The sequence below is a fragment of the Papaver somniferum genome, chromosome 8 (genome assembly GCF_003573695.1).
Source record: "Papaver somniferum cultivar HN1 chromosome 8, ASM357369v1, whole genome shotgun sequence".
NCBI lineage: Eukaryota > Viridiplantae > Streptophyta > Magnoliopsida > Ranunculales > Papaveraceae > Papaver > Papaver somniferum.
Window position 1 is genome coordinate 98,050,906 of NC_039365.1, and position 72,089 is coordinate 98,122,994.

The following is a 72,089-nucleotide window of genomic DNA, read 5'->3' on the forward strand; positions in this document are numbered from 1 at the left end:
GACTAAACAACTCACCCCGTACACAAATTATTTCGTTAAGCCATAAATAATTCATACAAACCAACATAAATCAACTTGCATAATTATTCACCTCAATCGGAAGCAATTGAAACAACATAGACAATAAAAGCACCGCAATTGCACCGTAATTTTGTAAGCTTAAACCATTGAAACTATACAAAAGCAAGATAACAATAGTTTTTCTTAACCAGAACCAATTGAATCACACACACATCAATTGTACCGAAATTTTGTAAGCCTAAACGATTGATATCACACAATAAAACAAGATAACAATAGTTTTTCTTAACAGGAACCAATTAAAACACAATCCACACACACATCATGGAATAAATATCAATTGAACCTAAAATTTTGTTAAGCAAAAGAAACAAATATATATCATATAATCTCAGGCTTTTCTTAAACAGGAAAACAATTAACTAACAAGATTGTTACCTCAAATTTCGCATCCACTTCTCCAATATGATAACATCTTCGTCCAGGGAGAATTGATATCGAAATATCACCACGTTGTCATCCTTATGCATAAACAAAAGAATAACAACACACCTCAAACTTTACCAGAGAAAGGTTGAAAACCAGTTTTAACAATTGCAAGCAAAAGTTGAAAACCGTCGAAACACATATGATTTTATGCTAAACCAAAACCGCTTCAACATATTGTGACTTTTTCACATACTGTTTCTATTATAACCCCTCATAATTCTTTGATGAAGCCTAGCTACTAGGGATATAACTTAATCCCGCTAAATCAAAAAGTCACCCAAACCATGAGGGCACACAATATATGAGATCGAATATTAAGGTAGTAAAACCGAAAACAAACATCCCATAAATCACTTTGAAATAAACCATAACTATTCAACATAAAATCAAGTATTTAAATTACCTCAATCTTTTAGGAAATTGAATTACAAAACCAACGCAAAAAGAATGAGGTCATTCCGAGTTCGGACGAAGAAGTTATGCGCAAAACAATTTTTACACTTCTTCGTAAGGGGACCTCTCACTAGGATCGGTTCCCTCACTGTGACATGGTACTAGGATTGGTTTCCTCACTGTGACAGGGTACTAGGATCGGTTCCCAAGAGTTATTTGTGACAGATCACAACACTAAACTGTTTTCGACATAACTTTTGCATATGATGTCCGAATTGAGTGATTTTTGGCTCGTTTTAACCGTAAAAACAAGAGTTACACATATATGATCAGTAGATATCAACATCATAAACTCACAATTACCGTTTCTATAAAAATCTCAAATATAGATAGATAATGTATGAGTATAGAAGAAAAGCAATCTCCCTAAAGATGTTAATTAGACATATAATAACCGAGAGATCATGTGCTCAGTTTTCTCATGTGCTTCCTCACCTTTCAAAAGATTTATAACCAAGGTGAGCATGCACATATCAACACAACTAGGTTGTGTTGAGTTGATCCTTGTCTTGTTCGTCACGAGTGACTAAGACAAAATCATCATTGTTGACCTCTTGCTTGGTTTGTTTTCTCTTTTTCCATCTCTTGTTTTTCTTCTTTGACTTGTGATGAAGAGTGTCATTATCACAACCTTTACTAGTACAAGATATTTCAGACATAATGTATTTCTTTAGTCTTTCAAGAAAACAATTGACAGATGAGAGTCATTCTTGTGACTAACTTTTGGTCCCTTCTTGGATATGGATGACTTCGGGACCCATTTAGTGTTGGGTTTCGCAGGAGCGGCTTTCTCCTTCATTTCATTAGGATCATTGTCCTTTTGAATATTTTGTGAAACACCCTTTCTCCAATTTGGAACATCAGATCTTGTCTTTGCATTTAAAAAGTCATCTCTCTTTCTATAATTGGGTCTTTTATGGGATGACCTTGTCGAGTGATATGCAAAATTTGAACTATCATTATAATAATTCTTTTTCCTAAACTTAGGACAATAACAATCTGAGTTCTTATGAGGAGAAAACTTAGACAATTCATTTGATACAAAAGAAAGAGCATCTTGCATCTTACGAACCTTGCATCCCCATTGCAAGTGTCCTTTATTACCACAATGATAACAATGCTTAGTATAAATATACGAAGTATGAGTTTTAATGTTACCTTTTTGTGGATCCTCTTGCATTGGAGATCGACGAGTCTTCTTCTTCTTCCTCTTATCTTTGTTCAACGTTGTTGCTTTCTTGATATTAGCCGAAGTGCCTTCTTTGATTACTGCTGGTTGAACATTATTCGTAGGCCTGACAGACTTTTCTTCTTTACAAGAAATATGAGCATCTTTGTCATCAATGGAAGCCTCTGGTTTAGAAGACTTTGTAGATTTAACAAATTTTACCTTTTTGCTAATATTTGAAGCATCTTTTCCCTTATAGCCCAATCCTCGTGTATCACGATGATTTCTACTTGCTTCTAACATTGAGGTTAACTTGTTTGAGCTTTCATTGGATTTTTTCATTTCCAAATTTTCTTCTTCCAACGTCTTGATTTTATCAAGAGCACCGGCTAGATCATCCTCAAGGCGTTTTTCTCGTGAGAGATATATACCTTCTTTCTCTTCAAAACTCTTTTGTTGAGAGTTAATCCTTGCATTACATTCAACAAGTTTCTCTTCCAACAAGTGAATTTTTTCAAGATCAACATCACGCTCTTTCTCTAACAATTTTGTTTGAGAGAGACTAGCACTGGCTTTTTCTTCAAGACCCTGTACTTGTCGAGAATTAAACATTGCTTCCGATTTAGCACATTTCTTTTCCGGCAAAAACAGTTCTCTTCGAAGATTTTCACATTATAATTTCTTAGAATTTAAATCGTTTGTACGATCTTTAAGAAGATAATCACGGTTTTGGTAACCAATATAATATCCTTGAAAAACCTTCTTCAATTTCTTGTTCTCACGACAAAGAGGAGTTATAAAACCAAGAAAATCCGAAGTTCTCAGATTTTCATTTTTCAAGGGTTCCAGCAGTTTAGAGTATTCTGAGATATCCTATTCTACTTCTTGTTCAAAATCTGAGTCATCGTCATCGGAAATTTCATCTAACCCTTCTTGTAGATGTATTTTCCAGTCGTCATCGTTTTCTACATTATTAACAAGATTAACTTGTCTTGTAGAATCTCTAAAGATGATTTCTTCAGATATTGAATCGTAGATGCCATCATCAAGTGTTAATTCAGAACTCTTGATGTCTTGCTTTATGTTAACTGAATCATTCATTAGATTCAATTCTTATAGGTTAGATCGCACCAAACACAGATTGTTAGATCTTTTTGTGTTTGCCTTCTATGATACCAATTGAAAAGGCGAGGGTACCCAAATATACCTCAAGCTAAAACTTTTCCTACTTATAAGTCCTTTCTCCGAAAGTGATTGTCTATGGACTGAGTCGAGACAATATAACTAATCGGTTCACACTTCGTGTGATCGTCTATGGATACGAGATCGAGACAATACAACAACGAAGTATGTTTACTTGATATAAAGGTTCGGACTTAACCAAACACAATAGGATTGCTTATCAATTGAATAGGAATTAATGTTTGTGTAATTTACTTTAATAATAATAAAACAATTATAATGCGGAAAATAAAAGTAAATGACACAGCAAGATTTTGTTAACGAGGAAAACGCAAACGCAGAAAAATCCCGGGACCTAGTCCAGAATTGAATACTCTCAGGATTAATCCGCTACACAAAATTACACTTAACTTCGTATAGTTGAGACCAAGTAACTAACCATATAGTTCACCTAGTTCCGTCTATATTCCCACGCCTCCGACTTATGAATAAGTCACGTACTTGGATTAATCCTTTTGGTTCGTATTCCAAACAGTAAAGGAACAAGAAATATGCTTGGTATCAACTCTATTCAACCAAGTGATATGAGTCGGAAAAAGGCTCTTCCGTTTATCTCAACATAAAATCCTTCGTCGGGTCTAGATCTATCTTATGTTCAATCACCCAAAGGTAACCGATTAAGATTAAGCCAACAACACCTTTAATCCGAAGAACCGTGTTAATGTCGATCTACTCAATTAATCAATCCAATCTACCACAAGGATAAACCGATTATTAATTGGATCCTCTTTTACCCAAACAAGTATTGTGCACACCAAAGATTATAAAACCCAAGTCAGATCTTCAATATCTTATTTGTCTTCAAATCTTCTTAAATCTTCAATAAAAACCTACACACAATCACTTGAATCTCTTGTGATCAATCACGCACAGAACGGAGTCTGTTAACAATGGATTATCACAAGATCGTCTTTAGAACTAACAACAGTCTAAAGATCCCTATCGAAACTCTGAACTAGTTTGAGTGAATCTTATATCAGAAGAGAGGATTCTCAAGAATAAACAAACTAGGTGCAATCATATTTCAACCACCGTTAGTCAATCAAATCAATCGAAAACAAAGATAAACCGCAATTATCTAGTTTCCCACCAACGGGTCGCGTTAGAGCTTCTCAATCCAAAAGAAGACTTTAAAACGAGGGGCCGTAAGAGATTTCACCTAATTAGATTACTCTCCTCTCCGATAGGTGACTACACCAGTAACAAAGACAAAATAGGAAGTCTATTGTTACGAAGGATTAATTTGCTAGAAAGGAAAACTTCGTGTATTTATAGACAAGGAAGTTTGGACACCGAGGAATTTTCAAAACCGAAAAAAAAATCTCAAGATATTCATAAATGCAAGGATTCGGTTTTCATAATTCCTGGAAATGCTCTGTCCAAAAATAACAATCGAAATCTCTCGGAAAATATAATTAGTAAATGCACATTACTAATTCTGTAATTTCCCTATAAAGATAAATTAATAACCTTAATCAAAAGATTCTTAACTTACTTATGTTTCGATCCTGGGATTCTCTTCCCTTAACCGTTAAGGAATATCTTTGAACAATTATAGAAATAAACATTCACAGCACGTGTTCAAAGTTTGTCGACATCTTTACTTTGTACGTTCTCTTTCACAACCTTGAAACTGATTTGCCACACTTCCAAACAAGTTCAGAATTGGTTCATCTGACTTTCAAGAACTATGTGATTGATCAAACCAACATTCAATTACAATCATGGGTTTATGGTTCTTCCAAAACAAGTTTCGGGTCTACCTTCATGTGAGTACTACGCATAGTCACACTAGCTTCCCAAAGATTCGGTTGACTAGGTACTAGAATCGGTTCCCCACATATATATGGTATCTAACTTATATGTGTTGCACATGTCCATAGGATCAGTTCCGCTTTCTGCTATAAACCTTGCTGCACCCCATACAAGGATCGGTTCCCCTTGATGTACTGCACCCCTTACAAGGATCGGTTCCCTTTCCCTTACTAGGATCGGTTCCCTTTCTCTTACAAGGATCGGTTCCCTTTCCCTTACTAGGATCGGTTCCCTTTCCCCAAGGAAGACATAATCCGATCATACCACAAATGATTACTTAAGATTGGTTTTACTAATAAAAGTTATACCAATACAAAAGTCAGAACTTTGTGAATAGTTCTACCAAGAACACAACAAGTTCTGAGAGGTTATACTCTATCACACATATTGGTTGTTCATAAGATATGCAATGAATAACAAAACCAATAACTCCTGGAAATTTTCTTTTCGGTCCACAAACAAGTTTATGAACTTACTTCCTTAGAACACATGTAAACATTGTTCCCTAGGATGAAATCCTCACCTCATACCCATACATAATCACAATAGCATTCAAATGATTATGGCGATGTCTTATCTACAAAGTTTAATGGTTAAGCAACAAACCTCGTATTGTATTCCTTAATATTATGTCTATCTAGAGTTCATATATGCTTCGCAGTTATGTTTTCAATATGCACGACTTGAAATATACCTTAGGGAATGAAACAGTTCAAGTCAAATATCACTAACCTCAAGTGGAAGGATGATTGTTGTCTTTATAGCTCCTTGCTTCTTCACATCTTCAAGACTTCGCAATACTTGTAATGTCTCATATCCTAATGCTTTCAAGCTAACCTATACGAAGTTTAACTCTAGTACATAATTAAGCGAATCTTAACATGAGTTTTGATTCACTAAAATATGACAACCAAATTTGACATACCAACGCTTGGTGGGTTCAACCGAGCAATGCTCTAACATTAAGGAATATTGGTTCAACTATCAATATTCAACAATCCATCGAATGAGAAATATTTGCTCACCTTAACTATCAACATTTGCTCGAGAATTATACCTCTGTCTCAACAGACACGTTCAATTCATGAGTCTTAGAACATTTGCAAATCACGTTCGACTCAACAATACAATGACTCATCGTCCAATAAAGTCAGCAACTGACTAACTAAATACACGTCTTCCTTGCATACTCCACAATTACGAGACATCAATCGTGTCACATGGGGGATATTAACTAGGGTTTTGGTCTGGCGGTCTACGACACGTGTGTTCGTACACACGATGAGAATGTGAGCAAGTCGTGCAATCAGTTGAAGGAGTTAGAAAAGTAGTGGATGGAAAATCAACCAAGTCTCCGCACGATGAGAAACTAGTTTTAACACGATTTCCACTTCCCCACTCTTTGACTCCATCAACTGTCACACTTCATGGGATCAAGGTGTTTACAAATCTAGCAATATAAATAAGTCTCTGAAATCATGATTTAGAAGGGGAGAGTCTCTCTAAAAACAGACAAGAGATTAAGAACTCAACATCTGAGAAATTACTCTCAACGGAGCAAATTCAATCAATCAGAACTTATCTTATATCTTCACGCAGAATACAAAACACACCTACAGTCTTCGATCACCATTAATCTCACCCATTTCTCAGCTTCCCTCCTACAGATCGACCCATCCTCTCTTGTCACCGAATTGACTCTGGAAGGCCATTGTCTTGGTTTAGGCTGGAGTCCTACAAATTGATCTCTCTAACTTAAAGCAGTCCCTTCTTGCAGTGCATCTTTGTGAGGATAAACATTTCGCTCGGTTCAAGGACTCTCCTCCGCACGGTCGTCTCCTCAATTCCGTAAAAACCAGCAAATCGTTTTTACCCATCTACACATTGGCGACCACAGTGGGAGGTCATTCTCTCGGTTGCAATCTCAATTCTAACAAAGATGGTTGATCTTAGGTCAGGTTCAGTTACAAATCCTAACCCAAACAATGCTAGCACTAGCAATACTGGTGGTGCTCCAGAAACTGCTCCGACTCCTAACAACGTCACTGGTGGTACCACTCCTCCTCAAACCAACGTCGGAAGAAATCCTCTCTTCGACCGGTATCCTAAATAAATCATAGAAAATCCACCTACCATAGGTGACCTCATGAAGGTGCAAGAAACTCTTGCCAAGAATCAGATTGACATGGCTGCTACTCAGAAAGAGTTGTGAAATTATCTCAAGACTCTTACAGACAAGATGTCAGAGAAAACTCAGGAAAAAGGAAAATCTAAAGAAACATCTTCTGACACTGATCCTGAAGTCACTCAAATCAATGTAGTAGATGATGAAGAAGTTCCTAAAGCTAAAGCTGCAGACAATCCTCTAGTGAAGGAACAGTCCAGCTTCATTACTCGTGAAGACTTGGAACGCCTCTTGGAGGACCGTGGAAAAGATAAGACTTCATTTGTCCATCGTCACCAACCTCCATACCCTGGTGCTACACAAAGGATTCCTCTGCCAAAAAGTTACACTTCTCCAACATTCACATGCTCGGGAGCATGTTTCTCGGTTTTTGGAAGCATTGGGTGAATATGAGCACAATCATGTCGTCTGTCTGAAGGAATTTTCAAAATCCCTGAAAGGCAGGGCATATACCTGGTACAACAACATCACGCCAGGAAGTATCACCAGTTGGGGAGAAATAATTAATGCCTTCTACAGAAAGTACTTCTTCGTGTCAGAGCAAATTACTCTCTCTGATCTGGGAAGAATGTTTCAGAGAAGCAATGAACATCCCAATGACTATATGAAAAGATTCAGGGTTCAAGCCTTGGACTGTCATGATCCAACGTCACGGAGCAACAACTTGTATACTTGTGCATCAACGGCATGATCCCGGTTTATAGAGCTTTATTGAAAAATCTTCGTTTCCAGACCTTTTCAGAACTTCATGAAGCGGCGAAGAGATCAGCGACTACTGCACCCGCTTTACTGGAAAGAGCAAAAGCTACAAAATCTGAGGAACCGCGAGAGACTCGAGGTAGCAGGCGTCTGATCAACAAACAGTACAACCTCCAGCCTTCCACAAATGTTGTTACATAGGGGAGCAAACGAAAATCCGAACCGCAGCGCAAGCCTGCATCTTCAGCTCCTCCAAAAGCACCAAAAAAGGGTAGTCAAACCCGGGACGCACAAGCTCCAACCCAAAACGCGGAACCTAACTTTAATCTCTCCATTGAAGAGGTCATTGAACTTCTGGATGATCCAAGACGGTGCGATCAAGTTTCCATATGTCAGAAAAAAACCAACTGAAGAGGAAATGGAGAACCCTCGCTACTGTCGTTTCCATAGGTTCGTCAATCATCCCACCAGTGGCTGCAGGGTCTTGAAGAGCATATTCAACGAAAAGGTCGAATCAGGGAAACTTAACTTGGGGACTGAAGGAGTACACGGGGACCCTCTCTAGTCAGGACTTTCTCCATCTCTGAACAACCAGTCAAAGAAGCAGTTCAGTCGTTGATCGAACATGTCTGCGAATTGCTTTATCTGTCGAACGCTCAAAGGGGAGACATGTTCACGGCTTTGAATCATATAGTATCTGGGAAACGTCTACTGATCCCAGAAGTACCTCCTGAGCCTCCAGCCACTGAAAAATAGATGTATGACTGGGGACTGCTCACCACAGTGCATCTCAAAGGAAATGAATTCAAAAGAGTGTTTGTTGATGTTGTCACAACTATCAACATCATTCCTTTGAAAACTCTCAGAGCCGTTGGCATTACTCGACAAGAAGCTAAGCATGCTTCCATATCAATTAGAGATCATGAAGGGACACTCAGAGATGCATACGGCTACATCACCCTCAAGGTCGGAAAAAACTCGGTCTGCACTGAGGCCAAGTTTTATATAATCCGGGAAGATCCAGGATATGACATGATTCTTGGACGACCTTGGTTTCATGCTGGAAAGGTGCCTCTAATGTCTTCGTTTGAAGAAAGTCTGATTCAGAAGAAATAGAAGATACTCCATCATTCGAGCATCAAGAAGAAGTTAAATCCTTGGTGGAATTAGCACAGAAACCTGGAGAAGGTGCACACTCTTTCATCAAAAGGTTCCGTACTGAGGCAAGTCTGATTCCCCTTCATGTTCCTATACTACCAATGTTTAATCATGTTGCCCTGGTCCGGGGACTTCTTCCCACTGACAACTTAGCCTTCACAAAGTGCTATGATTGGATAGCCTCACCGCGGAAATATTACACAAAATGTTTTAATACAGAGCTTCTTCAAACTGAGCATTCTATCAAAAGTTTTATTGCTGAAGATATGGCTCGGCATGAAAGACAGTACTCTGGATACTCCCCTTTGCATGAGTGTCCATATGTGCCACAACTATGGAATCCCACCGCACAAGGAATTCCAAATAAACATAATATATTCAAGGCGCGGACGACCAAACCTAATAAATTCCATGAAGAAGACCTAGTTCTCAAAGCAACTAAGCGCAACCTTCATTCTGCAAGAAACTCCAATTGGGAAGGACCTTTCGTGGTTCCTAAATCCATAGTTTTATGATACTACATGATGATCAACACGGATGGCAGGTCCATGCCAATGATACACGAGAATTGGTTTAAAGCATTTGATGCATGAAAAAAATTTGCTTTTGAGGTACTAGGCGTTTGGACATTCATGACGTCTGGATTTTGCATTTAGGATTTTCTTTCATTGTATTTCAATTTCTCCAAAACGTTTGCAATACTTGCATTAAGTATTTGAATTCAGCAATTTATCAAAATCAATTCATTTTACTTAAAGAAAATCTCCATCAAGTCCAAAAAAAAATCCTCAGTCATCTACCAGTCCAAAACCAATCAAAAAATCAAAATCGAAATAAAACCTCACATCCCTCATAAGTTCAGAGTTCAAGAGATTATAGAAGGTAAATCAAAGAAAATCAGCAAAGAAAGATTTTCGCTCCTCTGCATCCTTCAAGACTTGTAAGGCCGCCTTCTCCATGTTCAGCTCTTCAGTCAGCCTAGCAATCTTGTCTTCCTTCTCCATCACAACATCATTAGGAAAGGGTATGTTATTCTCACATGAATCCTTGATAGCATCTATCTTCTTACGGAGCCACTTCACGTTGAAGTCAAGTCTCTCAGAATTCTCCAAATTGAACTCCCAATCAAAGAGTACATCTGGAGTAACAGTATTTCTGGCCCTAGAGCATATATCACTTACAACACGCAAGATGACACTTACTTGCATTGTTAAATAATAAGCACGCATGGGATATCTGGTAACGATGATGTGACCAAATTTCTTCCATATCTTCTCGTACAAACTGGCATATCCAATAGGAACACTGAATCCACCAACTAGTTCGTGGTATGGGAGTGATGCATCAAAGGTAGGATCAAAAGCAACTCCTGCACTTGGATATGCATGCACCACTATGTGATTCTCAATTACTGGAGCAACTTCTACAGTCATCGCAACAGTTTCTTCAGTCTCTTCTACTCGTGGCTCGGTTTCTTCCATCACTGAAGCGACAACAATTAAAGTCTCAGTTTCCTTAATGGTTTCAGTAGCAATCCCCTAATGGACTTGAAGTGCATAGGTGGTTTTCCTTTTATCAATATCCACAGGGTTGTTCGAATCATCATTATTGGTTCCATTATTCTCAACTTCGACATTTAGTACCTAATACGAAGATTACATGAGATTAGAGCAATATAAACATGGAAACCAAATGGAATCATAAATTACACCATACAAGTGGTCTAACATCATCAAAGTTCATCATTATGCATTCAAGACATGAACAAATAACGTGAAATTCATAAAACACGTTTTACAACAAGCTCGTCTGAGAGGATTTTACACTGCCCTGTACAAAACGACGAACTGGGAGCAATTGGTGTAGAATCGAAGGTTGAGTTATATACAATTCTCTTCGTATGGATGTTATCTACAACATATCAAACTTTCATAGCAATAGGATGAACGAGTAAAACGATGTGGTCAAAACATTGGACTACATGACAGCTGAAAATCTTCTGAAAGTCTCCTGGAAGTTCACTGTTTCGTCGATTTTGACTCCTAAACGTGCTCAAAACTTAAAAAGATTCTATGTTAAAGCTTGGAAATTTTTTGGGTATGAAGATACATGGGTAGATCGCAAAAATCCGATATCAGATGAAGATTTTATGGCGTTTTTTCTAAAGGGCTGAATTCTGGAATTTCCGGTGACGTTTTTCAGCAAAACTTTTCGTATATTTACATGAATTCTCATTCATTCATTCATAAATCAAGAAATTTATGCTTCTATGGATAAAATGCAAGAGAAATACTTATTTGGATGGTCTCTGAAGCGTTCAAAGAACCTGAATTTCCTGTATCAACATCAAAAGCACCATTTCTTTTATTTGGTGTTAGGCTCCGGGGATTTTCTTTATCGCCATTTTCCGAAGATGAACGAACATCACCAGTACTCTCCACTTCCATGGCCATCCTCCTGGATATATTCTAAACAATTAGCATTTTGTCTACAAAGCATCATAATCGGTTATACGATGAAATACTTACGACCTCTTCTTCATCACTCAAGTCAAAAACTGTTTGCCCAGCAACATCAGAAAACTGAAGACCGTCAATACTCGATGGAGTAAAGTTCTGCAACGGAATAATAAATATTGGTTTTCTGATCCTAATAATACGGATGAGAAGAAGTCACAGCAGGAGAAGTACTGACAAATCACCAAAGGAACAACTGGGGACTTTATGGTATTGGACCACAATTTATAATTCTTGCTCCTTCCTTCTCCGCCATGAACAGTTGCTTCAGTTTCTGAGAGGTCTACATCGATTCGAGGTCTTACGTTACGACCATCCTGTGAAATTTTTTGATGCAATAATCAAAACACAATTATCGTAATTTTATAAAGATTATACAAAGAACACTTACTTGTGAACATCCTCGATATGTTTTCCGTTTATCACCACCAGGGAAATGCTTCAGTCTTGGTCGAATAGCAATCATCTCAGCAGAAGGAGGCTCCTTCACCAAAGGTTGATCAACCGTCACGAAATTAAGTAAACGCTTGAGTTGTTGATCCCAAAAGTTTATGTAACCTGGAGTTACATATGTAACTCGCTCAGAGCAAGGGAACCAGTATTCACTTCCTTCCACATGTGTGCGGTCTAAACGGGTCATAAGCTGTTCAACTGATGGTTTCCTTCTTCGAAAAGTCGGAACACACTGATCCATACCCATTTTCCGAGCTGCCCTATCAATATTGTATTCCTCCACCGAAAACATGTATTGTTGATATCAGGTAACCAGGGGTACAACTCAGCATAAAAGACCTCTCGTCGTCGCTCAAATCAGCACCGGATTTCAAAGTCATACTCTCTTCAGCATTGAAAGTTTTCAACTGAGAAATATAAGGAGGAATTGACACCCATTGACGGAAGTTGAATTCTGACTCACTATCTAACACATCAATGAAGCGGGTCTTGAGTCGAGGCTGCTTTCTAGACCAGCGCATGATCCTGGAATTGTCTTTCTCAGAGAAAACATGACGAGCATCAACATTCATTCCTTGCAAAATAGTACGTGGAGTGGGTGCATAATTCTTGAAACGTTCCCATATCAAAGCTTGAAGAAACATCGTATTGGAATAGCATTCAATCTTCATAAGGCCATTCGAGACGCTAGAATCTATGATCAAGGAGTCTATATTAGAGTATAAAGAACCCAAAAACAGACTACCTATTGGGAGTTTCTTACCCTGAGCCGTCTTAATGTCAAAGGGAATAACGAACGGCTTCAACAAATTTCCAGTATCTTCAAATACATCTCTGGACAGCCATAAACACATGAAAGTAGCAATAGATAACGTACCGTCAACAGGCCAGTCAAAAGGAGTATCTCTCGGTCACCAATGTATTAACCAGCGAGCATAACAACCTTTTCTGCCGGATATCTTATTAATCTCCTCCATTGCGGTTGTCAAGATGTTAGAGATTGTTGTTTCCTCCGCTGAAATACTTTCAGGAAGGTTACCCGTGATCGGAAGATGAAACAAAGCAACTACATCTTCTAAGGTGATGGTGAACTCTCCCCATCTGCATATGAAAGTATGAGTTGGAATACACCAGCGAGAAAGTAGAGCTACCATACCTCGGCATCATGAAAAATGAACAAGTCTCCAGATGCTTGGATATCTCTTGTTATTTGTGCATCATGCAGCATGGCTCGAACACGAGGAAAGCCCAGCATATACCTTGCCCATCCAGAAAATTTTTCTAAAGGCCGTCGAAAAAGCTTGAATTCTATGATTGACGCAGAAAAATATCCCCGTTCAACACAGAACCAAATAGTTGCCTGAGGAGTCACCAATTTATTCAGAGTCACCTCTCTAGGATTTATCAGAAGACGAAATGCTGGAGTTCTGAGGCGTTTTTCAGGCCCTTGAGCCACAAAGAACGCATCCTCTATATTCGGGATATTCTTAATCTCAGGTGCTTCTTATTCTCCTTCTACTTAAACAGAAGTCTCATCCATACAGGTGTCATCTCTGGAGACATCATTTTCTTGAGAATCAGACATCCTTGCGAAGTAGCTGTAACATGCACACAATACTCTATTTCAGTATATTGTCCATACAAGATGCAAACTTCGACAAGATGATGGAATCATGCAAATAGCAAGATGCTCAGCTAGCATCTACCAAAATGGTAATCCTTAACTCTTACCTTTTTACGATTTCGCTAACAGTAGTGATTGTAATGCAAGAGTTAACACTTCAAAACTCGCTCGTTTTTTCAAACCTGCAAAAGACGAGCAAAACTCGGATTTTCATAAAATCATGAACACTTCCACTGTGTGAACATTCACCATAGAATTATGAAAACCAAACAATATTTTATCACAAATAATTGTTTACCTTCAAACATTATTCAAAGTCAGGCTTTGATTTTCAAAAATATATGTTCATATATATATATATATAAATATACGTGAACTGAACTCACGTAAATAAATAAAAAATCCATGAACATTTCATGGTTTCATTAAAAAAAAATCATGAATATTCACGGTTTTATCAAAAATAATACTCCCTTCGTCCAAGTTTACTTGCCTAATTTTTATTTTGCAAAAACTTGAAAGAAATTCAAATTACTCCCACATACACCACCGATCTTCCAAATTGTTGTTTAATATACTAGTTTTCATATCCTAGTTTTTGTTTCTTTCTTGATAATTAGGAAAGTTTAAAGGAAAATATACCAATTTTTTGGTATAATTTTGCTAAAAAAAACATAATTTAGGCAAGTAAAGTCGGACGGAGGGAGTAATATATTTTTCCTTCGTACAATCGTCCGTCTTTGAAACGAGGGTTTATTTTGATTTTGTGAAAACTCACACCTTTTAAGATAAAGTTTTGGTTGCCATGAAAGCTCATAAACAAAATTTTATCACTAGACACGGGTCTATGTATAAAAAAATCTCTCATAAGTCAGGGATTATTACTAGTTTCTTAAACTAACGGTCGAACGAATATACGTTTTCTAAAAACAAGGGTTTTCTACAAAACTCACACTCATACATGCACATGTATATAACTTCAGTATGAACAACTCATGAAACTTCTGGAAAAAAAATTCGTACTTGTCGGTGCCGGCCGGACGGTGATCGGACGACCGACGATGGTGATTTCCGGCCAAATGTTCCTGCTCTCCTCTGCTGCTGACGTGAAGGAAGGAAGAAGATGAAGGTGGTGGTGATAGACACATTTTTGTGTCTAATTTGTCCTCAATGTCAGTATTGTTGGAACTCTATTTTTGTACTAATATTGTGTTTTTATGTATTTTTAGGAAATAAACATTTTTGGAAAATTCGGCTCGAAAAGTTGATTTTGGCACCCGGAGGACACGTTTTATTCGGACTCCGAAGTTTGGATAAGGGGTAACCTAATTACTAAGGGGCACCCCCAGGTCACCCCAAGGCATCTGCTATTCGCACCCCAGTCCAGGATAAGGGGCACCTTCTTCAACAATTCAAATTCTCAAAATTGGCGGGAAAAATTGTCTTGAACTGCCGTGACTAGGGTTGATGATTCGAAGGTGTTCCAGTGAGATTCAATGGCCCAAATTAAATGGGTTTGTTCCTAGGTCCTAGACAGAGCTGGTATGGGTGTTGGATTCGGTCAAATTTGGTTAGATAATCGGTGGGAATCAAAACAGGGAAGATATTCTCAAATAGGGAAGATATTCTATTTTTGGAATTGTTGGATGGAAGAGACGTGCATGGGTTAACTTATTGGCTGGAAACTTCTCCTACAACTCAGAGATGATGCGTGAAATAGATAAACCAGGAAACAATCCGTAACGAATCAGAGAAATAAAGAAAAAAAATATCGGAAAATATTCTTTTATGGCCGGATATTCTTGGAGTTATTACAAGGATTGGAGTGACCTGTTGTGTATAAATAGGTCCCTAGTCGAGCAGAAGGGGCTGTCGAGAGTTTGGGGAGGTTTGGAGGCGAGCAGAGAGGCGCAGGAGGAGTTGCAGAGAAGTTACCTGCTGCTGCTGCTGCCATTAACACGCCTGAAGAACACGAAGAACGGACTCGCAGAAGCAGTTGTTCTTCAACAGTGAAATCGACTGTCGTCTGTGGGTCGTAGTTCTTCAACGACAACAGCACGTCAGCTCTGTCGTTGATTCTGGACGCCTTCTGTGGGTCGCAGAGTTCTGTTTTACATCAGTTTCTTGTATTTCTCTTCATTGTAAAACACTTTTGAGCATCAATGAAATATTTTGAGAGCATTTTTACTATGATGAGTTAAACCCAAACACTGGGGCGACGGAGGAGGCCGAGCTTCATAAATGGGTAATTTTATTAATTCTTTTTAAGACTTTTGCATTAAAAATTAAGTGAAATATGATTTGATTAAATTGGGTGTTATTTGATTAGATGGGTCATGCTTAGCTTAGGTGATTTGATGTTCCATGCTTAACATTTACAACCAATGTTTTGAGAATCGGCTTTGGCAAAATAAGAGTCCATATATGTTTTGAGCTATTATTGTTAAGAATAAATCATTAAGCCTTATGTTATGAAGATTGGCCGAATCATTAGTCCCAGTACCTCTCTACCAATTTGTCAATATTTGTATATATATTTATTTTCTAAAAAATTATCCTTCACAAGTCCGAGAGTTTGAACCTCATTACTACAACCACGAAAAATCTCTTATCATTTTGGCGCCGCCGACGCGGATTTGTGCTTAGGTAGAATTTTTTTTTTTTAGGTTTATTATTTTTTTTTAGAATTGTTTGTTCCTTTTTACGTTTCTTTTTGTCTTTATTTTGCAGGTTCAAAGTGAAAACTAAGGACTTGGAGAGGAAAAAGCTTAAAGCGAAAAGCGAAAAGAGAAGAAAAAAAAAGGACAATTTTAGGATTTAATTTTTAATTTAGAGTGTGTGAGGAAAACTGTAGTTTTTTTTTTTTTTTTTTTTTTTATTTATTTTGGACTTTGGAACAATTGGACTTTATTTTTTTTAACCCTACGGAAGGGTATTATTATTAAAAAAAAAATTATTATATAAATTGTGTACAGGGAAGGACGACGATTACTATATCGTCTCGGCCCCTCGGGTTCGCACACGGCATAGGAGTCGTGGCCCGAGTCGACAACAACGGTTCATCCCCCGTCTGGTACGGGAGGTAAGTCCAATCGTAACACTCGCGAATCCCCTGCAAGCGAGTTACTGTATTCCTTAAGGTGATTCATTGATTGAGGACGAATTTGGACTGTTTTTATATTCCTAGTAAAGGGCAAGGCCTGGCCAATACAAGATAAGGGTTCGGATTTCATCACCGCTCCCTTCTTGCCCGCCTTAGGAAAACGAAACCTAACGCGAACCTAAGCTTAAAATTTGGAATAGAACGAGACCGATAGGGTAACGAGCTTAATAGGAAACTCGTTCGAAAAATATTGGTTGCTCTTTAAGCACACTCCAAAGTTCATGATGGTTTCTGTGAGTTGAATGCGTGACTGCGCCGCCTTGTGATAGCGGTGAGGCCTTGGGTATCAAAGCTCTACTAAGCTTCCCTCGCCTCTATTCAACTTACTTTGACTCAGATTGATTCCAGAGGGGTTTGCTCAAATTGCAACGAATTCCCTTTCGAAAGAAGCTGTCTAGAAACAATCTAAGTGGAGCCATCATGCTTTTTGTTTGCTAGAAATCTTTAGGTTTGTTTTGTGGAGTCGAGTCGGCCTTGTTTGTGATTGTGTAGAATTCCCTTGCAATTAAGAATGTCGAACTGGTATGATAGAAGCCAATACAATGAGTATCGACCTGAATTTGAATATGGACATCATCAGTTTTATGACCATGGTGGGAATAGTAGTTGGGAACGCCAACCTTTTCAAGGTTATGGTTCATACCATAGTGAGCCCAATTACTATCCACACACGAATTGGTCTTACGAGCAAGAAAATCAGGAATATTATAGTACTAGTCATGCGTTTTTGGAAAATTACTTAAAAACTAGTCCTGATTATGACATTTCTAAACCTGTTCAATCTCTAGAAGAAACCTACCAACAAATTCGAAGGGAGTATGAACGTGCAGTTATTTCAAGAGAAGAGAGTACACAACGGTCTAAGATATTCAATGAGACTTGTGAAAGTATAAGTGTTACGCTCAGTGAGATTCAAGCACGTTTAGAGGAAGAAAATGAACAGTTAGCTAATGCTGCTCGAAATAATCTAATTTTCCAAAGTAGTGTTTCCAATTCTACCCTTGATATCAATAGTGAATATTTTCCCAATCTAGAGGACGAGGTTAGAATAAAAGACACTACTTATTTAGATAAGGTTCAATCATCTTTGTACTATTATGATGAGGATAGTAGTAATGAAGAATCTGAAATATGTAGGCATAGTGATCAGGAATCTATTAATCCAATTGAGCTTTATAATGATTATATTATTTCTAGTTCAAATCCAAATAATTTTTATGATTATTCACCTATTCAAAAGGACGAGGATTTGATTAGGGATACCACCGTTTTAGACGATGTAGTTTTTCCTTTTGATTACGAAGCCGATAGTGGTTTAGAGGAACGGGTTTATTCCGAAAATGCTGTTTTAGAGTCTAGCGACTTAGAAACAATAGTATTAGATGAAGAAGATATACCCGTAGAGATGAGTAAAGATGCACTACCTGATAATAACTTAGAAGAATCTCTTGAATATTTTAAGGACTCTGAAGATACGGAAATTCAAGAAATAATTAGAGGTCTATCTAGAGACACTGAAAACTCTAAGTTTGGGGGTGATTATCACTTCCTAGTGCCTTACCTTTAACTCTCAGAAAGTCCCCACACTTAGGACTTGATCTGTGCCTCGACCATTTTACAAGATTACCTTCATACTCGTTTTCCCGAGCCTAATGATGTCCATGAAGGAGTTCAGTTATTAGAAACCCATCCTCTGGTTGATGTGGTTTTCCCAGGCTATGATACCCAGATTGACTTTGTTTTCCCACCAAATAGTTTTCTTCCAACTGTGGGAACGTTTCAAATGTCGAATATTAAGTTTGACTGAGACTAAGCCTAAGTACTTTAGGTTAATGGAATCGACACATTTTCCTAAGAATGACCACTACTCTCACTGTGGTCAACTATGTAAGTCATATCTGATTGACTTAGAGGATCCGCAATTATTTAGGTTATTACTTCGTGATTCTAAGTTCGTATTTGAGTTTTTACAGACTCTAAGACCTAGTGATTCGGATCCCATCTATGAAGAAACGCAGCCAATGAAAATATTCTATTTAGACCCTTTCATAGAACCTGAACCTGAACCGCAATTAGCGATAGTTTTCAGGAAACTAGGTAAGGGCATGCTATTCTTGTCCATTTTCTTGGTTCACTGCAGTTTCCTTTGGTCAGCTCTATTTGGTTTTGAAGACCCAAGTTATTTCGACTGTTACTTTATGGTTCGAGTTGACTAATCCTTTCCTAAGTCTGGCTGAAGACTTTAAACTTAGCACTTCTTGGGAGGTAACCCAATATTCTTGCGACACGGTAATATCCTTCCTTATCTCTTTTGCTTCAAGTGGTAACAGTTTCTCCTTGTTCATGCTTTTAGTTTCATCTTTAGAACATTGAGGACAATGTTAGATTTAAGTTTGGGGGTATGGGAGAAACTTTTTAGTTGCAATAAATAAACTCCAGAGCCTAGAAATTTATGCCTATTAAGGATAGCACTAACCAATCTAAGTGGATGGAAACATTTTTGTTTTAGGAGTTGAGGAACCAATCTGACTAGATGGAAACATCTATAGAGTCTATTCATAAAAGCACAGAGCTCAGGTGTTAGAAATAACATGATAGTTTCGCCATATCTCGTCGAGTCCTTTTCACTTTCTATTTTTTCTTTTATTTCAAGTGATTTGGTGGGGCACACGATTCAAGTTGTTACCTTTGCTAGGGTGAAATAGAGTGACTGAGTTACCTTTTCAAAAAAAAAAAAAAAAAAAAAAAAATTAGACCGGACCAGTTAGACCAATCGGAATAAGTATTAACACTTGGATAGCAATATGCGTGTGTTCTCCCTGTTTCCGTCGCCTAAGCAAGCGTGGAATGCAGGACCTGTGGGAACTATCGTGTAATCTGCTGACAAGAAGCATGCGCTTAGATCAAAAAGATCTATTCATGCCGTTAAGTTAAAAAAAAAAATGGTTATTGTTATGTGTAGTCAACTGCTGGTTCCCTTGTATTTGCCAGTTTGTTGATCTAGATTTAAGTTATTGACCACTGGTTCCCTTGTATATGCCAGTGTGTTAATATTAGTCATACCGGTATCTCAGTCATTTAGGTTAGGTTCACCTTGGCAGAGGCCTTCAGACAGATATGGGAAACACCGTTCACTTTTCAACCATCTACATTTTTCTTTTTCCATCTTCTTAATCTTTTCATGTGATTAGTCTGACTCCGAGTATGATGTCCATCGTGAAACTATATTGGTAGAGCTATGTCACTTATATGAATTTTAGTATGCTTGAGTGCAAACTCGTGTACAACAATTGGAATTTCGCATCAGGGTTCTTCCTCTTAAAGTCAATAATTGTATGCCAACCAAGGAGGTTCTTTAGTGCTTTCCAAGGTTCTGCGTAGATATCTAGGGTCTGGAGTATTGGTTTTTGTGGGTACACCTCTGATAAACCCACCCGAGATTAACTCGGTCACTTTTCAAGAATAAATTTGCTCGAGGACTAGCAAATAATAAGTTTGGGGGTATTTGATAGACACATTTTTGTGTCTAATTTGTCCTCAATGTCAGTATTGTTGGAACTCTATTTTTGTACTAATATTGTGTTTTTATGTATTTTTAGGAAATAAACATTTTTGGAAAATTCGGCTCGAAAAGTTGATTTTGGCACCCGGAGGACACGTGTTATTCGGACTCCGAAGTTTGGATAAGGGGCAACCTAATTACTAAGGGGCACCCCCAGGTCACCCCAAGGCATCTGCTATTCGCACCCCAGTCCAGGATAAGGGGCACCTTCTTCAACAATTCAAATTCTCAAAATTGGCGGGAAAAATTGTCTTGAACTGCCGTGACTAGGGTTGATGATTCGAAGGTGTTCCAGTGAGATTCAATGGCCCAAATTAAATGGGTTTGTTCCTAGGTCCTAGACAAAGCTGGTATGGGTGTTGGATTCAGTCAAATTTGGTTAGATAATCGGTGGGAATCAAAACAGGGAAGATATTCTCAAATAGGGAAGATATTCTATTTTTGGAATTGTTGGATGGAAGAGACGTGCATGGGTTAACTATATTGGCTGGAAACTTCTCCTACAACTCAGAGATGATGCGTGAAATAGATAAACCAGGAAACAATCCGTAACGAATCAGAGAAATAAAGAAAAAAAATATCGGAAAATATTCTTTTATGGCCGGATATTCTTGGAGTTATTACAAGGATTGGAGTGACCTGTTGTGTATAAATAGGTCCCTAGTCGAGCAGAAGGGGCTGTCGAGAGTTTGGGGAGGTTTGGAGGCGAGCAGAGAGGCGCAGGAGGAGTTCCAGAGAAGTTACCTGCTGCTGCTGCTGCCATTAACACGCCTGAAGAACACGAAGAACGGACTCGCAGAAGCAGTTGTTCTTCAACAGTGAAATCGACTGTCGTCTGTGGGTCGTAGTTCTTCAACGACAACAGCACCTCAGCTCTGTCGTTGATTCTGGACGCCTTCTGTGGGTCGCAGAGTTCTGTTTTACATCAGTTTCTTGTATTTCTCTTCATTGTAAAACACTTTTGAGCATCAATGAAATATTTTGAGAGCATTTTTACTATGATGAGTTAAACCCAAACACTGGGGCAACGGAGGAGGCCGAGCTTCATAAATGGGTAATTTTATTAATTCTTTTTAAGACTTTTGCATTAAAAATTAAGTGAAATATGATTTGATTAAATTGGGTGTTATTTGATTAGATGGGTCATGCTTAGCTTAGGTGATTTGATGTTCCATGCTTAACATTTACAACCAATGTTTTGAGAATCGGCTTTGGCAAAATAAGAGTCCATATATGTTTTGAGCTATTATTGTTAAGAATAAATCATTAAGCCTTATGTTATGAAGATTGGCCGAATCATTAGTCCCAGTACCTCTCTACCAATTTGTCAATATTTGTATATATATTTATTTTCTAAAAAATTATCCTTCACAAGTCCGAGAGTTTGAACCTCATTACTACAACCACGAAAAATCTCTTATCAGGTGGTCGGTCGTCTGGAGGAGAAAAAAAAAAGGGGGATTAGTTCCTTTTATATCGATTTTTTTTTCCAAAACCTAATTTCACAAGGATTTCCTTTCTTGGGCCCGGGCCCATGAATCCTAAATCGACCAAGGTTCCATCACCAAATCAGCGATGCTACACCACTTTAGGCTCATTAGATGATGCTCTATCATTCCAATGGGATCTTCTTTCAATCCATGGCCCGTTCATGCAATCGAAAGTCCGGTAACATCTTATCTTGCGACTAAGTTCAATTACTTATTTCGTTTATAATTAGAAAATCACCATCCAGTGTTGACTGAGGAACATGACTGTCCCTCACTAAGCAGGGGACTTAATGTAGATGGTGGATTTTCGACAAAGGCTAAAATATTCAACGTACGGGCATCTGAGCCGCTATCAAGTAAGCCCCGACTAAAATGGTGCAAGCGTACTCAACAATAATGCACTAACGAGCACCTGAATGCAGGAACGAGCATTCCAAAATACGAAGGAACGAGGAACCTATCAAAAATAGGAAGAAAAATAATAATAAAAAAAAAATATTAGTTAAGGCTCTGGGGGACTGGGCCCACCGGCCGGCCAGTCACGCCGTGGCCAGGTGAAGTTACAAACAGACTGTTACAATGGGTTTTGAACTGTTATAGAGAAAAGATGACAAGCTTGTGATATATGAGATATGTTGAACAACGATACTTATGTTGTGTTGTTTGAATAAGACTGCCTCTGCGACTGTCCTCCTCTGTCCAATGTTCTTCATCTTCTCTTCTTCACTAGCAGCAGGTGAATATTCCTGCAACTTCACCTACGCTTCTCTGCTCCGATTCTATCGACCCCAAACTCTAGACTATCCTCTGTGAGACTCGAACAACTCTTTTTACATCATACATGGAAAAGAAATACCGATTATATCTCTCTTTTTCTTTGAGCAAAAGTCTCGGCCTTTTCTTCCAAAGTTACGGGAGTTCCTTGCATCTTTCTACGCGTCTCTTTCCTTTTTTCAACCCAAACTCCTCTATATTTTCTGAATGAGATCTCAGGAAATATTTTCTCCATGTAACTGCCTTTAATAACACCAACAAAGTACCCGAGAGTACACCATACTCTGTTTTGCTTCTCTCTAAAGTTCCGAGCATAATTCCTTTTCTTTCTCTCTATTACCGCATATGAGCTGTTCCAAACACTTCCAAAGATAGAACCGAATCTTCCCAAAGCAAATATATTTCTTTTCTCTGCACGTAACTTCCATAAACAATCCCACACAAACTCGATAATATTTCTCTTACTGTTTTGTAGGAAACTCGATAATCCAGTCCAATTTGCTCCGTTAAATAACTTATACCAGCCTTGTTTACGCCTTTAGAATCCATCCCATAAGAAATACGAAATTGAATCTCCTTAAATCTCTCCAACTCCGTTCCAGCAAAGTCGTGCAGATGTGAACAAAATTTCCCGCCAAACTGAAGTTTAAATGATGAAGATGGGTTGCCCCCTAACCAGTTCTGGTGTGCCAATAGGAGTTTCCATGTGGGTGCCCCTTATTAACTGGGTACCCCTTATCCAAAGTAGAGGATCCATGTAGTAATGTCCTCCAGGTGTGCAAATTCCACTTTTCAAGCCAATTTCGCCGCAAAAGCTTATTTATCCAAAAGCACCTACAAAGACATAAATAACCAAATAAGTACAAAATCGAGCACTAAAAATACATAGAATTGAGATCATATCAGACATATAAATGTGTCTATCAAATACCCCCAAACTTATTATTTGCTAGTCCTCGAGCAAATCAAATCTAAAAAATAAAATCCTAACTCGCTGTCGCAGGCAACGTCGATTGCATTTAGCGTATGCAATAAGCCTTTAAACCCCTAGGTGGCCCTAGTGGCCGAGTTATAGTCTCGGGAGGGCTTACCAGAGATATACCCACAAAACCTTTACTCCAGACCCTAGCTATCTACACAGAACCTTGGAAGGAACTAAAGAATCTCCTTGGTTGGCATACTTATTGACTACAGGAGGAAGTACCCTGATGCGAATTCCAATTGTTGTACACGAGTTCGCACTCAAGCATACTAAAATTCATATAAAGTGACAAAGCTCTACTCAGATAGTCGCATCCAAACTCAGAATCAAACAAATCACATGGATAGATTAAGAAGATGGATATAGAAAAACATAGATGGTTTTGATGTTGACTAAGGTGAACGGTGTTTCTCATATCTGTCTGAAGGCCACTGCCATAATGAACCTATCCTAATGGACTGAGATACTGGTCTGACTAATATCAACACACTGGCATATACAAGGGTACCAGTGGTCGATAATCCTAACTCTAGGTCAACACAACTGGCATATACAAGGGTTCCAGTGGTCGACTTTATTGAATTTATTCCAGTTGGTCTGATGGTCTGGTCTCAATTTCTCTTTTTTTTTCAACTTTTTTTTTGTGGCTATCTCAATCACTCTATTTCATCCTAGCAATGGTAACAACTTGAATCATGAGCCGCACCTAATCACTCAGAGAAACATATTTTAAAAAGAAAAAAAGAAAAATAGAAGTGAAAAGGACTCAATGAGATATGACGAAACTACCATGTTATTTCTAACATCTGAGCTCTGTGCTTTTATGAATATACTCTTTAGATGTTTCCATCTAGTCAGATTGGTTCCTCAACTCCTACAACCAAAATGCTTTCATCCACTTAGATTGGTTAGTGCCATCCTTAATAGGCATAAATTTCTAGGCTCTGGAGTTTAATTATGCAACTAAAAAGTTTCTCCTATACCCCCAAACTTAAATATAACATTGTCCTCAATGTTCTAAAGATCAAATTAAAAGCATGAACAAGGAGAAACTGTTACCATTTGAAGAAAAAGAGATAAGGAAAGATATTACCGTGTTGCATGAGAATGGGTTACCTCCCAAGAAGTGCTAAGTTTAACGTCTTCAGCCAGACTAAGAAAGGATTAGTCACCTCATAGAATCATAAAGTAATAGCCGAAATATATGTGGGTCATCAAAACCAAATAGATCTATCACAAGTAAAAGAAATCTGCAACCTGTCAAGAAAATAAACACATAAAGCACACCCTTGTCTAGTTTCCTGTTTAAGACAACTACATCTAGCTGTGGTTCAGGTTCAGGTTCTATAACTGGGTCCAAATAAAATATTTTCATGGGTTGCGTTTTCTCGTAGCTAAGATCCGATTCAGGTATTAGAGTCTGGAAAAACTCAAGTAAAAGCTTATAAGCACACAATAATAACCTGAAAAATTGCGGATCTTTAAAGTCAATCAGTTTTGACTCACACATTTGACCACGATGAAAGTGATGGTCAATCTTAGGCAAATGTGTCGTTTCTAATATCCTAAAGTACTTAGGTTTATTCTCAAAACTCAATAACTGACACATTTGAAATTCATACATCCCCACATTTGGAAGAAAAATATTTGGTGGGAAAACAAAGTCAATCTTGGTATCATAGCCTGGGCAAACCACATCAACCATAGGATGGGTTTCTAACAACTGAACTTCCTTATGGACATCACTAGGTTCATGAAAACGTGTATGAAGATAATCTTTTAAAATGGTTGAGGCACATATGTCAAGTCCCAAGTGAGGGATCTCTGTAAGAGCTAAAGGTAAGGCACAAGGAGAATGATAATCACCCCCAAACTTAGAGTTTTGGGTGTCTCTAGATAGACTAGCTACAATTTCCCTAATTTCTAGATCATCAGAATCCTGAAAATGGTCAATTTCTTCGTGTAGATTATACTCAGGTGATGCATCCTCACTCATATTTAAAAGCTCTACGAGTTCATCTTTTTCGTCTAAGACTAATGTTTCTAAGTCCTGAGACTCTAAAACAGTATTCTCAGAATAAACTCGTTCCTCTAAACCATTATCGACTTCGTAAACAGGAAATACTACATTGTCTAAAACGGGGGTATCTCTAGTCAAATCCTCGTCCTTTTGAATAGGTGAATAATTATTAAAATTATTTGTATTTTAACTAGAAATAATATTATCATCGTAAAGCTTAATTGGAGTAACAAATTCCTGATCACTATGCCTACATATTTCAAATTCTTCGTCAATATTATCCTCATCATAATCATCATTATAAGAACATGAAAATGGTTGAACCTCATCTAAACAAGTAGTGTAACCAATTTTATCCTCGTCATCCTATTTATGCAAATAACTATCCTCATTTTCAAGGGTATTATTGGAGATACTGTATTGAAAATTAAGATTATTTCAAGCAATTCTTTCGTTCGTCTCAGCTATCATCTTGAGGGATTCCTCTATAGAAAGTTTTCTTTCGTCATAAACTAAGTTGTTCATCTCAGCTATCCTACGTGTCGCCTCTTCTAATTTCCTGAGAGACTCTTTTAAAGGAGAAATATAAGAATTTTTCTCATATGACCGGTGCGTATGTGGATAGTAATTGGGCTCACCATGGTATGGACCATAATCTTCAAAAGGCTGATGTTCCCAACCACTATTCACACTATGTTCAAAGTAGTAACGTCCATTTTGAAACTCAATCGGATATTCGTTGTATTGACTATTGTAATACCAGTTCGACATTCTACTGCAGGGGTGTGAGTTGTCACACAAAATAAAACCCACTGACAGGGGATTCGTGTGTGGATAGAGTCTTATCTCCCGTACCAGACGGGCGATGAACCGTTGAAGTCGACTCAGGCCACCGACTCCAATATCAGTGTACGAACCCGAGGGGCGGAGACAGTATCGTAACTGTCGTCCTTCCCTGCAAACAGTTTATATTTCATTATTAACCCTTCCTTAGGGTTTCAAAATAATAATAATGTCCAGTCCAAAAATAAATTCCAAAAATAAAAATGTCCAAAAAGGAAAAGAAAAATTACAAAAATAAAATCCTAATTATAGTTTCTAAAAATAAACAAAATAACTATATACAAAATCTTCTTCTTCACTCCTTTCAGATTCCTCTTTTCTTTTCTTCTTTGGCGATGCTTTCCTTTTATAGCAATTTTTCTTTCCTTGTAGCTTCGCTTCAAACCTGAAAAGAATCGAAAAATACCAAAGCAAATATATTTATTTTCTCTGCACGTAACTTCCATAAACAATCCCACACAAACTCGATAATATTTCTCTTACTGTTTTGTAGGAAACCCGATAATCCAGTCCAGTTTGCTCCGTTAAATAACTTATACCAGCCTTGTTTACGCCTTTAGAATCCATCCCATAAGAAATACGAAATTGAATATCCTTAAATCTCTCCAACTCCATTCCAGCAAAGTCGTGCAGATGTGAACAAAATTTCCCGCCGAACTGAAGTTTAAATGATGAAGATGGGTTGCCCCCTAACCAGTTCTGGTGTGCAAATAGAAGTTGCCATGTGGGTGCCCCTTATTAACTGGGTACCCCTTATCCAAAGTAGGTGATCCATGTAGTAATGTCCTCCAGGTGTGCAAATTCCACTTTTCGAGCCAATTTCGCCGCAAAAGCTTATTTATCCAAAAGCACCTACAAAGACATAAATAACCAAATAAGTACAAAATCGAGCACTAAAAATACATAGAATTGAGATCATATCAGACACATAAATGTGTCTATCAGTAAGCCCCGACTAAAATGGTGCAAGCGTACTCAGCAATAATGCACTAACGAGCACCTGAATGCAGGAACGAGCATTCCAAAATACGAAGGAACGAGGAACCTATGAAAAATAGGAAGAAAAATAATAATAATAATAATCAAATATTAGCTAAGGCTCTGGGGGACTGGGCCCACCGGTCGGCCAGTCACGCCGTGGCCAGTCCCACGCCCAATTCTTACTTTCTTTGATCTCATGAAAATCCCTTCATTTGAACAAATATCCTTCATTTTAAGGAAACTCCTCAGTTTCATGGTGTTTCCTCCGTATCAAAGAAATAATAAAAATTAGGAAAGGCGTCGTGAGACCAAGCCTACTAGCCGGCCGGTCATGCCCTAGTTGTGGTAGGTCCCACACGTTGCATTCTTTATTATTTTTTCTTTCATCCCATGAAATTCTTTGATTTCATGATATTTCCTTCACATCAAGGAAAAGACATAAAATTAGGGAAGACTCGCGGGATCGAGCCCTAGCCGGACGACCATGTGCTAGTTGTGGCCAGTCCCACACGCCTTTTATTATTATTATTATTATTTTTATGATTTCCTTCATCTCATGGAAACTCCTTCACTTCAAGGAAACTCTTTGGTTTCAACAAACTCCTTGATTTCATGATATTTCCCTAAAATCATGAAAATAATATAAATTAGGAAAAGTGCCATGCGACCGGGATCGCTGGCCATGCCTTGGCCATAGCCGGTCCCACAGTTCATGATTCATTATTTTATTATTATTATTTTCATCATCTCATGGAAATTCGTTAACCTTATGAAACTCCTCAATTTCATGGTATTTCCTTCACATCAAGGAAATTACATAAAATTAGGAAAGGTGCCACGGGATCGTGGTGCTAGCCGGTCGGTCATGCCCTAGCCGTGGTCGGTCCCGCACCTTGTAATTCCTTATTTTATTAATCATGTTTCCATCATCTCATGGAAATTTCTCGGTTTCAGCAAAACCCTGAATTCTTCATATTTTCTCAAATGTTGCTCAAATGCGCATCAGAAAATGTCAAAACTCTCAGAACTGAGACACGAACACTTTGGTGACATGAGCATATTACCTTGACCAACCAAGGTTGGCTCTTTGGCTTCCAAGAGGCCAGTCCCACACATTTTCATCATTTGACCTAATTTGTTGACATTAGGTTCAAACTCTTCCAAACAACTTGGAATTTCATCAAATGATCGTCAGTCGATCCCGTGACCAACCAGGGCCGGTTTCATGACCCCTTGGTCGATCCTTCATCTCTTCATAATTTATTAGGTTTTATCACCTAAGGTTCAAACGAACATTATTTTAATGAAGGATTAAACCAGCATTTAATCATTTTTCACCAACTGGTCTTCAAGAGACTTTGGTATTTGCTCACTCGAGCATTTGAGAGTTACATGGTCGACTCATCATCCCATGTAACCGGTCCCTCCTTCACTCCGTGGTTGATTTTCAATAAATCATCAATTGATCAGCAATTGATGAAAATTAGGATTTCGAATCCAAACATCTGTAAAACATAATTCTGAGCAGATTCAAACGCTAATAATTCTACGTTGATCCCGTGATCAACATTTTAATTAATAATACTCGGTTCAGTTTCCAGTATTCTAAATTAATATTTTATTTAGTCCTGCTACCAATAATTCATCAAACGAGCAACATTTGCTCAGACTAAGGAATATAGGTTCAACTATCAATATTCAACAATCCATCGAATGAGCAATATCTGCTCACCTTAACTATCAACATTTGCTCGAAAATTATACCTTTGTCTCAACAGACACGTTCAATTCATGAGTCTTAGAACATTTGTAAATGACGTTCGACTCAGCAATACAAGGACTCATCGTCCCATAAAGTCAGCAACTGACTAACTAAATACATGTATGTCTTGCATACTCCACAATCACGAGACATCAATCGTGTCACATGGGGGATATTAACTAGGATTTTGGTTTGGCGGTCTGCGGTACGTGATAGACACATTTTTGTGACCAAATTGTCCTCAATTTTCAGTATTGTTGGTACTCGATTTTCTACTTATTATGGTGTTTTATGTGTTTGTAGGTATTTTTGGAAAATAAACATTTTTGGAAAATTCGGCTCGAAAAGTTGGTATAGGCACCCGGAGGACACATGTTATTCGGAATCTCGTTTTGGATAAGGGACACCTAACTGATAAGGGGCACCCCAGGGAACCAACTGCTAATCGCACCCCATTACTGGTTAAGGGGGCTCCATCTTCTTCCTTGATTTGAAAAGAAAAAATTGGCGGGAAATTTGGTTTCAACGGTAAAGGATTTATTATCTTTAAGATAAGAATATCTTCTTGCCTTACAAACATGAAGTTTTGAAGAAAAAGGAAGTTATCTTGTATTAAACAAGAAAGATATCCTTAGAAGATTTTATCTTGGATTTTATTCTGCGAATTAAAGAAGATATGGGTTTAGTAAGAAATATATAGAATAAAGAGAAGGAAAAATTCTGAAGATATTTTTAATTAAAAAGAAGAAGATTTTGGAGTTATGGAAGAATATATTTGACTGATGTATATTTGTGTGTATAAATAGAGAGCTAGAGAGAACATTTGGGGAGAGTTTTGGGGAGAGAAAAGAAAATCACTGTTTTATCATTGTTTCTCCCATTTCATCTTTGTAAACACCCTTTGAGCAATAAAAATGAATTTTGAGCGTGTTTCCATGATGATGAGCTAATTCTCGCGCAACCAAGGTAATGGATGCAGCTATCTATGCATGAATGATTGGTAACAATTTTATTTTCTCTAATTTATAATTTATAATTCATTCAATCACCGCTTTTGTGGAGTTCTAAATGTTCACATAATTTTCTTAATTACTTGTGATTCAATTTGATAGATTATACTTTGTTCAATTGATTGATAGTCTATTCTTAGGGAATATTTGGTATGTGTGAATTAAGAAATAAAGGACTTAAAGGATAGTTAGAGTTTTGAAACATATTTGGTATCGTTCATTCATGTGTAATAGTGGAATCTAGTGTCTTGGTTACTTTTAATATCTTGAAATCAATTTTGCAATAAGTTTTCTATTTTTAAGTTTTATAAGTCTAAAATCTTTTGCTTTCACAAGTCACAACGAACTTATCACTACAACTCAATTTGAAATCACATCAATTTTTGGCGCCACTGCCGGGGACTTGTCTTTAGGCTAGAGTTTTTAGATTTATTTTTTTTTAGGTTTTTATTTGTTTTTCATTTTTATTTTATTTGTTCTTCTTTACGTTTCTGGGTTTTTGTCTTTTCCTTACAGATTTTGGAATTTGGAGCGAAAAAAAATTTTGCCAAAGCTTTTGGTGAATACTTAAAGATTTGGAGTAAAAGCAAAGCGAAAGGAGCGAAAGAAAGGGAGAATAAAAATTAATTAAAATAAAAGAGAGAGAGAGAGAGAGACATTTTTTTTTAGATTATTTTTTTCTTTTGCACTTTATTTTTGGACTTTGGACTGTGGACTTTGGGACATTTTTTTTTAAACCCTACGGAAGGGTAGTTTAAATATAAACTGTTTGTAGAGAAGGACGGCGATTACGATATCGCGTCGGCCCCTCGGGTTCGTACATGACATAGGAGTAGTGGCCCGAGTCGACTTCAGCGGTTCATCCCCCGTCTGGTACGGGAGGTAAGTTTGTCGAAACACTCGCAAATCTCCTGTCAGCGAGTTACTGTATTCCTTCGTTTGCATATATGCTGAGGATTTGAAAACGGATGCTTTAATTTCCTAGTAAAGGGCAAGGGCTGGCCATACAAGATAAGGGCTCGGATTCATCACCATTCCCTTCTTGCCCGCTTTAGGAAAACGAAACCAAACGCGAACCTTAGCCTAAAATTTGACTTGAACGAGACCTATAGGGTAACGAGCTTAATAGGAAAGTCATTCGAAAAATATTGGTTACTCTTTTAAGCATGCTTCAAAGTTCATGATGGTTTCTGTGAGTTGAATACGCCGCCTTGTAACGCCGGTGAGGCCTTGGGTATCAAAGCTCCATTTAGCTTCCCTCGTCTCGATTCAACTTACTTAAACTCAGATTGATTTCATAGGGGTTTGCTTAAATTGTAACGAATTCCCTTTCGAAGGATTAGAAGCTGGTCTAGAAACAATCTAAGTGGAGCCATCATTTTTTTTTCTAGAAATATTTAGGTTTGCTTTGGTGGAGTCAGCCTTGTTTGTGTTTGCATAGAACTTCCCTTCCTTTTATGATTTCTTTCTTTTTCTTTTGTTTTTCTAGTGTATGCCCAAGGTTATTAAAAAGCGGGCTTGGAAAAGAAACACTCTATGTCGTTTGATTAGTGATAAACCTAGTAGTTCTTCTTGTGAAGGCGGGGAGCTCGAAGACTCTTCTTTTGAGAGCCCTGTTTTTGGAAACTTCATTTTTGAGGGTCATGCTGAACCCGGCTTTGTTCTCAGAGCCCCGTTCCCCCAGTTGCTAGTTCCAACTAAGAGGGAGTCCAACTTTAATGACATATTGGAGGTTTTTAAGCAGGTTACTATCAACCTCCCATTGTTAGATGCGATTAAGCAGATTCCCGCTTATGCCAAGTTTCTTTAGGATATGTGTACGCGAAAGAGAAAAATTAGTGTCCAGAAGAAAGCCTTCCTAGCTAGTCATGTGAGTTCTATTATTCAGAATACCACTACTCTTAAGTATAATACCTAGGTTGCCCTACTATTTCTTGCACAATAGGTAAACACCGTGTCGAGAAATCTTTGATTGACTTAGGAGCCAGTATGAACTTACTGCCATACCATGTGTACCTTAAGCTAGGACTTGGTGAGATGAAACCTACCCAGATGACACTTCAGTTATCTGATAGGTCCGTTAAAATTCCTCGTGGTGTGATCGAGGACGTTCTTATTGAGGTCGACAAGTTTATTTATCCAGTGGATTTTGTTATCCTAGATACCCAACCCGTCCCTGACCCTCAGAACCAAGTACCAGTGATTTTAGGTCGCCCGTTTTTAGCTACATCCAATGCGATCATTAACTGTAGAAATGGTATTATGAATTTGTCTTTTGGTAATATGACTATTGAGTTGAACATTTTTAATATTAGTAAGCTACCCTATGAACTAGATGACTCGAGCATAGAAGAGGTGAACATGATAGGACATTAGTTGATGAGTCATTACCAAACACTTTGTTAGAAGATCCATTAGAGAAATGCCTAGCTCACTTTGGGATTGATTTTGATGATGATAATGTGATTAATGAGGTGAATGCTTTGTTGGACTCAACCCCTTTGTTAGACACTAATAATGAATGGAAACCTAAGTTCGAACCTCTACCCGTTTCTGAGTCTACCCTAGTTCCTTCGTTAGAAAAGCCTCCTAAGTTGGACCTTAAACCATTACTAGATTACCCGAAGTATGTTTTTTTAGGCCCATATGAAACTTTACCTGTGATTATGGCATCCGACTTGGATAGTGATCAGGAAAGTAGGATAGTGACTGTCCTTCAGAATAACAAGGAAGCTTTAGAGTGGACCATAGCAGACATTAAGGGTATAAGTCCTACTGATTGTATGCATCATATCTATTTAGAGAGTGACACCAAACCTTCTAGGGAGATGCAACGTCGACTGAACCCTATTATAAAAGAAGTAATTCGAACCGAGGTTCTTAAGCTGTTAGATGCAGGCATTATCTACCCCATTTCAGACAGTAAGTGGGTCAGCCCCGTTCAGGTTGTTCCAAAGAAATCCGGTATTACTGTACTCCAGAATGATAACAATGAGTTAATTCCAACCCGGGTGACCACGGGTTGGCGTGTCTGTATCGACTATAGGAAATTGAAAAAGGTCACTAGGAATGACCACTTTCCCCGTCCCTTCATCGACCAAATGCTAGAGAGATTAGCTGGACGTAGCCACTATTTATTTTTAGATGGATACTGCGGTTATATCAGGTTGTTATTGCCCCAGAAGACCAAGAGAAAACCACTTTTACCTGTCCCTTTGGTACCTTTGCATATAAACGCATGCCTTTCGGGCTATGTAATGCTCCTTCGACCTTTCAACGTTATATGTTGAGCATATTTTCTGACATGGTAGAACGGTTCTTAGAGGTCTTTATGGATGATTTTTCATTGTTTGGTTCGTCTTTCGATGAGTGCTTGCATCATTTATCATTAGTTTTTACTAGATGTAAGGAAAATAATTTAGTGCTAATTGGGAGAAATGTCACTTTATGGTTCGTTCAGGAATTGTTCTAGGGCATATCGTATCTTCGAAGGGTATAGAGGTAGATAGAGCCAAAGTTGACCTTATTAAAACTTTACAGGTCGCAAAAACCGTAAGAGATATTAGGTCATTCTTAGGGCATGCAGGTTTTTATCGTCGATTCCTTAAGGATTTTAGCTTAATTTCTTGACCTCTTTGCAATTTGCTTGCAAAAGACGTTAAGTTTGTCTTTGATAATGCTTTTTTAGAGGCTTTTGAGAAGCTTAAGAATTTACTCACTACCGCATCCATATTCCAGGCACCCAACTGGAACCTACCCTTTGAGATCATGTGTGATGCTTCAGATTATGCTATTGGTGTGGTGCTAGATCAGCGAGAAAATAAGTTACTTCATGTGATTTACTATGCTAGCAAAACTCTGAATGATGCCCAGTTGAACTATACCACTACGGAGAAGGAACTATTAACTATTATGTTTGCCTTAGACAAGTTTAGATCCTACCTCTTAGGTTCTAAGGTCATAATCTTTACTGATCATGCTGCTTTGAAGTATCTTCTTTCCAAGAAGGATACTAAACCTATATTAATTAGATGGATCCTATTATTGTAGGAATTTTCCTTAGACATCAGAGATAAAAAAGGTGCAGAAAATGTAGTAGCAGACCACTTGTCTAGGCTTGTTGTGGATACCCTTAATGATTCTTCTCCTGTTAGGGATAGTTTTCCTGATGAACAACTATTCTTTGTTACCCAAGCACCTTGATATGCGAATATAGTGAATTATCTTGTTACTGGTCGAATGCCCCAACATTGGGGTAAACAAGATCGTTCTAGGTTTTTATCCAAGGTGAAGCACTTCTTTTGGGATGATCCTTATTTGTTTAAGTATTGTCTAGACCAGATTATTAGGAGATGTATACCTGAGAATGACCAGTCCAGTATTATTTCCTTTTGTCATGATCATGCTTGTGGGGGTCACTTTAGTGCTAAGAAGACTGCTGCTAAAATATTGCAGTGTGGATTCTATTGGCCTTCGTTGTTTAAAGACTCCCACAGTTACTGTGTTACTTGTGAACGTTGCCAGAAATTAGGAACCATTTCCGTAGGAACATGATGCCCTTGAACCCTATTTTAGTTGTTGAGGTCTTTGATGTGTGGGGTATTGACTTTATGGTTCCGTTTCCTAATTCTTTTGGTAACTTATACATCCTTGTCGCTGTAGATTATGTCTCTAAGTGGTTGAGGCGGTTGTGTGTAAAAAATGACCATAGGGTTGTGATTGAGTTCTTGAAAAATAATATACTTACACGTTTTGGTACACCGCGAGCTATAATTAGTGATGGAGGGTCGCACTTTTGTAATGGACCTTTTAGGCTTTTGATGAAGAAATATGGTATTACACATAAGGTACCTACCCCATATCATCCACAGACTAGTGGTCAGGTAGAGGTTTCCAATAGAGAGATAAAGCGTATATTAGAGAAAACAGTTAATCCTAATCGGGAAGACTGGTCGTCTAGGCTTACTGATGCCTTATGGGCTTACCGTACTGCGTTTAAGGCCCCCATTGGAATGTCCCCTTATCGGCTTGTGTATGGAAAGGCATGTCATTTACCTGTTGAGTTAGAAGATAGAGCTTATTGGGCTGTTAAGCAGCTAAATTTTTCACTTGACAAGGCAGAAGCCCATAGGAAACTCCAGCTCAATGAGTTGGAAGAGATTTGTATAGATGCTTACGATAGTGCGAAGGAGTATAAGAACAAAATGAAACTTGTGCATGATAAGAATATTTTAAGAAAGTCATTTTCTCCAGGTCAAAAATTTCTTCTATCTGAGTAGAGCTCTATCGCTTATATATGAATTTTAGTATGATGAGTGCAAACTCGTGTACAACAATTGGAATTTCGCATCAGGGTACTTCCTCCTATAGTCAATGATTGTATGCCAACCAAGGAGATTCTTTAGTGCCTTCCAAGGTTCTGCATAGATAGCTAGGGTCTGGAGTAAAGGTTTTGTGGTTACACCTCTGGTAAACCCTCCGGAGACAACACTCCGCCGCTAGGGCCACCTAGCGGTTTAACGGCTTGTTGCACGTGCTAAGTGTAGTCATTTTTATTTTTCTAGATTAGATTTGCTCGAGGACTATCAAATAATAAGTTTGGGGGTATTTGATAGACACATTTTTGTGACCAAATTGTCCTCAATTTTCAGTATTGTTGGTACTCGATTTTCTACTTATTATGGTGTTTTATGTGTTTGTAGGTATTTTTGGAAAATAAACATTTTTTGAAAATTCGGCTCGAAAAGTTGGTATAGGCACCCGGAGGACACATGTTATTCGGACTCCCAGTTTTGGATAAGGGGAACCTAACTGATAAGGGGCACCCTAGGGAACCAACTGCTAATCGTACCCCATTACTGGTTAAGGGGGCTCCATCTTCTTCCTTGATTTGAAAAGAAAAAAATGGCGGGAAATTTGGTTTCAACGGTAAATGATTTATTATCTTTAAGATAAGAATATCTTCTTGCCTTACAAACATGAAGTTTTGAAGAAAAAGGAAGTTATCTTGTATTAAACAAGAAAGATATCCTTAGAAGATTTTATCTTGGATTTAATTCTGCGAATTAAAGAAGATATGGGTTTAGTAAAGAAATATATAGAATAAAGAGAAGGAAAAATTCTGAAGATATTTTTAATTAAAAAGAAGAAGATTTTGGAGTTATGGAAGAATATATTTGAGTGATGTGTATTTGTGTGTATAAATAGAGAGCTAGAGAGCACATTTGGGGAGAGTTTTTGGGAGAGAAAAGAAAATCACTGTTTTATCATTGTTTCTCCCATTTCATCTTTGAAAACACCCTTTGAGCAATAAAAATGAATTTTGAGTGTGTTTCCATGATGATGAGCTAATTCTCGCGCAACCAAGGGAATAGATGAAGCTATCTATGCATGAATGATTGGTAACAATTTTATTTTCTCTAATTTACAATTTATAATTCATTCAATCATCGCTTTTGTGGAGTTCTAAATGTTCACATAATTTTCTTAATTACTTGTGATTCAATTTGATAGATTATACTTTGTTTAATTGATTGATAGTCTATTCTTAGGGAATACAATTAATATTTGGGAATATGTTTGATTATGTGTGAATTAAGAAATAAAGGATTTAAAAGATAGTTAGAGTTTTGAAACATATTTGGTATCGTTCATTCATGTGTAATAGTGGAATCTAGTGTCTTGGTTACTTTTAATATCTTGAAATCAATTTTGCAATAAGTTTTCTATTTTTAAGTTTTATAAGTCTAAAATATTTTGCTTTCACAAGTCTCAACGAACTTATTACTACAACTCAATTTGAAATCACATCAGTATGTGTGTTCATACACACGATAAGAATGTGAGCAAGTCGTGCAATCAGTTGGAGGAGATAGCAAAGTAGTGGATGGAAAATCAACCAAGTATCCGCACGATGAGCAACTGGTTTTAACACGATTTCCACTTCCCCACTCTTTGACTCCAACAACTGTCACACTTCATGGGATCAAGGTTTTTATAATTCTAGCAATATAAATAAGTCTCTGAAACCATGATTGAGAAGGGGAGAATCTCTCGTAAAAGAAACAAGAGATTATGAACTCAACATCTGAGCAATTAGTCTCAACGGAGCAACTTCAATCAGTCAGAACTTATCTTATTTATTCACGCAGAATACACAACACACCTACAATCTTCGATCACCATCGATCTCACACATTTCTCAGCTTCCCTCCTAAAGATCGACCCATCCTCTCTTGTGACCGAATTGACTCTGGAACAACCATTGTCTTGGTTTACGCCGGAGTCCTATAGATTGATCTCTCGAACGTAAAGCACTCCCTTCTTGCAGTGCATGTGTGTGAGGATAAACATTTCGCTCGATTCAAGGAGTCTCCTCCACACGGCCGGCTCCTCAATTCCGTAAAAACCAGCAAATCGTTTTTCCCCATCTACAACATTCATCTTCTATTTTTTGCATCACGGACTTGGTTCTTCTTACCTTTGCCTTGACTTTGAGCTTGTGAATCCATTTTACAAGAAAATATAGAATTGTAAAGGAGGTGTGATAGTTTTAGATTTGAAAAAGATTGAGAGATTAAGAAATTCTAAAGAGATTTAGAAATTCTGGTGTGAGTTGATATGAGTTTGAAATTAGGTATTTATAGAGGGGGGAAATTGTAGCCATTGAATACGGGACTTATAAGCGTTGATCTTACCACCGAGCGCTAGCTTGACTATCACTGGCGATTTAAAGACCGTCGACCGCTACTTTGACCATCGAGCGACCGAGACTCTATCGCTCGCTGGAAACTCTGTCGTGTATGCCTATATGCCAGGAATAACATATAGGCATATGAGTTTGGCAGTTTTGCATACCCATAGTGGGTGCATATATTCCAAAAATCAATGTTTGGCATGTGCATAGGTATAGGCCTTAGGGTGACATTATCTGATAAACTCTCCTAGCCATTCAATTCTGTAAAGTGGACGACTGAAATGATCAGTTACAATAAATAAAAATGGCTGAGATATATCGCTAAAATACGCGGATTAACGGGAGACCTGTGACCCATATTATTAATAAAAAGTCAAACGGGCTAACAAAAAAAAAATCTGTCGAAACACAAAATCATATCTAGATTCTTAATTCAATCCGGTTCTCCCCTCTTTACCATGTTTGTCCTCTTTTTAATTGGTAAGTCAAAATTCTTTAATCATTTGGTGTCTAAGGTTTTATATTCTCAAAATCTAGTATTACTAGTTCGATTTGTATATAGCTTACTGTTGTTAGTCAAAATTCTTTAATCATCATTTATTTTATGCTTTTGTAGGCAGGCACGTAATATTGGAAGCTGCAAATTAAACATGGTTACATAACTAACTTGTTAAGATAACTCCTCTGATCCAATGGACGCCATACACAAGTGTCATGTTTGTGCTCGTTATTTGATTTATTTTTATTTTTTTGAAGCATGATATTTATTGAACCACTAAGAAGTTGTTTCAAGAGGGTATTCAATACCCAAAGATTGAAACACATAAACTACAATAACATGGTAAAGAAACAAAAATTGAGAATCAATCTCTGGATTAAAGTTGCATCGGGGATAGGCGTTGCAAATGGTGGGGTGGTTCTGGATGAGGTTGTCGAGGATCCAAAGGCCTTCGACGAATGCTTTTCTGCAAGAAAAGCTGTATATTTGATGGACATATCTAAGTGCATAGGAACTTGAATGTCAGTGATGGGTATCGATGCAATTGATTCGAGATTATAGTCTGCCTACCTCCTTGTTCTTCATCGTTATGCATATCATCAACTTGGGATTTTGGAAGCTAATGTGACTTGAGTAGTATCCAATATTCTGTTCTCGAGGATGTGTTAAACAACAACCAAGATAAAATCAGAAATATAACTAAAACACTACTACTATTATAGAATTACTAAAGGATACTGAAACAAAAAAACAACAAAAAAAGGAATTACAGACTCTATTAACACTAAAATTTTGTTGAAAGGTAAAGTACACATAAACTGGCAGAATTATCAAGTAAGGTGACAGATTCATTGGTCCATTTGCATATCAAATGAGTTTTGTGGTTTTTGTTGTGATACAATGAAAAATGAAGCTGCAACACAATCCTGGAATTTTAGAAAGAAATATGCTTCCTATAGTGACAATAAGCTCACCCTGGTCAAAATTTACGAATGATCTAATAGTATAATAGTGGACCAAGGTGATGTAGTCACCAAGCTTGGCTTAAGGATAAATTAGAAATGATTTTTTCTTTGGTTTCATAGGTTAAAGCTCAACAACATTATCCTAGAGACTTACGAAAAAACCCAATTCAAAAAATAACTTTCAAATGACCTAATCTAGATCAGAAAAAAAGGCCATCAGAAGAAAAAAAATCACAAGGAAAGCCACAACTCCTTAATAGAAATAATGGGGATCAATTAAACTTTAGAAAACAAAAAAAAAATTCAAAACGCATCGAACAAAACATCACCAAACAAATCAAAGAAACAAGGATGTGAGATAAAACAAACAGCGCAGGACACCACCAACACAACTAAACCAACTAATAAAACTAAAAAGTAAACTGGTACATAGATATACAAGATTTTCAACATTCAAAACCAGAACTTATGGAAAACAATTAGGAAACAAACAGGGGCCTTCACTAGCCCAAGAAAGCAAACAGGATGTAAATCAAAATAAAAAGCTAAATCCGATTACAACCTACACAAGAGGCAGACAGGTTATTGATAATCAAAGTTTAATGAAATAATTAGGAAACTATTAGTTTAATCTGAGATATAGGTATGCCAAACGCTCGTAGGGTTTAAGGAAATCATAATTTTAAAAACAGTAGTCTCTGGGAATAACATGAAATTGAAGCTGAAAGAATATATCTAGTATCAGGGTGTGACACAATAGGAAATTGTATAGAGGCCAAAGACTGATTTTTCTACTTCTTCGTGAGGCGATTGAGGAGAAACCAAACTGGAAACTGGAAATTGCCTCTTATTGTAGAGATGAAGTGATGTATGGAGCATATGCAACCAATCCTATATAGGTTGTCGAAGAAATTAGAGCCGATAAATATTCGATGAAAAACCAACTCTCATCAAGCAGATCCAAGTTGGGTAATCAAAACAAATTCAGGAATGAAGGGGAGATCAGCTAAAACCATGGCGGCAATTTCAGGGTTTGATGGTGAAGATGCAGTTAAGGGTTAGGTTTTTTTTTCACTGATTTATTTCTTGACACAAATAAAATCAAGATAGTATATGAAGATTAGAGGATTAATACAGGTATTGGTCAGATCTTTTAGATCTGAGCGGTAAAGCTTGGCTGGAAAACGTTTTTTCCCTCTGCCGAAAATCGTTTATCGAGAGGAGAGAGAGGGCTTGGTTATTTAGGTCTTAGCTAAAAAAATCCACTTGCTCATTATTTGATGTCAGGTGTGTTAACCTTTATTTTTCCCTGACGAAAAGTTTAGATTCATTTAAGAAAATCAAAAAGTTATAAACCATTACTTGTATCAGACCCAGTATTAAATATCTTTAGGCCTATTCTTATACACAAGGTTAAAAAAAAACTTGTTTGACATACCAGGTGACGTGGCAAATGAGTTGCGTCACTATGGGAAAATCACTGAGTGATAGAGTTTCTAACGAACAGAATAGATAATATCGTGAGCGATGGAGTCTTTATTGCTAGCGCTACCAAGAATATCGCTCGATATTCAGTCTAGTGCTAACGGCTAGTTCTTTGTCGCCTATAAATATGTAGTTTTCAAACCAAAAATTTACGTAATTTTTTTTTTATATATATATTTCTCTCTTTCTCAATCTATTTTTTTTTTTTAAGTTTCACAAATGGCACAATTTCAAACCCAATTTGATTCGGCAACGCAACTTGATTTTTCTGCAGTAGTGCTTGAAGGTTCCGTTAAGAAGATATGTGACTGTTATAAATAAATAGGTAAAAAAAAAAAGAAGTCTTCAAGTTTTGGATATTAACCAAGTCAAACCTGTAACTAAGAAAAGGAAAATAAAAGTTAAGGCAAGGAAAATCAAGGTAAAACAAATTTGAAGACAAAGAAGAAGATAAACAAAGGAAACTCTGTTCATGAGCGCATTGATTGGAAGTTTTGTGAAATGAAGAAGATGAAAAAGATGAAGAACATTGTCCCAAATTTTTGTTTTCAAAGTCTATATTTCAAATTATTATTGTCTAGTTTTTTGACTTGTAAAATGACTATTATTAATTAATTCGAAGTTTAATGAATTTGAAAATTTGACTCGTATTGTTGAAAATTAAGCTTAATTACATTCTTAATTCAGTGAAACATTTTAATTAGAGTTACATATTAATTTAAACTAAAGTAAGACAAATATTAAATCTTAATACTTAGACTTAAGTTGACAATTAAGAAATTAAAACATAAACATTAGATTATATTTGGGAAATCCTCTTAAAATCTCGAAACAACTTCCAAATTGGAAGTCTTTTCCGTTGATGCGACGATATTCAGCACAACACCTTTGTCCAAGGTCCATCATGGTTTCACCATCCCTCATGTTTCGACCCGCTTGCTGAAGTGAAACAACATACTTAATGATTTCCTTATCCATTACGATGAAGCGATGACACAACCCTGAACCATCACGATTGTTGGGGTTCATTGTTTGTTCTTAAAATTTTCCAAATATCATTTCCCAAAATGTTTGTGGATGGAATGCATCTTCGAAGATACTCCCAGTAAAAAAAATATAATTCCTGCAAATACATTCATCTTTCTCAGTAGTAAGTTTATTTGGACATTGGTTCGATTATCAGCTCTTTGATTTTCTGAAGCATGTTGGTTTTCTATGAACTCTGCCATGCTCATATTATCAGCCATGCTCTTTGAAGAATTGGAAGAATGATGAAAAATATTGGAGATTGACAAATTCTATAGAGATTTAGAAATTCTAGTGTGAGTTAAAATGAGTTTAAACTTAGGTGTTTATAGAGGGGGAAAATTGTAATTTTTGAATGAGGAACTGCTGAGCGATGATATAATCAGCGAGCGACAGCATGACTATCGCTAGAGCTGTACAGACCAACGAGCGATCGTATGACCATATAGCGATGGATATTCTATCGCTCGGTAGACACTTTGTCATGTATACCTAAGTGGTATATTTGACACTTAGACACACTGTTTGCCACTTTGACATACCCATAGTGGGTACATAAGTAGCAAAATATGGTGTTTGACATGTGCATTAGTGACACCACTTCTTCCTATTATAAACCTACAATTTAAAGAGACGTTGTAGTACAACACCGTTAAAATGACACCACTTCTTCCTATTTAAAGAGTACAATCGCTACTGGATAAGAACTAAATACTCCAGTGGTGGAGGGCCACAAGACTAGTGATGCTATTACATTAGTGATTATTCAGTCTTGTTTTTCCTTTTAAATGTCTTTGAATTCTTTTTCTTTTCATACATGAAAAAACTGGAGTCTAACAATCACACCCAATATTTTGTTTAGGCAATTTGTATGGACTAACTCCAACATATTTCCAAGAGAATCAACTAGACAGTCAGACTCAATCAAGGAAAATACATCCAAGAGTGATATCTCTACATTATCAATGTAACGAGGAAACCGAAAATGCAGAAAAAACAGGGAACCTAGTCCCGATTTGAACACTGCACTGTATTAAGCCGCTACATACTCTAGCCTACAACAAGTTAAAGTCGGACTGGAATGTAGTTGAGCCCTAACGAATTTCACATTGATCAAGGTACAGTCGCGTTCCTTAGGCCTATGAATTCCAACAGGACTCTAGGCACTTGATTCCCTTAGCTGATCTCACGCACAACTAAGATGATTAATTTTCTAATTTGCAGCCAAGTCAATTTGATTTGACTCTAGGCACTTGATTCCCTGGTGCACTATTTGATAATTTTCTCATTACATTTGATTTGCAGCCAAGTCAATTTAAAAGAAGATGTATATCCTGGAGGTGACTATAAGTTTTTTGGGAAGATGGTTAATGTTTATATTCCTATCAGTATAGTTGATCGAAGTCTCTCTTAAACACCAGATTTTCTTCAAGCGTTTGTGTAAGTTTTTTGGTTCATGTTTTGATTAGTTAATGTTTTTACTCCCATCAGTGTATGCATACATTTTTAACTTAATTTTATCTAGAGATGAACTCATTTGGTCACTTTGGATGTCTAAAATTCTTGGAAATGAAGATGGTGAATTATTACGTGTAAAATGCTACTCAACTGTGTGGAGTTTTCTTTAGGTTTTCTAGTTGTGCAAGTCCTTAAGGTATGATCAGGTGCTTAGAGTTACAGAATTCATGTACCAACGACTTGAGATTCCAATGTTTTCTTACACTAAGTTAACTGATTTATTAGATCGCGATAGTTACTTAGCTTTGTATTTTTTTTAGCTTCAGCTGCTTAGTGATCATGAAGGAGAGGTGCTCAGAGTGGTAGATTTCAGGTCCAATTATATCATACTGTTGTGTCTACAGAAATATTTTTCTTATTTGTTTCTTAATTGTTAACCTGTTCCACTAGGTACAATGTCTCAGGAGGTGAACCCGAGATACAGAGGACCATATTACAACTGTTGAACCAGTTGGATGGTATTTATGAGGATATGTCAAAAGTTATTCTTACAACAAACAAAATTGATCCTGCTTTGCTAAAGCCTGGACGAATAGGTTGGGAGATCGAGTTCCCTCTTCCTGTCACCAAAACAAAGAGACACATTTACCAAGTACTTTCTCATCCATAAACTGCCACATTGTATTTTTGGCCCAAATAGCATAATATTTTGTTAATTGTGTTGTCTTAATGCAGTATGAATTCTTGTGCAGACTGCATTCTTCGTGATTGTGTTTTAATTTTTTTCGTGTTTGTAGAATATAGATCCACACTTCATGCATGAGATTGGCATATAATGTGAACCTAGAATAGTTTGTGAAGATTAAGGATGAATTCTCTCGAGCTGATATCAATGTTATGTTTACTGAGGCCGATTTGCTTTCTTTAGAGGAACACCATATGAAGGTAAACATTTAGCTGAATAGATTGTTATGTTGGATCATGTGCTGATTGTATTTTATCTGAACATGAAGATCGACCCACTGGCATACACACCTAAATGCTATGAACTCCAACCGTTGTTTACACATATTTGTTATAACTGTTGTTAAATTTTACAGAATGGAAAATTAGGTTTCCAACTACTTTGCCTTTATTTATTCAGTTCTGATGCCAATGGGTTTTAAAGGGTACCCATAAGTAAGCCCTTCACTACTTGGCAGTGTCAGCGACGTTGTAAGTTCCTTTATACTACTTTCATACATGAGATCCTACTAAAGGCCAATAACTTAATACTTCAGACGTATGGTTAGGGATTTCGTCATTTTTTGATCTTGGTTCATCACTGACTAATAAGTATTTTGTTTTTATTTAAGGAAATTTCTTTGTTCTTACTTTTATCATATTACACTTTCTAGAATAGTGTACCAGTCATTGTTGTTTGTGCCATATTTTTGTAACTTGGATGGTACCAGGTATGATAGACTTTTTTTTCATCCCCTTGATACACGATATTTTAGCTATACTGAATTCATAGGATAGCATAAAATTCTATTGTTTTTCCTTTGTAGTGATATTTGGGTTGTTGATCGGTTTTTAAAAATTGAAAGTAGCACGAAGAAAACCTTTTCTACCCGATAATGTCAAAGTTTTGTATAATGACATGATACCCTACACGGTTCTGATTTTTAAATTTTAGCCAAATGATATCAGTAAACCGTCAGCGATATATCATCTTTGTGTTTTGGTGCTAAAGCCTACAGGTTGTAACTTAGCTTGGAACTAAGTGTTGGTCACTGCAAAGAAAAGACAAATTAACAGCATTTGTAGACGTAAAGTGATAAGAAGATCGATGAGAAGAAGGAAACTCCGCTAAAAGGTGCATGTGTGCAAGGAAAATTTTCCAGTATAAAATTGTGTAATAGTGTTAAACTGCTCCATAGGGCTTGAATTCAATTTGTGTTTTAAGATATTGATTTTAAGTTACTGATTTGGGATAACAAACTAGAATCATATGTATCTTCATGAAGTATATAGTAATTGAATTTTTTGAAATTGTCAATTGATTATTTTTATTTTTATTTATAATAATTATATATTTTTGAGACGTTTATATTTGTCGTTTTAATTATTATATATGTTGCTTTAATAACGTAAGTACGCGTCGCTAATTAAATTAAGAGACACTTATATCTGTCGCTTTAATAAATTAACAGACACTTATAAGTGTCGCTTCAGACATCTCGAACGATTCCGGACGCATGATTTGAGACACTTATATGTGTCTCTTAAATTCAAAGCAACACCTATAAATGTCTCAAAATCGTTGATTTGGTATAGTGGTTGCTACGACCCAAAGTCGAAGACTTGATAAACAAATATGTCTCACACAGAAAAGTCTATTGAATAGATAAATTTGTCTCCCACAGAAATACCTACGAGTTTTTGTTCCGTCTTTTGATAAATCAAGGTGAACAGAAACAAATTGATACACTGGACTTATATTCCCGAAGAACAGCCAAGTAATATCAATCACCTCACAATAATCTTAAACGTATGGTAGCGGAACAATATATTATGGAATCACAAAGAATGAGATGAAGAGCTTTGTGATTACTTTTTTATCTTACCTATCGGAGATTGAATTTCGAGCATATATTAGAGAAGATAATACTCAATACGATAGAACAAAGTAACATTAGAACACGCAACTACAGAGAAAATTGTTGGGTCTGGCTTCAGAATCCCAATGAAGTTTTTAAGTCGTTAACCTATAATGGTTTTAGAAAAACCTAGGTTAAAGGATAATCGACACTAGTCGCAACTAGTATCACACAGGAGGTGTGGGGATTAGGTTTCCCAGTTGCTAGAGATCTCCCTTAAATAGTCTTCAAATCAGGGTTTGCAATCAATGTTACCTTGGTAACAAAGCATTTAATATTCACCATCAGATGAAAATCTGATTAGATTCAATCTAATATCTTTCAAACCGTTAGATTGTCTTAGCTTATTACACACAAATGAAATGTACATATATTTTGATATGGGTAACAACTGTACCTAAACGTTTACACTTAGTTGGCTCAACAATAGTTAACGGAAGTTAGCCATATGAACACTTTCATATCAACCTTGTTCATCTTAATCACAACTAGTTCAAATGACTCAAATGAAACTAGTTATAGAGTTGTTCAATTTTTTATATTCTCATAGAAGTATACAAGACACAATTGAAACAAAATCGATTTTGTTTCACTGGAATCAATTCATGAACATTATAGCCACAGTTCGCAAAGATTGCATTCCTTATTATATAAATGTACTTATTCATGAAACCCCGGTTTTAGAACTTAACCCACTCAAGTATGCAAACGGGTTCGCATACCTAGAGTTCCCGGACCTGGTCTGTTCGCCAGTATGCAAACGTCTACGCATACTGTCGTTCACAACTGAACTCAGTTGAAATCAATACGTATACGGGTATGCATACTATAGTTCCTGGACTTCAACTGTTGAATCAGTATGCATACAGGTATGCATACTAATTTCCCGGACTTGGAATATACCTACAACAGTTAGCATACAAATATGCATACCGTGCTATATCCAATCAATGGTTAATTGTTCTAAACTTCATTTTAATCATTGAAACATTCTTAGAAGATGAGAATAGCTGTCTCACACAAACTATTAGCTTCAAAGCAATTTTCAAGTGATCAATTGATTAATACAAAACATTACGAGTCTACATCAAATGACTTTCTTACACAAATCATATAAGATGTTACAAGGAGATTTTCACATGATCATCTTTTAACTTTCGTCAAGAATAAAAGATGAACTTGGTTAAAGTGAAAGATTACCAACACATATTTAGATAAATATGTAAGCGAGTTAAACTCAGTCGAAATATCAAATGCGTATAAAGTAAAGTCTATATAGCTATACGACTTTTGTCTCAATAAGAGATAGAATAGAAATAGACTTCTGAGCGATAGATGAGTTCAATTCTCCACATACCTTTTGTTGATGAAGTTCCACAAGCTCCTCTTAGTAGTTCTTCGTCTTCATCGATGAACGCCGTGAAGTCTAAGTTCAAATACACATTCTATCCTAATCCGAGACATAGCAATAAGTAGACTAGAAATTAAGACTTATAGTTTTGGCAACTAAACCTTACAAATAAGCTTGAGATAGCAACGCTTACGAGTTCGACCGAGCAGTGCTTTAACAATATCCCCCTTTGTTAATTTTAGTGACAAAACTGTCAATACATATGGATTACAAAATAAATAAACTTTGTAGCTTCTGATCCATATGCTTGATTTTCTTGGTTCTTCAACATAACTCGAAATCTTCGTCACGTCCAAGTACTTCAGTGATTCTGAACGTGTTCAACTTAGCATCCTAGTTGTTGAATATCCGTAGCTATAACAATATATAAAACAAGATGTTTTTGTATTGTTATACGGTGTCATAGTATTATTACATAGCATCAAAGTTCAATTGTATCACAACTTTGAAAATAATACTATGGTGATATGTATCACTCCCCCTTAGTCAATACTTCATCTCACGATGAAAAACAATACCACATACATAATGATCCGTAAACCATATGTATTTGTAGTGTGAACTACATAATAATTCACCCCCTTTTTGTCAATATAAATTGGCGAAGGTGCGAAAACTAGTGGGATCATAATGAAACTCTCATAGAGATACTTCATGACTAAAAGAGAACATATCAACTTTGTTTCGATGATCTCACATAGTCGAAACTTAGTATATTTATCAAGGAGTTTACAAGGATACAAGATAACTCCTACAATATTCCACAGTCGCACTCTCCACAAAGATTTGGAAATTAAGCACAAGTTCAATTAAGAACTCTCCCCCGTAAAATGTCATTCCCGAAAGAACAACAAGAGCGACCTTACTTTTACAAGAAAAGAAGGATTTCTTTGGACATTAACAAATTACATGAAGCATGAATTTGTATTCAGAAAACTCAATTAAATTAACCACGAGAGAACCTCAATGATTAGTTTAATCGGAAATGATCAACATAAGAAAACTTACGGAGACGTACAGTACTTTCACATAGAAGTGGATCAGGGAAAGATCAATACTACGGAATATTCAAAGATTCGTTCTATTTTTCATCAGTATTTGCATAATGATACTATAGACTTAATCTTTAACATCAAAAGTTCATTCTATTTTCCATCAATATTTGCATAATGACATAACAGACTTAACTTTTGATATATATGGGACAATCATAGTTCACAGATGGAAACACACATATCACGTAATAATTTTTGCAATATAAAAAAACAATAAAGATTAATACTGCAAAATCATCTTCCAAATAAACTTTAGAATTTAAATAAATAAATCTAAAAACATTGCAAGATGAAAATCGTTGGCAATAGCTATGTGTAGTCACAATAATTGCTATTCCAAACCCTAGTTATCCTTCTTAAAAACACAAGAATAAATTCTCATAAAAAATTTTCTAGACAAAATCAAGTTTCTTTGATAACTTCATACCTTCGAAAGGCTCCATCATAAAAGGTGTCACTGATATTGTTAGAGCATTGCTAGGTCGAACTCGCATGCGTTGCTATCTCAAGCATGTTTGTCAATGTTAGTGATCAAAACTATAAGTATTGATTTCTAGTCTACTATAGATAAGTCTCGGACTAGGATAGAAAGTGTAGTTGAGCTCAAGGACTTCATGGCGATTCAGCATACAAGAAGAAGAACTACTCAAGGAACCGATGGAACTTCTCGACAAAAAGGTATGTGAAGACTTGAACTTATTTGTCACTCAAAAGTCTATCTACTCTATCTCCTACTTCTTGAGACAAAAAGTCGTATGCTATATATAGACTTAGATTATACACATTTGGTATTTCGATCCGATTATACCTCGCCTATTTATATCTCGAAATATGTGTTGGTAAGCGTTTCGCTTCGACCATGTTTATCTTTACCTAGTGACGAAAGTCATGATATGTTTCAATCACTTTGAAAATTGGTTTGACGAGAAATGGTGTAACAACTATATAACATCCTTTAAGAATGTTTCAATGGTTGGAATGAGAGTTTAGATTACATAACCAATGATGGACATAAGTATTGTTGTTGAAACACATATGTGCATAAGTCCTATCCCTTGAACCAAAGTTTGCGAACTTTGTTGATCAAGAGAAACCGGAAGAATGGCTTGTTGCGAATTTCGCGAACTGCCGAACTTCTCATCCCGAGAAATTCTGCTGGAGTTGAAAAACTTGTTGCGTGAGTACCAGTCCGCAAACCTAGTGTGCGAACTTAAGAGGGTTATATATCTGAAGATGATTTCTGAACTTAAACTTATAAAGACTAAGGAATGCAATTTTCAAACCGTGTCTATAAAGTTCATGAACCGATTGGAGTGAGTCAAATTATCTTTGCTTCAATTGTGTCTTGTGTAGTACATAATATTTCCTTGCAATTGAACAACTCTCTAACTAGTTCAATTGAGTCATATGAACTAGTTATGGTGAAGAAGAATATGGTTGGTATGAAATGCTCATATGACTAACCTTTTGGATAACAATTATTGAACCAACAAATGTACACGTTTGGGTACGGTTAACAAACTTAGAAGCGTGCATTTCATTTGTGTATAACACGCTAAGTTTTCGATCTAACGGTTGAGAAATATTAGCATGAATCTAAATCAGGTTTTCATATAACGGTGGATATTGTTTGTTTTGTGACCAAGGAGAAACCCTGATTTGAAAGACTATATAAAGGAGACATCTAGTATTGTGCAAAACTAATCCCCACACTTCACGTGTGATACTAGTTTGCGTGCTAGAGTCGTTTCTCCTTTAACCTTTGGTTTTCTTCTTCTAAAACCAGGTTAATGACTTAAATACTTCATTGGGATTGTGAAGCCAGACCGATACTACTTTTATCTTAGTTGTGTGAATCGTACGAGTACAATCAGATTGATTGGCTTGAGTTTAATATCTCTGATAGGCAAGATAAAAAGTAGTCACAAACATCTTCGTCTCATTATTTGTGATTCTGCAACATCTTGTTTCGCTACCATACGATTAAGATTGTTGTGAGGTGATTGATTTATCTAGGTTGTTCTTCGGGAATATAAGACCGGATTATCAATTGGTTCCAGTTCACCTTGATTATTATCAAAAGACGGAACACAAACTTTAGGGGTTTTCTGTGGGAGACAGATTGATCCTTTGATAGACTTGTCTGTGTGAGACAGATTTATTTATTGTCAAAGCCTGCGATTTTGGGTCGTAGCAACTCTTAGTTATGGGTGAGATCATCTAAGAGAATCAAGTGTGCAGTATCCTGCTGGGATCAGAGGCGTAGGGAGTATAACTGTACCTTGGATCAGTGGGAGACTGATTAGGGTTCAACTACAGTCCAGTCCGAAGTTAGTTTGGAGTAGGCTAGTGTCTGTAGTGGCTTAATACAGTGTGTGTTCAATCTGGACTAGGTCCCGGGGTTTTTCTGCATTTGCGGTTTCCTCGTTAACAAAATTTCTGGTGTCTGTGTTATTTCAGTTTCCGCATTATATTGTTTTATCTTTATAATTGAAATAATACAGGTTGTGCCTTAGATCATCAATTAGAGTAATCCAACCTTTGGTTTGGTTGTTGCTTATCATTGATTGATCTTTGGATATTGGTCTTTGGTACCATTCAAGTTATTCCTTGTATTTGATTAGCACTCGCAGTTTTTGTTTGAGGAAATCAAATCAAGAGAGAGAGATATATAAACTCGTTGATGTACATCTAATTGATTGAGTCTTGTTGATTCTATTAAAACTATATTCGAGTTTGTCCATACAGATTGATAAGCGAAATATTGGGTGGTGTTGTTAGCCCCCGCTTTTTCAATTGGTATCAGAGCAGGCAAACATGTTCAAGACCTCAAAAGTCTGTGTTTGTACCGATCTGACTCTATGGACGACAAGTACATCTCTGATAACGCAACACTAGTTCAGATCCACCCACGTGAGTCTCAAAGGGTTGAAACTTCTGAGAAAAACTCAAGAACTTGTCCATTGACTGAAACTACTTTCGACTGGAAAAAATCTCTCGAGGAACAGTTGGATGATCTTTCAAATGATAGTGATTCAGAAGAAGGACAAAGTATTGATGAGTAAGTCTCTCAATATATCAAGTTGTTTGATCGTGCCTTGAAAGAAAAGAAGTCAACAACCTGCTTGAGTAAATACATGGGTCCTCTTTGTCAAGAAAACAGAAAGTTGAGAAAACTCTTTAAAGGATACGATGGTAGATATAAACTCTTACAATCTATCGTTAAAGATCGTGAAGAAGATGTACGCACAAAAAAATCTGAATGTGATAATCTTTTTCGAAATCTCTTCGTGTTGAAAGAAAGACTTGCAGAAACCGAAGCAAGATATGACTCTCAACAAAAACGTTTTTGCGACAAAGAGCGCAGTCTTCTCGCCAAAGAAAAATCCTTGGAGACTGAGCTTGCAGCTGCTCTTAATAAAGTAAAATCACTGGAAGAGATTCTGAGTAGATTCAATTCTAGTTCTATAAATTTATCTTCTATGCTTGGAGCATGTAAAAAACACTATAATACACGTGGTCTGGGCTATAAAGGAATAGACGCTCCAAAAACTAGTAAGATCAACTTTGCTAAATCTAATGATAATTCTCCATGTGAAAAACCTTTAGCAGCTTGCAATGGTCCCGAAAATAAGGATTCTGCTCATTCTAATTCTGCTCACAAGACTACAGTTAAAAATAATTCCTTTAACTGCTATTACTGCGGGAATAAAGGACATTCTGAGCAAAGATATCGTTATCGGTTGAGAAATGAAAAGCTTCATAACATTCTTACTTGGATGTATAAAGAAGTCATTAAACCGGTTTCACACATTGTTGGAAAAGGCACTTTAAACACTCAAAGAATGTACTGTGATAAGTCCTTTCTTATTTGTGTGTTCAAAAGAAAAAATGCCTACAATGGAAGAAGGAAGAATGGCGAAAGGGTGACTAACCCTGTAAAGAGAAAAAGGCATAGGAGAAAGAAAGAAAAGTTGAGTTCCTCATCTCTCCCTGAAGAAATCTGCAAATCCAAGATTTCCACTCTAGATTTCTTACATATCAACAATCGAGTCTCAGATCTAAAAATCAGTGTAAACAGACTCAAAAGGAGCATCAAGAAAACATGGAAAACAGTTGACTCAGGTACTCCTAACCCTTTTCTTGATAAAACTTCTTCAGCTATGACGAGTAATGTCTCTCTAAATACCCTTGATAAAGGACAATAATAAGTGAATATTGATGAGCAAGATGCTCATCTTAATACACCATGACTGCTTGAAGTTGCATCCCTCTTTTATATAAAAGGTGGATGCTCCTTGTTCTCAAGATGACCCATCTTGGTAAAGTTGTCGGCGTTGTATTAAATTCGTTGTTAATTTTATTTTTAGTCCTCGTGTTCCTTCATCCCTTCTCCGAGTGTCTGTCTCTCTGCAATTTTTTGAATAATTACGCTACTCCTTTCCCCGGGTCTCACATGTGTGATTGACCAAGTACACATATCGAACCCACACGAACATCATTGTTCCTAAGGTTTCTTGGAACACTTTATAAATACTGTATTCCATAAGGTCAAAAGATTCTACTTGAATCTTTTTGTACACAATGGATGGAAGCAACAAGGTTGATGAAGTTGAGAAGGACAATATTCTTGAGTTGAATCATGTTTCTATAACATGCTTTCATGATGTTGATCATGAAAACAAAGTACCAGTTCAGATGTCATCACAACTGGTAGGAAACCTTCTTCGAGACTTTGAAGTAGTACGTGAACAACTCGGAATTGCAACAAGGAATCTTGATTTTCTGAAAAACAAACTGAAGAAGGTAACTGATGATCTCGTCCATGTTCAATCTCTAGTTGCTGACAGAGTTTAGAGTTTTTTAATCATGTTTCTTGTTTTAGTTGTCTAGTATGTCTTCTTTTTGGTTTAGTTAGAAGAATAACTAGTGCTTGAATAGCAATGATTGTGACTACACATAGCTATTTTTTTCATCTTATTGTTCTTTTTTAGGTTTATTGGTTTAAATTCTAAAAATATTTGGAGGATGATGGTTTGCAGTATTTAATCTTTATGATTTGTTATATTGCAATTTTTTATGGGATATTGGTGTTTACGTCCATGAACTATGTTGTCCCATATTTTGTCAAAAGTAAAGTCGTTCATGATCGGTATTCATGTATTGATTTAAGGATGAATAGACTTTTTACATATACAAAGGTTAAGCCTATATTGTCAATTCTTTGATGGAAGAGAGGTTAAAATCTTTTGTGTTCATGGATTATGTCTATTAAATATCGTTATGCAAATAGTGATGGAACATAGAATGAATCCTTGTGTATTTCACAGTATTGATCTTCACTGATCCATATTTTATGTAATACTGTGAGGCTCCGTAATGTGTCTTATGTTGAGCACAATACAACCAAGTTTATTAATTTTTGATTAGCTTTGTTGGTTGTTCCGTAAGGTACTTTATGTTGAGCATTCTTGAACTAAATTAATCATCTTGTTTGGTTATTTAGTTATTTCTCCATAAGTCTTTTTATGTTGAGCAAAACAAATGACAATTAAATTGATTACTTTTTTAATTAGTTTGGTTGTGTATTCCAATTAGATTAATTATGGGTTCTCTTGTAATTAATCTAGTTGAGTATTTTCATACTCCGTAACATTTCTCTTATGTTGAGTATATGAACGACTATCCTATTCATTTTCTAATGGTTATGTTAGTCGTATGCTCCATAAATTCTCTTATGTCGAGCATAATCAATTAAGTTGATCACTTTTGTGTTTAATTTGATTGCGTATTCCGATTAAATTAATCATGGGTTTACTTGTGATTAACTTGATTGAGTTTTTGGATATACAAAATCATTCTCATGGTTTTTGGTGTCCAATCAAAATCCTTCTTTTCTTTTGAAATTAAGGTCGCTCTTGTTGTTCCCTTGGGAATGACATCAAATGGGGGAGAGTTCTTTTGAACTTGTGCTTAATGGTCATATCTTGAGGAGTGTGCGGCTGTGGAATTTTAAAGGGGTTATCTTGTATCTTTAAACTCTTTGATGAATGCTATTAGCTTCGGCTATATGATTGCATCTAAATTAGATGATATGTATTTTCTTTTAGTCATGAAATTTCTCTTATGGAAATTTCATTATGATCCCGTTCTTGTACATTTGCCAATTTTATTGACAAAAAGGGGGAGAATTAATATGTAGTTCACACTACAAATACATATGGTTTTCGGATCATTGTGTAAGAGGGAGTGGTTTCCATGTGAGATGGAGTATTGACTAAGGGGGAGTGATACATATCACCATAGTATTATTGTTGTAGTTGTGATACAATTGGACTTTGACACTGTGTAATAATACTGTGACACTGTATAACAATGATCGAGACCGATGCTTTCTCATTGTTATAGCTACGGATCTTCAACAACGGTGATGCTAAATTTACAACCTTTGGGATCATTGGAGTTCTTGGAAGTGACGAAGATTTCGAGGAATGTTGAAGATTAGACATGTGGAATAGGAGCTACTAAATTTTTTTTATCTTTTTTTGGATTCCATATGTATTGATAGTTTTGTCTCTAAAATTGACAAAGGGGGAGATTGTTAGAGCATTGCTCGGTCGAACTCGCTTGTGTTGCTATCTCAAGCATGTTTATCAATGTTAGTGATCAAACTATAAGTCTTGATTTCCAGTCTACTATAGTTAAGTCTCGGACTAGGATAAAAAGTGTAGTTGAGCTCAAGGGCTTCATGGCGATTCATCATACAAGAAGAAGAACTACTCAAGGAACCGGTGGAACTTCTTGACAAAAAGGTATGTGAAGACTTGAACTTATCTGTCACTCAAAAGTCTATCTACTCTATCTCCTACTTCTTGAGACAAAAAGTCGTATGCTATATATAGACTTAGATTATACACATTTGGTATTTCGAGCCGAGTATACCTCGCCTATATATATCTCGAAATATGTGTTCGTAAGCTTTTCTCTTCGATCATGTTTATCTTTACCTAGTAACGAAAGTCATAATATGTTTCAATCACTTTGAAAATTGCTTTGACGAGAAATGGTGTAACAGCTGTATAACGTCCTCTAAGAATGTTTCAATGGTTGGAATGAGAGTTTATATTACATAACCAATGATGGACATAAGTATTATTGTGGAAACACATATGTGCATAACTCCTATCCCTTGAACCAAAGTTTGCGAACTTTGTTGATCAAGAGAAACCGGAAGAATGGCTTGTTTCCAAGTCCGCAAACTGCCGAACTTCTCATCCCGAGAAATTCTGCTGGAGTTGACAAACTTGTTGCGTGAGTACCAGTCCGCGAACCCAGTCCACGAACCGGTGGAAAGTCTTTGCCGAGATTTTTTGCTGGAGTTTGTAAACTCTGCCCGGTTGCTTAAGTCCGCGAACCTAGTGTGCGAACTTAAGAGGGTTATATATTTGAAGATGATTTCTGAACTTAAACTTATAAAGACTAAGAAATGCAATTTGCAAACCGTGGCTATAAAGTTCATGAACCGATTCGAGTGATTCAAATCATCTTTGCTTCAATTGTGTCTTGTGTAGTACAAAAGATTTCTTTGCAATTGAACAACTCTCTAACTAGTTCAATTGAGTCATTTGAACTAGTTATGGTGAAGAAGAATATGTTTGGTATGAAATGCTCATATGGCTAACCTTTTGGTTAACTATTGTTGAACCAACAAATGTACACCTTTGGGTACGGTTAACAAACCTAGAAGCGTGCATTTCATTTGTGTATAACAAGCTAAGTCTTCGGTCTAACAGTTGAGAAATATTAGCTTGAATCTAAATCAGGTTTTCATCCAACGGTGGATATTTTTTGCTTTGTGACCAAGGTGAAACCCTGATTTGAAAGACTATATAAAGGAGACATCTAGTATTGTGCAAAACTAATCCCCACACTTCACGTGTGATACTAGTTTGCGTGCTAGAGTCGTTTCTCCTTTAACCTTTGGTTTTCTTATTCTAAAACCAGGTTAACGACTTAAATACTTCATTGGGATTGTGAAGCCAGATCGATACTACTTTTATCGTAGTTGTGTGATCTGATCTTGCATCTTCTATCGTACGAGTACAATCAGATTGATTGGCTTGAGATTAATATCTCCGATAGGCAAGATAAAAGGTAGTCACAAACATCTTCGTCTCATTGTTTGTGATTCCTCAACATCTTGTTTCGCTACCATACGAATAAGATTTTTGTGAGGTGATTGATTTATCTAGGCTGTTCTTCGGGAATATAAGACCGGATTATCAATTGATTCATGTTCACCTTGATTATTATCAAAAGACGGAACAAAAACTTTAGGGTTTTTCTGTGGGAGACAGATTGATCCTTTGATAGACTTGTATGTGTGAGACAGATTTGTTTATTGTCAAAGCCTGCGATTTTGGGTCGTAGCAACTCTTAGTTGTGGGTGAGATTAGCTAAGGGAATCAAGTGCGCAGTATCCTGCTGGGATCAGAGTCACAGGGAGTACAAATGTACCTTGGATCAGTGGGAAACTGATTGGGGTTCAACTACAGTACAGTCTGAAGTTAGCTTGGAGTAAGCTAGTATCTGTAGCGGCTTAATACAGTGTGTGTTCAATCTGGACTAGGTCCCGGGGTTTTTCCGCATTTGCGGTTTCCTCGTTAACAAAATTTCTGGTGTCTGTGTTATTTCAGTTTCCGCATTATATTGTTTTATATTTATAATTGAAATAATACAGGTTGTGTGTTAGATCATCAATTAGAGTAATCCAACCTTTGGTTGTTGATTGTCATTGATTGATCCTTGGATATTGGTATTTGGTACCATTCAAGTTACTCCTTGTATTTGATTAGTACTCGCAGTTTCTGTTTGAGGAAATCAAATCAAGAGAGAGAGAGATATAAACCCGTTGATGTACTTTTAATTGATTGAGTCTTGTTGATTCTCTTAAAAATATATTCGAGTTTGTCCGTACAGATTGCTAAGCGAAATATTGGGTGGTGTTTTTAAACCCCCGCTTTTTCAGATATCTTTGATTCTTTTGACCGTAGAGACTCCATGTTCATGGGTTATAACATTAACTTTTCGATCAACAATGTGGGAAAGCTTCCTAGCTTTGACGCAGTCCACGATGAGTTTCTTCTAATTCTGAATCAAGATCTTGATTTTCAAGGATTTGGGTCTGACCATCAATGGGCTGATTTATTTGCAGTTGAAGATTTGCAAATTCGACCCTAGAGTCATTCTGAAAAAGAATTAAATCCTTGACAGATTCACCAATCTAGGAGTTGTACTCTTTCCTTGCAATCATCTTTTTCAAGACAAGTTCTTGAACTGAATCACATCTTTTAATGTCTTCTTCCATCTCAAGATTCAAAACTTCCCGAGGTCTTGAGGAGTTTTCCATTTTTTTTATCAGGGAAGGAAAAACAATATAAAATATATATACATATATATATATGTTTACGAACAAAATAAGGACACTCTTGTTATGGAAACCCTAAAACTCCCAAGAAAGACACGGGCGTTCGTGGACCATTTATGGAAGGTTAATGGATCAGAAGGGATCCAATAATAAGGAAATACACTCTGTTTTTCAGATATCTCTTAACTTCAGAGCTCAATAATTGACATATTTAATCAGAGCATAAGGAAAAGATACAACAGTTACTAAGAGTCAAGAAATGACTCAACCTTCACAAAAGAAGAAAAAAGCTAAATCAAACACAAGACAGATGGTAACCTACAGTAGACTTGAGCATCTATCAAATGTCATACTTGCAACTCTCAAGTTAGATACAAGGATGAAATTACCTAGAGATAGGTAACTGAGTGAGATGTAATCCTACCATGATTATTGAGAGATGGCATCTAAATGTTTGAGCCTTGTATTCCTTACCTTCCTTCAGTTATTTCTTATCCCAGAGAAATAAGACATACATCTTTTTGAGTATCCATCAGAAGGATTTTTCTGAGGAGTAAATCTAGAACCTCTAGAGATTGGTTCCAGAGGGTCAGAATTGAGATAATCCCATCTCCTAGACTTAGGTCTACCAAAATTATTCTCAATAGCACTGGGAATGTGTACATTTGTAGTGCAAATATTGGCACCATTAAGAGGGACACGATTCATGTCGCGATTTCTAGAGGGGTGACTTTGGAAACCCTGTGCATGAGAATTCTGGTTTTCTGCAGGAATGAAATCCATTGTACATGTCTTCAGACAATTCACTCTGTCGACAGCAAAAACAAGTAGATTTTGAAGATCAGAAATCTGTTTCTTTCTAGCAAAAAAATGTGAATCATAATGATTTCTTTTCCCACAGAAGGAACGGGTTCGTGGAAGAGAAACATCGGAAGGAACATGTTTTAAACTAGTATCCCTATTAGAAGACTGTAAGACATGTGAACATTTCTTAGCAGATGCTTCCTTTGGAGAATTTTTCTTCATATATCGTAATCCCCTATGAGAGTTAGAGATTGGCACAGAGGAAGGTTTACTCGTTAAAACATACTTTTCCCTTTCCAAGGACTTGCACTGTTCTTGAGGCAAAAGAAGAGATGCAATCTATTTCTCTTTTTCAACACGAAAGCTTTGCAGATCTGATGAATGAGTCTCGATCAAACATTTTTATCTAATTGAATCTTCTTTAACAGTATCTTTAAGAACGCTAATCTTTTCACGATGTAGGGTAATTTCTTGAACAAGGTTTTCGATATTGTTAGAGAAGGACTCAACAGTACTGTAAAGTTCCCGTTCTCGATTAAGAGACTTCTCAAGTTCATCAATGAGCTGAGCATGTTTTTCCTCAAGAGACTTTATTTTAGAATCTTGAATATCAACAATCTCAGCAGATTTTTTTAACGTTCTAGTGAGTTCCATTTCATCTTCTGACATAGTGTCAAATGTCTCATCAGAGGGAATGTTACCAGAATTTGATAGAACAAATTTTTTACCTTGGGATTCGGAAGAATCAGCAAAGAAGTTATCCTTTGAGGTTTAGGAAATCTTTATGAACTAACTCCAATAAATTTCCACGAAAATCAACTAGACAGTCAGACTCAATCAAGGAAAATACATCCAAGAGTTATATCTATGTTTCTCAATGTAATCAGCAAATCAAACAAATAGAAATCCGTGAGCCTAATTATTATGAAAAACAATTTGAACGGTACCGAAGACCAATGTTCAAGTGTCAATCAATTTCAATCAATAACCAAAGGTTGGATTTACCAATTGATTGAACTACGCACAACCTGTGATATTTCAATTATATAGAAAATATAATGTGGAAAAGAATAACACAGACACCAGAAATTTTGTTGACAAGGAAACCGCAGATGGAGAAAAACCCCGGGACCTAGTCCAGATTTGAACACCACAATGTATTAAGCCGCTACAGGATCTAGCCTACTACAAGTTAACTTCAGACTGGAATGTAGTTGAGCCCTAACCAATCTCACACTGATAAAGGTACAATCATGTTCCGTACGCCTCTTAGTCCCAGCAGGACTTTACGCACTTGATTTTCTTAGATGATCTCACCCACAACTAAGAGTTGCTACGACCCAAAGTCGGAAACTTGATCAACAAATCTGTCCACACAAAAAAATATATTGAATAGATAAATCTGTCTCCCACAGAAATACCTACGAGTTTTTGTTCCGTCTTTTAATAAATCAAGGTGAACAAGAACCAATTGATAAACCGGACTTATATTCCCGAAGAACAGCCTAGTAATATCAATCACCTCACAATAATCTTAATCGTATGGTAGCGGAACAAGATATCGTGGAATCACAAAGAATGAGACGAAGAGTTTGTGATTAATTTTTATCTTACCTATCGGAGATTGAATCTCGAGAAAATATTAGAGAAGATAGTACTCAATACGATACAACAAAGTAAAAAGAATACGCAACTAGAGAGAAAATGGTTGGTGATTAAGATTTTTGATTGTGATTGTAGTAAATAGGATTCGTTTCAGACTTGTGAAGGAAATAGAATTTTAGATTTAATAAAATTATATATACAAAAATATTAACAATGGATGCGAGAGGTAACCAAGACACTAGATTCCACTATTATGCAAAATTGAATGATAAATATTTCAAAACTCTATTCAATTCTTAAGTCCTCTTTTATCTTTAATTCACTATCAATCATACAGATTCTCAAACATTATTTGTAAACCTTAAGCATAGATTATCAAGAGATTAAACCAAGCATAACCTATCAAACTGAATAACAAATAATTAAGACAATCATTCAAATAATTTAAAACTCTGCAAAAGCAGCGATTAGGTGAATTATATAATTAAATGAAATAGTTACCCATTTATGTTGCGTGAATAGATTCCTCCATTGCCTTGGTTACGAGGGAATTAGCTCATCATAGTAAAAATGCTCTCAAAATAATTTATTATGGCTCAAAAATGGTTTACAAATGATGAGAATGTGAGAAATACAATAAAACCGGGTTTGTAACAATTATATTTGTTACAAACCAGAGAACTACGACCCTCAGTGACAAAATAAGACTGTTGAAGTTGTGTCGCAAACGCTGTAGCAAATAAGTATGCCTGATGTACGACCCACATGTGTGAGTCGTTATTACTGTAGCACAACGACTGCTGGTGCAGGTCCGTTCTTCGTGTTCTTCATGTTCATCATCAGCAGCAGCAGCAGAAACCGAGTTTGGGAAAACTCGAATTTCTTCTTCTCTGGCTCTCCTCAGCCCCCCAGACTCTCGACACCCTTTCTACTCAACCCCAACAACCTATTTTAGCCAACAGACCCATCGAATCTCGCTCATTCACTCCATATAATTCTCTTTAACTCGGCAGTAAAGAAAATATTTCTGGGAATATTTTCTTTCCTGTTTCATCTTCTCACGCGTTTTCAAGCCTCCAAATTACCATATTTAACTCCTTCACGCTCCAACAGGCTTTGAGGGTCTTCCATGCACGCACAAAACACGTTGAATCTTCTCCAAATCACGTGAAACCCGTGATATACACGAACTGCCCTGTTTTCAACCCGTGAATTGTTTAGCTGATTCTAGCCAATTCTTGGTCGAACCAAACGCCCAAGTGTTAATAGGCCTATCACAACTATCTACCAAAATCATGAATCTCCCTAGAACACGTTCAACCAATTCGATCAAAAATCGCAGAAGAAAGTGTTCTCCATTTTCCGCCAAAACAAATTCAAATGGAGAAGATGACCTCCCCCTAATCATGTACTGGGGTGCGAAAAGCAGATGCCTTTGGGTGACCTGGGGTGCCCCTAGTATTGATGGGTGCCCCTTATCCAACAGTGAGAGTCCGAATAACACGTGTCCTCCGGGGCTTTTACCAACTTTTCGAGCCGAATTTTCCAAAAAATGTTTATTTTCCAAAGGTGCCTAAACACACATAAAACACCAAATTAGTACAAACTCGAGTGCCAACAATATATAGTATTGAGATCAAATTAAACACAAAATGTGTCTATCAAATACCCCCAAACTTATTATTTGCTAGTCCTCGAGCAAAATTTATTTTTTGAAAAGATAAAAAGACTACACTTAGCACGTGCAGCAGGCCGTTTAAACCGCTAGGTGGCCCTAGCGGCGGAGTGTTGTCTCCGGAGGGTTTACCAGAGGTGTACCCACAAAACCTTTACTCCTAATTGGTCACAAGTATCCAAAGAGCTATGAGGACATACATATTCTCAACCTATCTCCAAGTAAGTAGAATGCCAGAGAAATTAAAGGTGTCAGCTCTAAAGCTGACTGAAGAAAAGGGGAGACCATCCACCACTGCTAGATAAAGAGATATCCGCTACACAGCTAGATAAACATTGTAAGATGCGTCCGCTGCTTTACAGCTGGATAAGATTAGGAGAGAGATAAAAATGAGAGGGACATCTGCTACACAGCTGGACTAATTACGTGTGATGAGTTAAACCAGTGCTAGAAAGATTTTGTGCCAGATTGAAAGCAGACTAACAAAGCAACCAAAATGCATCTTTCTTCGACTCTCTCACAGTGCTCAGTAGAAACAACGCCTTCTTCGGTCTTCAACTGTTGATGATAAACTCTCGAACCTCATAGAACCTTGACAATTAACTCTTCTCTCTTTCTTGCTTGACTTATAAATTTCTTCTTCCCTATGGCCTTATTGAACAAAAAGAACGTAATGATGTTTCATTTTTTTTTTTTTTTTTCATTTTTCATTTTTTTTTTTTTTTTGAAAACAAAAAATTACAAGACAAAAATTTACATGGCCATGAGAGAAGGACTTTCAAAACTTGGATCTTCGCAACTTGTGATGTCTTGGTATCATGGATTCTAACAACTTATATCATTTGCTCTTATAACTTCAACTTTGATTTTTGAATTATTCTCTTCTATTGTTGCTTCTAAACCTAAAACGTCTTCAACTTTCTTCATAGATTTTGATGTCGCTCCGCTTGTTGATGATGATAAGTTTCTACTGAGAGAGAGTCGCAATCCAGTAACTAAGACTACATTGTGAGGTTGCTTTGTCTTTCTGGCATTTCCCTGACCTACTTGCCTTTCCATCATGTATGGTTAGGTCCATCACGGTTACCCTCTAAAAGGAACAAGTTCTCTCCTGAATTTCAAGGATCTCAATGTCTTTTTCTCTAATGTCTCAATAAGTTGTTATCTCTAGCATTCCAATTTCTATCTTTTCGGTGAGAAACAGTATGTAAACTTAGCTAACCGGATACCATGTGACGCTAGAAGTTTCAAAAGTGCAACTAAAAAGTTTCTCCCATACCCCCAAACTTAAATCTAACATTGTCCTCAATGTTCTAAAGATAAAATTAAAAGCATATGAACAAGGAGAAACTGTTACCATTTGAAGCAAAAGAGATAAGGAAAGATATTACCGTGTCGCATGAGATTGGGTTACCTCCCAAGAAGTGCTAATTTTAAAGTCTTCATCCAGACATCGGAAGGAATTAGTCACCTCATAGAATCAAAAAGTAACAGCCGAAATAACTGTGGGTCTTCAAAACCAAAAAGAGTTGACCAAAGGAAACTAAAATAACCCAAGAAAGTGAACAAGGATAGCATGCCCTTATCTAGTTTCCTGATTAAGATATTTATATCTAATTGTGGTTCAGGTTCAGGTTCTAAGAAAGGGTCTAAATAAAATATTTTCACTGGTTGCGTTTCTTCATAGGTGGGATCCGAATCATTAGGTCCTAGAGTCTGGAAAAACTCAAATAAGAACTTAGAAGCACAAAACAATAACCTAAATAATTGAGGATCCTCTAAGTCAATCAGGTTTGACTTACATAACTGACCACAATGAGAGTAGTGGTCATTCTTAAGAAAATGTGTTGATTTTATCAACCTAAAGTACTTAGGCTTAGTCTCAGAACTTAATAAGTGACACATTTGAGATTTATACGTTCCCACATTTGGAAGCAAACTATTTGGTGGGAAAACAAATTCAATCTTGGTATTATTGCCTGGGCAAACCACATCAACCATAGGATGGGTTTCTAATGACTGAACTTCTTCCTGGACATCATTAGGTTCGGGAAAACGAGTATGAAGGTAATCTTGTAAAATGGTCGAGGCAGAGATATCAAGTCCAAAATGAGGGATCTTTGTAAGAGCTAAAGGTATGGCACAAAGAGAATGATAATCACCCCCAAACTTAGATTTTTGGGTATCTCTAGATAGACTAGCTACAATTTCCTTAATTTCTAGATCATTGGAATCCTGAAAATAGTCAATTGCTCCTTCGAGGTTATACTCAAGCGACGCATACTTACTCATATTTAATAGCTCTACGAGTTCATTTTCTTCGTCTAAGACTATTGTTTCTAAGTCGCTAGACTCTAAAACAACATTTTCGGAATAAACCCGTTCCTCTAAAGCATTACCGGCTTCGTAATCAAAAGGAAAAACTACATCGTCTAAAACGGTGGTATCCCTAATCAAATCCTCATCCTTTTGAATAGGTGAATAATCATAAAAATTATTTGTATTTGAACTAGAATCATTATAAAGCTCAATTGGATTAATAGATTCCTGATCACTATGCCTACACATTTCAGATTCTTCATTACTACTATCCTCATCATAATAGTACGAAGATGATTTAACCTTATCTAAATAAGTAGTGTCTTTTATTCTAACCTCGTCCTCTAAATTAGGCAAATATTCACTATTGATATCAAGGGTAGAATTAGAAACACTATTTTGGAAATTTAGATCATTTCGAGCAACATTAGCTAACTGTTCATTTTCTACCTTTAGACGTGCCTGAATTTCACTGAGCATAACACTTATACGTTCACTACTCTCGTTTATCATCTCAGAATACCGTGTACACTCTTCTTTTAAACTATTCATTGCAACTAAACGTTTATACGTCCTTTTACCGTTGTTGGGTCTCTTCTAGAGAAGGAACGGGTTCATAAATATCATAATCAGGACTAGTTTTTAAGTAATTTTCCAAAAACGCGTAACTAGTACTATAATGTTCCTGATTTTCTTGCTCGTAAGACCAATTCGCGTGTGGATAGTAATTGGGCTCACTATGGTATGAACCATAACCTTGAAAAGGATGGCGTTCCCAACCACTATTCCCAACATGGTCATAGAAAGGATGATGTCCATATTCAAATTCAGGTCGATAATCATTGTATTGGCTTCTATCATACCAGTTCGACATTCTTAATTGCAAGGGAATTCTACACAATCACAAACAAGGCTGACTCGACCAAATCAAACCTATAAAATCTAGCAAACAACAAGCATGATGGCTCCACTTAGATTGTTTCTAGACCAGCTTCTAATCCTTCGAAAGGGAATTCATTACAATTTAAGCAAACCCCTATGGAATCAATCCGAGTCAAAGTAAGTTGAATTGAGGCGAGGGAAGCTCAGTGGATCTTTGATACCCAAGGCCTCACCGCTATCACAAGGCGGCGCAATCACGCATTCAACTCACAGAAACCATCATGAACTTCGAAGTATGCTAAAAGAGTAACCAATATTTTTTGAACGACTTTCCTACTAAGCTCGTTACCCTATAGGTCTCGTTCTAGTCAAAATTTTAAGCTTAGGTTCGTGTTTGGTTTCGTTTTACTAAAGCGGGCAAGAAGGAAATGGTGATGAAATCCGAGTCCTTATCTTAATTTGGCTAGGACTTGCCCTTTACTAGGAAATTAAAACAACCGTATTCAAATCCTCAGCATATATTCACCTTAAGGCATACAATAAACCCGCTGACAGGGGATTCACGGGTGTTTCGAAAGCTTACCTCCCGTACCAGACGGGCGCAGAACCGCTGAAGTCGACTCGGGCCACGACTCCTATGTCATGTGCGAACCCGAGGGGCCAAGACGATATTCTAATCGTCGTCCTTCCGTGCAAACAGTTTATATTTAATTATTTTTTTATATATAACCCATCCGTAGGGTTTAAAGTTAAAATAAATTGTCCAAAGTCCAGTCCAAAGGAAAAAAGAACAAAAAATAATAATAATAATTACAAAAAAAATGGAAAGTCTCTTAAAAAAAATAAAATAATAACTTTCTCTCCTTTTTTGTTTTTTTTCTCTCTTTTTTTCTTTATTTTTTTGCTTTGTCTTTTTTCCTTCTCTTTTAGCTTTAAGCTTTGATTCCAAGGTCTTTAGTATCCAACTTCAAACCTGTAATACAAAGACACAACCAAAGAGACGTAAAAAGAACAAATGGAATAATAAAAACCTAAAAATTCTACCTAAGCACAAATCCGCGTCGGCGGCGCCAAAATGATTAAGATTTTTGATTGTGATTGTAGTAAATAGGATTCGTTTCAGACTTGTGAAGGAAATGGAATTTTAGATTTAATAAAATTATATATACAAAAATATTAACAATGGGTGCGAGAGGTAACCAAGACACTAGATTCCACTATTATGCAAAATTGAATGATAAATATTTAAAAATTCTATTCAATTCTTAAGTCCTCTTTTATCTTTAATTCACTATCAATCATACAGATTCTCAAACATTATTTGTAAACCTTAAGCATAGATTATCAATAGATTAAACCAAGCATAACCTATCAAACTGAATAACAAATAATTAAGACAATCATTCAAATAATTTAAAACTCTGCAAAAGCAGCGATTAGGTGAATTATATAATTAAATGAAATAGTTACCCATTTATATTGCGTGAATAGCTTCCTCCATTGCCTTGGTTACGAGGGAATTAGCTCATCATAGTAAAAATGCTCTCAAAATAATTTATTATGGCTCAAAAATGGTTTACTAATGATGAGAATGTGAGAAATACAATAAAACCGGGTTTGTAACAATTATATTTGTTACAAACCAGAGAACTGCGACCCTCAGTGACAAAATAAGACTGCTGAAGCTGTGTCGCAAACGCTGTAGCAAATAAGTCTGCCTGATGTACGACCCACATGTGTGAGTCGTTATTACTGTAGCACAACGACTGCTGGTGCAGGTCCGTTCTTCGTGTTCTTCATGTTCATCAGCAGCAGCAGCACCAGAAACCGAGTTTGGGAAAACTCGAATTTCTTCTTCTCTGGCTCTCCTCAGCCCCCCAGACTCTCGACACCCTTTCTACTCAACCCCAGCAACCTATTTATAGCCAACAGACCCATCGAATCTCGCTCATTCGCTCCATATAATTCTCTTTAACTCGGCAGTAAAGAAAATATTTCTGGGAATATTTTCTTTTATGTTTCATCTTCTCACACGTTTTCAAGCCTCCAAATTACCATATTTAACTCCTTCATGCTCCAACAGGCTTTGAGGGTCTTCCATGCACGCACAAAACACGTTGAATCTTCTCCAAATCACGTGAAACCCGTGATATACACGAACTGCCCTGTTTTCAACCCGTGAATTGTTTAGCTGATTCTAGCCAATTCTGGTCGAACCAAACGCCCAAAGTGTGTTTAATAGGCCATATCACAACTATCTACCAAAAATCAGCCATTGAATCTCCCTAGAACACGTTCAACAATTCGATCAAAAATCTGCAGAAGTGTTCTCCATTTTCCCGCCAAAAACAAAATTTAAATAGAGAAGATGACCTCCCCCTAATCCTGTACTGGGATGCGAATAGCAGATGCTTAATAATTGAGGTGCCCCTTATCCAACGATGAGAGTCCGAATAACACGTGTCCTCCGGGGCTTTTACCAACTTTTCGAGCCGAATTTTCGAAAAAATGTTTATTTTCCAAAGGTGCCTACAAACACATAAAACACCAAAATTAGTACAAACTCGAGTGCCAACAATATATAGTATTGAGATCAAATTAAACACAAAAATGTGTCTATCAGTTGGGTCTGGCTTCAGAATCCCAATGAAGTCTTTAAGTCGTTAACCTATAATGGTTTTAGAAAAACCTAGGTTAAAGGAGAATCGAATCCAGTCACAACTAGTATCATACATGAGGTGTAGGGATTAGTTTTCCCAGTTGATAGAGTTCTCCCTTATATAGTATTCAAATTAGGGTTTGCAATCAATGTTACCTTGGTAACAAAGCATTCAATATTCATCGTTAGATGAAAACCTTATTAGATTCAAGCTAATATCTTTCAACTGTTAGATTGTCTTAGTTTGTTACACACACATAAAATGTACCTATATTTAGATATGGGTAACAACCGTACCTAATTGTGTACACTTAGTTGGCTCAACAATAGTTTCCCGAAGTTAGCCATATGAACACTTTCATATCAACCTTGTTCATATTAATCACAACTAGTTCAAATGACTCAAATGAAACTAGTTATAGAGTTGTTCAATTGTTTATATTCTCATAGAAGTATACATGACACAATTGAATCAAAATCAGTTTTGGTTCACTCGAATCAACTCATAAACATTATAGCCACGATTTACAAAGATTGCATTCCTTATTGTATAAATGTATTTATTCATGAAAAAACGATTTTAGAACTTAACCCACTCAAGTATGCAAACGGGTAGCATACCTAGATTTCCCAGACCTGGTCTGTTCTCCAGTATGCAAACCGGTATGCATACAGTCGTTCACGACCGAATTCCATTGAAATCTGTACGCATACAGGTATGCATATTATAGTTCCCAGGCTTCAACTGTTGATTCAGTATGCATATTAAATTCACGGACTTGGAATATACCAGCAACAATTAGCATACAAGTACGCATATTGTGCTCTATCCAATCAATGGTTAATTGTTCTAAACTCCATTTTAATCATTGAAACATTCTTATAAGACGAGAATAGCTGTCTCACACAAACTATTAGCTTCAAAGCAATATTCAAGTGATCAATTGATCAATAAGAAACATTCTGAGTCTACATCAAATGATTGTCTCACACAAATCATATAAGATGTTACCAGGCGAATTTCACATGATCATATTTTGACTTTCGTCAAGAATAAAAGATGAACTTAATTAAATCAAAAGCTTACAAACACATATTTCGAGAATATGTAAGCGAGTTAAACTCAGCTCGAAATATAAAATGTGTATAAAGTAAAGTCTATATAGCTATACGACTTTTGTCTCAATAGGAGATAGACTATAAATAGACTTTTGAGTGATAGATGAGTTCAAGTATCCATATACCTTTTGTTGATGAAGTTCCACAATCTCCCCTTAGTAGTTCTTCGTCTTCAATTGATGAACGCCGTGAAGTTTAAAGCTCAACTACACATTCGATCCTAATTCGACACATAGCTATAAGTAGACTAGAAATCAAGACTTATAGTTTTGGCAACTAAACTTGACAAATAAGCTTGAGATAAAAACACTTGCGAGTTCAACCGAGCAGTGCTCTAACAATGCATTCCATATCATTGCATATAGAAAGTTCTTCCTGATCTGCATATTCTTATTATATAAGTTCTGGTGTCCCCAAGCTTCAAAGTTGTGTTCTAGATATTTCACTATGCACCGGGATATTTTGAATGCTTTCATAATATAAGACCAAATCTACCTAGTATATGTGCAGTGGAAGAAAATTATTTAAGTCCATGGGCCTAACTAACCTGGAAAAACGGCTTGCAAGGTTAGGATTGTGCAAGTCTTATAAACTGAAAAAGCGGGGGTCTAACTACCACACCCAATATTCGTTAGGAAATCTGTACGGACTAACTCCAATATAATTCCGAGATAAACAACTAGACAGTCAGACTCAATCAAGGAAATATATCCAAGAGTTATATCTTTTTTTCTCAATGTAATAAACAGATAGAATCCGTGAGCCTGATTATTATGAGAAACAACTTGAACGGTACCAAAGACCAAAGGTTGGATCAATCAATTTCAATCAACAACCAAAGGTTGGATCTACCAATTGATTGAACTACGCACAACCTGTGATATTTCAATTATATAAAAAAATATAATGTGGAAAAGAAATAACACAGACACCATAAGTTTTTTTAATGAGGAAAAATCAAATGCAGAAAAACCCCGGGACCTAGTCCAGATTTGAACACCACACTGTATTAAGCCGCTACAGAATCTAGCATACTACAAGTTAACTTCGGACTGGAATGTAGTTGACCCCTAACCAAGTCTTACACCGATTAAGGTATAGTCGCGTTCCTTACGCCTATGAATCCCAGTAGGACTCTACGTACTTGATTCCCTTAGCTGATCTCACTCACAACTAAGAGTTGCTACGACCCAAAGTCGAAGACTTGATAAACAAATCTGTCTCCCACAGAAAAGTCTATTATGATAGATAAATTTGTCTCCCACAGAAATACCTACGAAGTTTGTTCCGACTTTTGATAAATCAAGGTGCACATGAACTAATTAATAATTCGGTTTTATATTCCCGAAGAGCTGCTTAGAAATATCATTCACCTCACAATAACTTAACTACATGGTAGTAGAACAAGTTATTGTAGAATCACAAGGAATACGACGAAGAGCTTTGTGATTACTTTTTATATCTTACCTATCGGAGATACATCTCGAGCCATATGAACACTTTTGTATTAACCATGTTCATATTATCACTTCTAAATCAAATGATAATCAAATGGACCTAATTGTGTTACTCATAGAGTTGTTCAATTGTTTATATTCTCATAGAAGTGTACAAGACATAATTGAAGAAAAATCGGATTGATTCAAAATAATCAGTTCATGAACATTTATCCACGGTTTGAAAAGATTGCATTCCTTAATATATAAATGTATTTGTTCATGAGTATGAAATCATACATAACCGATTTTAGAACTTAACCACATACCCGGACTTTGATCTTTTCCGACAGTTCGCAAACGGGTGCGTATACTGTCGTTCCAGACTGAATTCAGGCGAAACAGTTTGCAAACGGGTACGCAAACTTAGTTCCCGGACTTTGACAGTTAAAACCGTTCGCATACGGGTATCCATACTTGGTTCCCGGACCTGAATCATTTTTACAACAGTTTGCATATGGGTATGCATACTGTGCTATATCTAGACAATGATTAATTATTCTAAACTCCCGTTTCAATCATTGAAACATTCTTAGAAGACAACAATAGCTGTCTCACACAAACTATTAGCTTATAAGCAATTTTCAAGTGATCGAATGATCAATACGAAACATTTCGAGTCTACATCAAAACTGTCTCACACAAATCATGTAAGATGTTACAAGGCGATTTTCACATGATCATCTTTTGACTTTCGTCAAGAATAATGATGAACGTAGTTAAACCAAAAAGATTTCCAACACATATTTCGAGAAATATATAAGCGAGTTAAACTCATCTCGAAATATCAAATGTGTATAATATTGAAGTCTATATAGTTATACGAGTTAGTCTCAATACGAGATAGAATATAATAGACTTCTGAGTGATAGATGAGTTCAAGTCTCCACATACCTTTTGTTGATGAAGTTCCTCCAAGATCCCCTTAGTAGATCTTCCTCTTCAATCGATGAACGCTGTGAAGTCTAAAGCTCAACTACACATTCTATCATAATTCGAGACATAGCTATAAGTAGACTAGAAATCAAGACTTATAGTTTTGACAACTAAACTTGACAAACAAGCTTGAGATAGAAACGCTTGCGAGTTCGACTGAGCAGTGCTCTAACATAAACCTTAACCTTGCAAGTCGGTTTTCAAGGTTAAATAATCCCATGGACTTCAATATGGTATCAGAACAGACAATTTGCGTCGAGTCGTTTGACCGCACTTTTACTCCGTGTCACCCGATTTGATGTCAACGTGTTAGACCCAATGAGGCCAAACGTGAGGGGGCGTGTTGAGATTAATCCCACGTTGTTATCCGTGGAAGACAGATTTATCTATTCAATAGACTTTTCTGTGTGATACAGATTTGTTTATCAAGTCTTCGACTTTGGATCGTACCAACTCTTAGTTGTGGGTGGGATCAGCTAAGGAAATCAAGTGCGCAGAATCCGACGTGGTTCAAGAGGCA